Raw genomic sequence first — 72,089 nt, forward strand, 5'->3', positions numbered from 1 at the left:
TGATTTAAGTCTGGCTTCTTCTTCCTTTAAACTTTCCAAGTCCATTCCTGGATTTTATTGAAGAAATAACCGTCTTGACATTTCCTCATCAAGATCTAAAAGTTCATCAGAACTTAACTTTTTACCAGCAGCAGAACTTATTCTTTTCCCAGTATCAGAACTTATCCTGTGACTAGCTTGTCTTGATGTAAACCTTCTACCTTGACTATGACCGCTACCCATTCCATAGTATCCTTGGTCATCATTTCCATCATCCTTTCCTTGCAGTGTCTTGTTAGTTTTGCATTTGGACTTAATTACCTTCTCCCCCTTTTTGGCATCAGCAGGTAGTAAAAGAGAGATAAGTAATTCCACTGAGGATTGGATTTCAGTAAGTTGCGATTGCTGAGAAGCTTGATTTGTCAGAATTTCATCAATCTGAGCTTGTTGATGATCTTGAGTCTTCTCAATATAAGCAATCTTGTCAATGGTAGGTTGGAAGAACTTTTTCTTATCAATTTTCCAAACTTGTTCTTGTTTGATAAAGTTCTCCTGAATCTTGTGTAGCTCTGCATGAGTAGTTGAATGAAGACCTTGTAGATGTTTAGTACTCAATGCAGTGACCCTAAGCTGGGTTTTAAAATCATCAGAATTTAACATTGCATCAGCTTTAGTCAAGTGCTCAACAAGATGTTTTTCAGTTGGAACACATGAAACTGAGTTCCATTCCTTAGTCCACTCCTGACCTGCAGGAGTTTCACTCCAAGGTACTGGTGCTTCCCCGGTAATAAACTGCTTAACCAATTCAGACTTAGGAAGAGTCTGTTGAGGAGTATGTCCGGAAGGACCTGCTGCATCAGTATCTGCAACATGAGCAGTTGGAGCAGCATCACCAGTATCTCCAGCATGTGCAGCATCAGAACTTAAAGAATCAGTATCTTCTGATAAGACAACAGTGTGAGTAGCAATGGAGGCTTCAGCATCCTCTAATTGCTGATCTTGTTCTAAGTTCTGATCAACAGCCATATCCTGATGCTCACCTAAATTCTGATCATCAGCATCTTGATGCAGAGAATGTGTTGTTGATAACTCTGGAGTTTGAACAGCATCAGTAATAGGTGTTGTGGAAGGAATATTTGTTGTTGGAGCTTCTAAGAGAATTACTGCAGGCACAACCAAGTTTTGAACATCAATATCAGCACTTGTGCCTGGATCAACAGAAGGCACAGAGGGTGTGTTAGCCTTTTCAGAAACAGCTTCCTGAGATGGAGTTGATGGAGAAGAAGTGACTGGAGCAAATTCCTTGTCTTGTGAGATCAGAGATTCCTGATCCCCTTCCTTAGCCGCTTCCTCTTTATCATCTGAAACTGGCCTTTTTGCCCTCTGTTTCTTGTATCTGGTTGTTGATTTGGATTCCTTGGGAGTTTCAGGAACTGTCATTCTTCTAAGCTGTTTGAGAAGCCTAGATCCCCCAATTCCAGAATCCTTATGAGAAGTCACTTTCTCAGCTTCACCTACAACAGGTTCTGAAGAAGGAACCTGTTCCTCAGTATCAGATTCATCTCTCAGTACAGTCCTCCTCCTCTTTTGAGGTGTTTGAGGAATAATTTTTGTCCTCTTTGGCTTGGAGGATGAGGGATGAACAGTCTGTGAAGTAGAGAGATAGGATTTGAGATAAGTATTGAGGGTAGGTTGAGTAGTATGAGTGGTAGGTGCTGAGGATGATGGTTTTTGGGTGTTTGTGGTTGGTTGGACATCAGAGTAAACAGATCTATAAGTATCAGGATCAGCATTTACTAGGATCTGTTTTACAGACGGAGGAATCTGTAATGGTCTAACCACTGTTTTCTTTGTATCAGCATTTACCAGATCATTAAAGTATCGTTTTGCAACTCTAAAAGGTGGGGTTGAGGAACTGACTAATTGAGGTTCATCAGTACAAAAAGTATATATATGTTGACAGAATCTAGCAAAATAGATAATATTTCTATCCTCTGTCATCCTATCCCCAATAGAACCAATTATTCTAGTTGCAAAATCAAAATGAGTTTGATGGATAATAGCATACCCTATATGCTGACTCAGAATTGGGATAACATCAAAATTCGAACATTTGTTCCCAAAAGTTTTGGTGATGCAGTCAAAGAAGAAACTCCATTCTCTTCTGATATTAGCCCTTTTTAACTGCCCAAGCTTTGCCAAACTCTTTTCATATCCCAAATCAGCCATTAACTCCTGAAGTGCTGATTCCTCTGGAGTTGAAAAAGTATAATTGCCTGGGAGATGTAGAGCTTTGCGTATTGTACCAGGAGTGACTGCATAAGATGAATCACCCACTTCAAAAACAATACTGGGAGTGCCATGTTTACCACCATCATCAAAGTGCCCAGTCCGCCAAAACGTCAGAACTTGTTGACTTGAAAAGACTTCTGGCTGAGTTAATGCATACCCAATCTTACTGTGTGCAAGAAGATCTTGCACAAAATGCAATTCAGATGGAGCTTCGGCATGATCAAGAATTGCAGCGTAGTTGTTTGGAACAAACTTAGCTCCATCAATGATTAAATCCTTAGGTGCCATGTGAAAAATTGAGATTTAAAAGTGCCTGTTCGGTGTTTGATAAGATGGCTGTATGAAAAACCAACGTGAGAAGAAAGAGAGTAAAAGTAAGTAAAGAGAAAAAAAATACGAAGGAAATAAAAGATTAAAGAAATCCTCTCTCTGTTGTACTTATACTCTGAACAAAAATGTTACCGTTGGATACCTGTCAGACATGCAGTAATAACGGATAGTTACTGGGCTCGAGAAAACGAGAATCATTACTTACCCATTTGCCTAGTTTCAAGGAAAAACCGTTCCATTTATCAAGAGAAACAGTTTTAATTCAAAATTTAAACCGTTATCACTGATTGAATTATTTTTCACTGCATCATTAATATTCTGAAAATAAATTACATGAAAATGACCAAGATAAATTAGATAAGTGCTGAAAACGAATCAGAACTTAATATAAAACAAAATTTATAAGGTCGTCAGAATATCAATCAGGATTTATCAACACAAGATAAAATAACTCAGAGACAAAATCTTGAAGTAAAAACAACTTTCATTAATATATCAAGACAATACATTCATGAAATGGAAATTACATCAATACTTATACAAGATTTTCCCAAAGCTTCTAAACCTAACATCAACAGCCTTAGTCCTAGCTAAGAAGCCTGACAAAGCTGATGATGAAGAAAAACAGGAAGAAGATGAGATTAAGTCATCTTCTTCTTCCTACTCTCGACAAACAGAATGGCGAGTCGGATGATTCGCTCTTGTTGGCGGAGACGATGAAGATGAAGTTCTCTTCGAACGGCCACCAGATCACATTTGATAACCTCTGGAAATTGAATTCAAAGATTGTGAGGAATGTTGGTGATAGGGTATGGAGTTGGAATTCCATTCAAAAAGACATGCACAGTCTCATCACCATAATTGTAGAACCAGCCAAATGCAGCCATTTGTGATGATAAATAAAAAACGAGAGTGAGTTTGTGATAAAAGTGTGATGGGAAGGCTGATGTGAAGTGGTTGCTTATATAGGCAAGAGAATGCCAGGAGACGCAAAGAAATTGAATGCTGACAGGTAGAATTAATTCTACCTCGTCTCCCTAGACTTTGAAAAAGAATAACATTCATTGGAAAGAGGAATCATGGTTTAAAACGCACAAGAAACAAGAAACAGTGGACTGTTCAAGTACGAATACCATTAATCCTAATCATAGTGACTATTAATCTTCCACTTCAACATATTCTAGTTCGAACTGAGACTGTTATCAAATTTTATTCACAGATAAGCCAAGTAAAGGATTAGACTGAGAAATCAGAACTTAGACCTATACCAGAACTTAACAGTCATCAGAACATAATTTCTTAACTCAAAAAAGGAATGCCCATCTTAGTAAATCCTCATACAAGTTCTGAGTTATAGACTTCAGAACTTAATCATCAGAACATGTAACTAGAACTTGTCCTCAGAATTTGTGCAAAGTGACACAGTGACTGTTTATCTAAAATAACATAGACCACCACAGTAATTTTCATCATTCATATGGAGTGATTAGTGTGTGTATTAAGCTAAATAACAGACAAAGAGTAAAGTCTGATTCACTTCAGTACATCTTAGAAATAAGGCATAATTAAAATTTTGCTAAAGAGCTGTCATTATCCTGAAACCTACTGATGAATGAGGTCATGCATGAGTCCACCTCAACTGTTTTGTGCTAATTTTATGCATCTTTTCAAATGCTATGTTACATTGGCTTCTCAGTGTAAGTGAGTCACGACTGCGTATCAGAATTTATGCTTTTATCAGTGTATTTCTCCAGTAATCATAGAGTGTGAAAAGTCACCAAGAAAATAATTTGCTTTTCTAATGCATATTTACTTGATACCAGCAATGCACTTGGGTCGTCCCTTCCACATTTTTACTCTAGATCTCAAAGGAGTACCTGATGTTATTCTTTGATCTTTTTGCTTTTTCTTTTGATAAGTGAGGTCTATCAGCACTTAGTACATTCAGCAGTTTTACTAGTATCAGAACTTAACAGATGAGTAGCATTATTCTAATTTGTGACTTAGTAATAAGATATACAAAGTAAACTCAACTAAGCTCAATTATCAGAATTTGCTAGTGTCATAAGATTTCCACTGAAATAATTACTTCTTACATGGAATCATTTGTTTATTGAAGACTACTAGGTCAGTATCTAGCACAGTTATCCTCATAGGATTGAATAATTACTTAAACAGACATATCACTTATCAGAGTTGAGAAATATATATCAGACAACAGTCAGTACTTAAAAACATTTATCAATTAAGCACATAATACACAATGAGATTAATTCTGTAAATACTGAGCATAAAGTCTGATAACACAGAACAAGACTAAGTAGATTTAAAGAAAGAACCTGAAACCATTCCAAGTTCATTTACCAATCTTGTAAAAGTAGCTTCACACAGTGGTTTTGTGAAGATATCTGCTAGTTGTTGATCTGTGGAAACAAAATGCAATTCCACTGTACCTTTATCCACATGTTCCCTGATGAAGTGGTACCTGATGCTGATGTACTTTGTCATAGAGTGTTGAACTGGATTACCTGTCATAGCAATAGCACTTTGATTATCACAGTAAATAGGGATTTTGAAATATGTTAACCCATAATCCAGTAACTGATTCTTCATCCAAAGAATCTGTGCACAACAGCTTCCTGCAGCAATATACTCTGCTTCTGCAGTTGATGTGGAAATTGACTTTTGTTTCTTGCTGAACCAAGAAACCAATCTGCCTCCAAGAAATTGGCAGCTTCCACTTGTGCTTTTCCTGTCAATTTTGCAAGCCTGCAAAATCTGCATCTGAGTAACCTATTAGTTTAAAGTCTGATTCTCTAGGATACCACAATCCCAGATCAGCTGTTCCTTTAAGATACTTAAAGATTCTTTTCACAGCTGTTAAGTGAGGTTCTCTTGGATCTGCTTGAAATCTTGCACAAAGACAGGTAGCATACATGATATCAGGTCTACTAGCAGTTAGATAGAGTAGAGAGCCAATCATACCTCTGTAATCAGTAATATCTACTGATTTACCAGTATCCTTATCCAGTTTTGTTGCAGTGGCCATGGGAGTGGATGCACTTGAACAATCTTGCATTCCAAATTTCTTCAGCAAGTTTCTGGTGTACTTAGATTGACAAATGAAAGTGCCTTCTTCATTCTGCTTGACTTGAAGGCCCAGAAAGTAGCTAAGTTCCCCCATCATACTCATCTGATATCTTGACTGCATCAGTTTGGCAAACTTCTTGCAAAGTCTGTCATTTGTAGATCCAAAGATGATATCATCAACATAAATCTGGACAAGAAGTAAGTCCTTTCCATGGTTGAGGTAGAATAGTGTTTTGTCTATTGTTCCTCTGTTGAATCCACTTTCCAGAAGAAACTGAGCTAAAGTCTCATACCATGCTCTAGGAGCTTGCTTAAGTCCATAAAGTGCTTTATCAAGCCTGTAGACATAATCTGGATGTTTGGAATCTACAAAGCCTGGAGGTTGTTCAACATATACTTCCTCCTCCAATTCTCCATTGAGAAAAGCACTTTTCACATCCATTTGAAAGACAGTAAACTTTTTGTGAGCAGCATAAGCCAAAAATATCCTTATGGCTTCTAACCTAGCAACTGGTGCAAATGTTTCATCATAATCAATTCCTTCATGTTGAGAATATCCTTTTGCGACCAGTCTTGCCTTATTCCTTGTAATTATGCCATCACTGTCAGTTTTGTTTCTGAATACCCATTTTGTACCAACAACAGATCTATTCTTTGGTCTTGGCACTAGGGTCCAGACTTTGTTTCTTTCAAATTCATTTAACTCTTCCTGCATTGCTTGCACCCAATCAGCATCTTGAAGAGCTTCTTCAACTTTCTTTGGCTCAGTCTGAGAGAGAAAAGAATTGTAGAGACATTCATTTGAAGTACCTGTTCTAGTTCTGACACCTGCATCAGGATTTCCAATTATCAAATCAGGTGTATGTGATTTTGTCCACTTCCTTGCAGATGGAAGGTTGTCTCTAGAACTGGATGCTCCCCCATTATCCATGCTATCTTCATTTTCATTTTCTGATGCTCCCCCTGAAACTATGCTCTCTGAGTTGGAGTCTTCAGTATTTAGATTTTCAGCATTATCAGAACTTGGCTTATCAGAACTTGACGAATCAGAACTTGAAGAGCCAGATGTATGTTCTGATGTTTCTTGAGCTGTGGTAGGATCTTGAGTATGCTCCCCCTGCATAGGTGCATCTTCCTTTGACGTAGTTACCACAGTTTCAATAACATCAGAGTTTAATCCATCAGAGTTTACAGTATCAGGACTTAGACTGTCAGGAGTTTCAGTATCAGAATTTGAGTCTTCATTTTCAAATCTCAGCTGATCATGGTCAATGAAATCTTCAAGACCAGTAATCTTCTTGTCATCAAAAGAGACATTGATAGATTCCATGACCACTTTTGTTCTCAAATTATAGACTCTGAAGGCTTTTATGGAAAGTGGATATCCAACAAAGATTCCTTCATCAGCTTTTAGATCAAACTTTGATAGCTGTTCAGGATGAGTCTTGAGAACAGAACACTTGCATCCAAATACATGAAAGTATTTCAGATTTGGCTTCTTTTTCTTCACCATCTCATATGGTGTTTTTCCATGCTTGTTAATGAGTGTTGCATTTTGAGTAAAACAAGCAGTCTGCACAGCTTCAGCCCAGAAATAGGTTGGAAGCTTTGCTTCTTCAAGAATTGTACGTGCAACTTCAATGAGAGTCCTATTCTTTCTTTCAACAACTCCATTCTGCTGTGGAGTTCCAGGAGCAGAAAATTCCTGCTTTATTCCATGGTTTTTGCAGAACTCTTCCATTATCAAATTCTTGAACTCAGTGCCATTGTCACTCCTTAAAATTTTCACAGAATCTTTGACCATTTTATCCAGCTGTTTGACATGATCAATCAAGATAGATGCAGTTTCACTTTTTGTGTGCAAGAAATACACCCATGTGTATCTGGTGAACTCATCCACTATGACCAACGCATACTTCTTCTTTGCAATAGACATGACATTTACTGGACCAAATAGATCAACATGTAGTAGATGATAAGGCTCAAGAATTGATGATTCAGTCTTGCTCTTGAATGAAGATTTTCTTTGTTTGGCCTTCTGACAGGAATCACAAAGACCATCAGGAGCAAATACTGACTTTGGCAGTCCTCTCACAAGATTTTTCTTGACCAGTTCATTTATATTGTTGAAATTTAAATGAGAGAGTTTCTTATGCCAATTCCAGCTTTCTTCAATTGATGCTCTACTCATCAGACAGATTGCAGAACCATCAGTACTTGTTGAAAGCTTAGCTTCATAAATGTTACCACACCTATATCCTTTCAGAACAACTTTGCCTTTAGATTAACTCACAATTTCACAGTGTTCTTCAAAGAAATCAACATGATAACCTCTGTCACAGATTTGACTTATACTCAGTAGGTTGTGTTTAAGTCCTGAGACCAGAGCTACTTCTTTAATTATGACATTTGCAAGATTAATATTGCCATATCCCAATGTTTTTCCAATGTTGTCATCTCCATAAGAAACACTTGGGTCAGCTTTCTCCACAAAGTCTGATAGCAGGGCCTTATTTCCAGTCATATGTCCTGAACATCCACTGTCCAGAACTAGAATATTTTTCCTGTTGCCCTGCAATCACAAAGACCACTAATTATTAGTTTTAAGGACCCAGACTTGCTTGGATCCTTTGGCCTTATTAAGTTTGTTAACATTTACAGCGGATTTAGCATCAGAGTTTATGTTAACATTTTTCTTATCAGAACTTACACTATCAGACTTTGAATCAGAATTTACACTAGAAGGAACAATGGAAACTTTCTTCAAAGAAGGTTTTATTTGATAATAATCATAGTACAAGCTATGATATTCCTTACAAGTATAAATGGAATGCCATAAACTACCACAATGAAAACAAGGATTTTGTGGTTTGTATCTAACAGACTGACTCTTAACTCCTGATTTTGAAGGTAAGGAGTTAATATTCTTATTCTTCCTGCAAAAAGAAGCCAGATGGTTAGAACTTCCACAGTTATGACATGTTTTCCTAGAAGCATCAGGAACAGGTTTATAATTATTGCTTTTATTCACACCTTCCTTTCCATTCCTATTTTTTCTAGGTGATTTTACCTTGTTTGCATTCTTAACATCTTTCAGCTTATACTTAAGCTGCTTCTTTGTCATTAAGCCTATGTTCACTTCAGCTGTCTTTTCCTGTTTTAGTTTGTCAGAAGTTAATTCCTTTGTAACTTCTGATTTCTCATTTTCAGACTTTACAGTTACAAACTTAACAGGTTTTAACTTTGGCTTTTGCTTATCAATAGGCTTAATTTCTTCAGTTCCTTTATCATTCTTATCTTCTCCATAACCTAAGCCCTCTTTCCAGTTTCCACTACTTAGCAAATTTTGAGTTGTTTTGCCAGAGTTAGTCCAAGTCCTGATAATCTCTCTTTCCTTTTCTAACTCAGTTTTTAGAGATTCATTCATTTTTAGCACTTCATCCCTAACATAAAAAGCATCATCTCTATCCTTCTGAGTTTGATGGAACATGACTAACTCTTTTTCTAAGAAATCATTTCTTTTCTTAAATGCAAGATTTTCAGAAGTTAATCTTTCACATGTTAAAGTTTGATCTCTATAACTAACAAACATGGTTTTAAGATATCTTCTCAACTCATTAATATCATCAGTATGAAAAGCATAAGTAGTCTGAGGTACCTTTGTTTCAGCAGCTTCAGAACTGCTTTCAGCACTTTCTTTATCAGCATTTGCCATCAATGCATAGTTTTCCTCACTTTCAGAGTCTGAGGTGTCTGTCCATCTTTTCTGCTTTGTGACAAGAGCCTTGCCTTTGTCACCCTTTACCTTCTAGCAATCAAGAGATATGTGGCCTTTCTCACCACAGTTATAGCATTTAACATTTGTGTAATCTCCTCTATCAGACTTTCCTCCTCTGCTTTCAGATCTTCTGAAATTCTTCTTATCAGAACTTATGCCTTTCCTGGAAAACTTCTTTCCCTTCCTAAACTTCCTGTATGCAATCTTTGTGATTCCTTTCACCATAAGAGCACACAGCTTCATCATCTCCTCATCAGCATCAGTCTCAGGCAAGCTTTCAGAATCTGAGTCATCATCACTCTCAGAACTTGATGACTCAGTATCAGACTTTATGAAAAGAGCTTTACCCTTGTCTTTCTTTGAGGAAGCTGCTTTGGGGGATTCTTCTTCAGCCTTAAGAGCAACTGTCCTTGACTTTCCTCCTTTTCTCTTGCTTCTTTGTTCCATCTCAAGCTCATGAGTCTTGAGCATTCCATAGATTTCGTGAAGAGTTGTTTCATCAAGATTGTAGTTGTCTCTTATTGTCGTTGCCTTCAAATCCCAGCATTCAGGAAGAGCTAACAGGAACTTAAAGTTTGAATCTTCAAGATCATACTCTTTATCAACCAATGACAAATCATTCAAAAGTTTGACAAATCTATCATATAAATCATTCAATGACTCATTAATCTTTGAGTCAAAGTGTTCATACTCTTGAGTGAGTATTGTCTTCCTGTTCTTCTTAATTATCTCCGTTCCCTGACACCTTGTTTCCAGAGCATCCCATATCTCCTTAGCAGTCTTGCAGTTGATTACCCTGTTTGACATTACATTATCAATGACACTATGCAGTAAGTGTCGTACCTTGGCATCCTTAGCAATTGATGCTATATCTTCAGCAGTATAATCACTCTTCTCCTTTGGTACGGTCTTTGCTGCTTCACCTGCAACTGCAACAGCGAGCTTGGTTGGTTTGTGAGGGCCTTCCTTGATTCTATCAAGGTATTCTGGATCTGTTGCTTCCAGGAACATGGTCATCCTTACCTTCCATATGGGATATTCAGATGGTCTCATACTGACTCTGAATTTGTGTCTTTGGTGGTTCCTCAGTTTTGGTAGGCTTAGTTGGAGTTTCTGTGTCCGACATGATTGTGTTTGGATCTTTAACTGTATGTGTGTTAACAGATAGGCTCTGATACCACTTGTTAGGTCACACACACACTGTAGAGGGGGTGAATACAGTGTATAGTACACTCAAATCGAACTTTAAGAACTTAAGTAACAGAAAACAAACTTTATTGAAACAATAAACTCTGTTACAGTATGGAACTGTTACCTCTCAGTGATGAACAATATCACGAGAGCTGCTAGGGTTACAATGAATAATCTTCTCGAATTATGATAACACTTATAGTGTAAACCCTATGTCTGTGTTTATATACTACACAGTTACAAGATAATCGCTAATTGATATGGAATATAATTTTGCTTCATAAAATATATCAATCAGATATCTTTTCTTCCAAGTATTCCATTCTTCACGGAATTTCTTCTTCATGCATATCTCTTCTCATGTTTATCTTGATCTTCTTTCCTTTAATCAGCTACTGTCCTTATCTGATCGTCCTTCAACACTTAAGTTCTGATATCTATCTTCTGATGATTATCTCCTGATAACATAAGTACCGATATCCTTAAGTCCTGACTTTCAGTATAAGTACTGATCAACAGTTAAGTACTGATTTATCCTGTTCAATTAAGATCTGAAAGCTAAACATAAAACATATTAGCCATGACATTATCAAATATATCTAACAAGATCAACCACAGGAGAGTCACCTTTTTTGCTAACTTACGGGTATGAGGCTATGGTTCCTGTAGAAGTAAGAGTTGGATCTCTGCGAAGTGATTTATTCATTGAAGAAGATGCAGAAGTTAATCAAAGGCTCCACCTGGATTTGCTGGATGAAGTTAGGATAAATTCTCAGTTGAAGCTTGATGCGTATCAGCAAAGAATTACAAGGTATTTCAATAAGAAAGTGAAGTCTGTGCCCTATAAGGTGGGAGATCTTGTGTCACGAAATGTTATGCCGAATACTAAAATAGCTCTGTATGGGGTGCTTTGAGCTAATTGGGAAGGACCATACAAGGTCAAGGCTATACTTTGGAAGGGGACCAATCGCTTGGAAGATTTGGTGGCCAGCTTATTCTCCGGGCTTGAAATGCAGAGCACTTGCGGAAGTATTATCAGTATTATCAGAAAAAAGGGTTACTTCAAATTGCTTTGTTTACTTGGCATACATACTGTAAGAGAAAGTTAGGGCGCGCCCTCATAGAAAAGTTCTTTAATGATGAAAGGATAAGTTATTTGTGATACACAAACCAAAGATATCCATGATATAATATGACAACAGAATTTCATATATATACAAAGGAATGTGTCCCCTAAATCAGAAATTGTAAAATCTCCTATCTAAAAATATCTGCTAAAGACCAGAGGTGCGCCCTACGAGAAAACGCGCCATGATCAATTTGAATTTGGAGAAATATTACGTTCTAAGTTAACCTGTAATCAAGATAGTAAGGCGCACATTTATAATAGGAAGCGCCACAAACTTTTATATACTTATAAAATCTCGTCATAGCAAAAATAAAAGTGTACGATTGTCTAGAAAAAGCTAAGATAAGAATCTATACTAAACAAGGCGTGCCCTAAAGGTAGAGGCACCTTGACAAATTTTATCCTTGAAAGATTATTGTGCAATAATGATTACTTTTTGGTCATATAACATTTATAGTACACATCTTATGAAAAGGGGGGGTCTAAAGTTCGTAAGGCGTGTCTTACACATTAGGGCGCGCCGTCCATTTGGTACTTGGAAACTTTTTGCAGAAAATTTACTCTTAAATGCTTATTGAAAGAAATGAGATTGGATGAAACCTTACGATAGTCACAATGCAAAGTAAAAAGTAGCAAAAAATATAGTCATACAACTTTGCACAACATCAAAAGAGGGTTGACACCTCAACGTATTTAGAAAGTCAGGATTAAAAGGACAAGATTAAGCAAGAAGCTTAGGGCGCGTCCTCGGTGTTCTCAGTTGGAGGAATGGACTGAAGAGAAATTATGGGGTCAACCTCAGGCGTGTCCTTAGAGGCCTCATCAGTGGGCGCACCTTCAGCTTCCTCCTCCTCCAACCCAAGCTCTACCCTTCTTGCTTTGATTTCTGCAGCATGTTCCTTCTTGAACTCCACCATCTCAGCAACTGTCTCTTCCCCAAATATCTCAAAGGTATAATCAGGATCGTTGGCCACAAACCCAACCCTGTAGAAGTGAAAGCCATTGGCAAAGGCTTCATCTGTAATCTCCCTCTTCTCATCAGGCTACCCATCCTTCTACTGCTCTTCGAGGTATTCAATCCTCAGATTTGCTCCTCCTAGCTCAGTATGAAGAGAGGTAGCTTTCTTATTAGCAATCTCAAGTTGGGAAGTCAGGTTAGCCACCTCATCCTTAAAAAATGAGATTTCAGAATCCTTGGCTTTGATGTCCTTAGCATGAAGAAAGTCTTTGTCCTTCAAAGTATTCTGCAAAATGTTGTTGTCACCCTGCAACCTTTCATGGCGTGCCCTCTCTTCCAAAAGCTTATCCACCACTTGATTGGAATGGATGAATAACTGGCAAGATGCTTTAATAGAAGCCCGAGTGGCATCCTCCAAACTCATGGCTTGCCATTGCTCCACTTCCTCATCTGTGACATAGAGGGAGCCCAATGGGCCAAGACAGTTCAAAGCGGCGGAAGATACAGAAGACGCGCCATCAGTCCTTGGCCTCTTGGACGCGCCTTGTTTTTCAGTTAGGTCAATGATTGGCCTTTTTGGGACAGGAGCAGATTGAGGAACATGGGCTAGAGTAGGTGTGGATGTTTGGGCCTTGGAAGCATCTTTCTTTGATTTGTGCTTGGGATTGTCGCTAGGACGCGCCCCAAACGACTTCGGAATCCTGGGAGGAGCCATTTATGCATAAGACATATGATAAATATTAGTGAACATAGCAACAAGGTGCGCCAAAACGGTATCAAATCTGCTATTGAAGGCTCAAAATATATAATATATAGAGAAATAACAAGTAAAGATAAAGGCAGATACGAAATATATAGTACAAATGTGCAATCTATGATTAAAGAAAACAAGGTAACAACAAAAAGAAAAAGGCGCCATGATAAAGGGTGCGCCCTCATCAAGAAATATTAAAGCAATATCGATGAAATATGATGTGCAATGTTGAAACTAGCAAGGGGTTTTACAAACAACAGAATTTTCTTAAGAAGACACGCCCATAATGGAAGGCGCGCCATTAAGACCTAAAATTATTAAACATGTAGGAATCTCGCCTTGGAGGGAGTTATCTTCTAATTTCTCCTCTTCTTCTTCAATTTTGTTCATCACTATCTACGTCAATGACGCAAGAGACAGGGTTACCTTTTTTAAATTTTATAAATTTACGCTTTGTTCCCACTTGGTCAGAAAGGATTCCGACTCGCATCAAATTGGTTTTGGTAATCAATGTTTTTAAATTCCATCTCTCAGCAGCCACTCTGAGAAGAGATTTTGCCCGCCTTTTAGGAGCGCCCTCAAGCTCTTTCACCACTGGGTTGTCTAAGTAAAAAAGCAAAGTTATAAGAGACAAAGAATAAGTACATGTAAGCTGGGAAAGGAAAATGAAAATGGTGCGCCCTTACTTGGAGATGTGTTGAAGCAAATCCTTATCCTCGAAACATCATATAGGTAGAAAAAGTTTTCTTTCCATCTCTTCTCATGGTTTGGTTTTCCAGAAGAGAAGCCTTTTTTATTATGTTGTTTATCCACGACCAAATAGTAATATCCATGGTCAGACTTTCTTAGGCTGAAGAAATGACTTACTTCGGCCATTGTGGGTTGGGGAAAACCTAAGTCTGTATAAAGGATGAATAAAGCGAAGATAAATTTATAGCTGTTGGGGGAGAGCTGGAGTGGAGCTACATCATAAAGTTCAATCACCTCTCTAAGGAAAGGGTGCAAAGGCGCGCCCACACCCAATGAAACCATCTTAAGGCTGGTTACCATTCTAGGGATCCTGAAATTCCTCACATGGTTAAAAATATGGGGCTGCATCATGCTAAGAGAGCGTGCCCAGATACCTTCCATATCGCAGTACTCCATAAGCCACCCTAGTTGCTCATCAGAACAGGCTGGGGGAAGTCCAACACAGAATAGTTTTCCATGGTCTTTCCTGAAACGTTTCTTCACAGCTTCATTGCACGGCTCGAAGTCATTCCAATCGAAGTCCAGCCCACTATCAGAAACTTCCCAATATTGGAAATTGATGGGAGAAGGTTCGGGAGAAGTAGAAAACTGAAGGGTGTCTTCATCGAAAAAATTCATCTCATCACGAAGAGGCGATGAGTTCTCTTCAGACGCGCCCTCAGGGTTAGGGGAAGTGGGTGCACCTTGTGATTTTTGTGGAAAAAGGCTTGGAGAAATAGATCTATAAGAGATCGTGGATGGTCCTGCCCCAACATTGACTCCAATTTCAACGCCCCTGTACCTATCTGCGTTTAAACTTTCCAACCAATCGTCATCATCCAATTCCGTGCTAATAGGAACTAGAGATATTTTCTTCTGAACTAGTCTTTGTTTACCTTTCCTTTGAGCTAAAGAGAGGTGATCTAGGGAATCTTTTGAAGAATCTGCCATAATCTCGCCTTTTTTAAATTCTTGAATAAGACGCGCCTCATGTTCTAGGAAGTGAGGAGTTCTATGAGCGTCTGGAAAGTCTGGTTCGAAAGAAATATGTGGAGGAGAAAAGATTCCTAGTCTTGTGCAGAAATCTTTAAAGGGATGAAAAGGAAAAGGCGCACACTTGTCTTCTAGCTGTCAAAAAAAAATTGAGGGCACATCCAGTTCGAAAACAAGAGGAAGAGAATAGGAATAGTAAATAGCAAAAGGCATATGTTGGGAGGGTAGCATGCCTCATTCAGAAGTTATATATGTTGATTTGGGCTAAAAATCATCTATCGTAATAATCCTTAAAGGCGCACCCTGAGCTAAGATGGCGCGCCCAATGAAATTTTTGTCTATGATAACACAGTAAGAAAGTTATTTTTTAAAAAAAAGATAAGAAAGTTATTTTTAAAAAACAAGAGGGAAAGGCGCGTCATAACAAGGGTAGGACCCATGTATTCCGTTACAAAGATTAAATGATGAAGTAAAGTGAGATTAAGGGATAAGGCGCGCCTTGACATGGGAAGGTGTGTCTAAACTTAAAATCTAAGTACACTATTGATAGATAAAAGGGATGGTGCGCCCTAATATGTTTGTAATGACTGAGAATGTTGCGACATAATTAAGTGAATAAAGTATGATTTTTGTGGTGTAATTATAAATTATGTGATTAAATGATTTTGTGGGTTAATTGTCCTTGTTGTATATTAGTAACTGGGAGCGTAGAAATATGCGTTCCAATTTGATGCGCCAGCTTAGGGGTTGAGCTGTGTTGTCGGGCCGTCAGATAGAACGTAACCCGTCTTAAAAAGGGATTAAAGTGTTTAAATGTAAACTATGTACTGATATGTGAAATGGAATATTTAAGTGAGAATTATGTTTTAGTGTCGTGTCGATTGGTAAAGATAATTGTGAAGCGTAATTGAAACGCTTAGCGTCGGGTCGTCAAGCAGAACGCAACCCGTACGCAAAATAAGAGGAATAATAATAAAAAGGGAAATTTCATTATCAGACATGAGTTGTGATGTGTAAATATATGTGCTTGCTTGTGTGTATGCATGATTACATGATTTGTTGATTTTTAAAAAGGATTTAAGGGATTTATTTGAATTTAAATAAAGTTTATTGAACCTTTATACATTTTTATAAAATTATTCGAGTAAGGTCAATGCATGAAATTTATTTTGTTATCGGCAAAATAGTCCTAGAGACTTTCCAAAAAATGATAGACGTATGTATTTCATGATTGTTGCATTTTAAAATGATTTTATGGAGTTAAAATGCTATTTTCAGCATAATCTTGTAAAATCCGTATTAAATCAATCGTTCGCTCAAAAAATATTTTTAAAATATGGCTGAAAAGCTAATTTCAAGATCTATGCTCTAAAATTATTATTCGTTCCATTTTCATATTTCCTGAGAGAGTTATTTCTTGATTAAATTCATTTTTAGATTGAAAAATAAGAGAAAAGAAAAATTTAAAAGTATGGTATAATGACCATACTACCCTTGCCAAGCTAATATAAATATCCCTCCCCTTCCTCTTTATTTTCCTTCACCCGGTCTCACTCTCTCTCATCTCTCACTTTCTCTCATCTCTCTCTTTTCTCTCTCAAACTCCCGAAGCTCCCTCTCTCTTCTTTTCTCTCGATTTGGAGCATGAAGGCATTCGGGCTAGGAAAGGGAAATGTATACTAGGTGGCAATAGTTCAACTTCTATGAAACAGGAAAGTGAATTCAGGCAAGTAACTCTACTTACTTGTGTAAATTGTTATAGAGAGGATATTGTTCATGCCATGTAGAGTATTGAACTTTTATAGCGATGTATCCCTGTTATTGATTCTTGAGATACCTTATCATTGACCTTGTGAACTTGTTATTGATAAGATTATTATTCAAACCCTTTGGTAACCTTTTCTTATCCTAATCACCTGTTAATACCTTGAATTCTTCTAAACCCTATAAGAACCATTGCGAACCCCTTGTGTAATAATCCTTCATTCCTTTATAATCTTATTCATGATGATCCTTAAAACTGCTATGATTCCCTAACTTGTGTACCTTGTGATCATTTGATCAAGATCCCTAGAATTGAACTTTGCTTATCCTTGATTCAATTCTCTATCTTTGAATTCTTGAAATTGAATTTAAAAATGAGTTTTGACTTGAAAGAGTCTGAATGGTTTCATATTCTCGGTAATGATAAATTGAATTTAGTAAAACCTTTATTTTCCAACACAAGGTTTTCCAAACAAATTCCTGATGGATTGGATTTGAGACGTAAGAGGCTAATGGGACTAGTCCAGTCATATAAGAGGCTAGTCCGATTTAAGGCTGAAATTATGTCACATGTACCTTAAAGACCAGATGGAGGTCGGTACGGGCTGATCGCCCATATTATTATGAATTGAAAGTTAAAGTAGTTCAATCAAGGGTTCCATAACTATTTAAAGAGGAATTAAATTTTATTCAGTATTTGATTCTTTGAAAATGAAATAGCTTATACTATTTTGAAAATAGTTGATTGTGATATTGATTAGCTTACAGCTTGTGAACCTTGATTTTTATTCTGATAATATTATCAATTGTATAATTAATTTCCAATGATAAAAAGATTCTCGCTTTCCATTTGAAAGATCACTTGAGATCTTGTTATTGATTTGTGATGAATGTCAACTTCCACCCTATCTTGAGCCTTGTTTCCTAAAATCTCAAAGCTTTTCTTCATAACCCTTTCATAGCCCAAAAGACAGACATAAATCTGCCACCTAGAGAAGTTAAAGTAGAATGCCCTGAAAAACAATAATGGTATATTGTGGATTTTGTATCGTAGAACTGTTTATAGTTACTTGATGAGTTTTATACTCGTATGTTTTGCTTTGATCTAACCATGGCAGTTAAGGAAGAGGATGGTCAGGCTTAGGCGCACTGCTCGTAAGAGCGTACCTGGTGGTCCCTACCGTGTTGAGGGCTTCCAGATGTCAGAGCAGGTAGTACAGGTTATGAGTGAGCAAGAGCTTAGCCAGAAAGTTGTAAAGATACAATGGGTTATCTGTCGGTTCCAAGTCGGAATCGATTATGTAAACTTGGTTTTATTTTGGGGTTGTAAATTATATTTTATGGTTGGTAGTTATAATCTTGTTTCAAACTTTATCCTGTTTGATCTTGTTAGTAGTTAATCGGGGTTTATGCTTATTTAATTAATAGATTAAAGGTGCGTGGGTCCTCATTTCCTAACCCCGAGATTGAAGGCGTCACAATGTTGGCGCGCCTTAAGGGAAATTGTGCAATATACGCGCTCTAAACCCAAATTGGGCATAAAAGAATAACGGTTGGAATTCTCAAAAACATAAGATTGAAATTCAAAATCCCAAAATTATGGGTTTATTCATATATATATATATGTATATACATATACACACATAGATACATACATATTAAGGATGTTTATAATCAAAAATATGAACATATTCAATGGCATGCACTGTAATCTACTCAATAAAACTCAAAAAGAAAGGGAGTTTTGTGTACCTTTTTAGTTGATGGAGAGATTGACCGGAAAGGGTTTAAGAAATGGTAACGGAGAAGGATGATTCTGAGCAAAAACAGTCCCGCCGGCGTTGATGCTTTCAGAGAAAATGGGAAAGTGAAAAGAAAGAGAGATTAAAAGTAAGAAAGTAAAATACTAAGAGGTTGTTTGTATTTATAGATGAAATAGAGTGGGAAAATTGTCAATCATGTCAAAAATCAAATCAATCACGTCAGACACGATCCCCGAGAAAAAAGGAAAATCGTTTAAAAGGATAAAACCGTTTCGAATTCCAAAAATGCACCTGTTAAAGGCGCACCCTTTTAAATTTTCAGGATTTATATTTGAAAGAGATACGTAAAAAAATAATGGATTTTTAGAGGATGCACCCTGAAGAAGGCGCGCCTTATAAGGTAATATTGGTAAAGTATCAATTTATACAAATTTTAAAAAAATGAAGGAAAGAAATTCCAATCTCATTTTCAAAAGCATATGGAATTTGGGGGTAGTTGTTATGCCTGAAATTTGGTATAAACCCTATTTGGGTCAAAATCAGATAAAGTGGTTTAAATTGAGATAAGAATGCCTGGAATTAAGGAAGAGATAAGGTGAGTTTCCTTCTTGAATAAGGAACTGGCGTGCCCTCCTGATGAGAAAAGGCGCGCCCTATGTTTGTAAAAGAATGATTGGATGTATGCATGTATTGGATGAAGGCGCGCCCTCATTATCTGAGGAAGGCGCACCCTGTTATTAAGAAATGCTGACTAATTCTCTAAGTTAGCTCCTTACCTGTGGCAGATCTTAGTGTGCTCCCAAAATAATAAAAATGACTTGGATGGTACTTTAGCATGAACACTTGGATGAGTTCTCGGGAGGATTCAAGGAAGATGAAGATTATTATTATTAACCTATTTGCTGCAGGTACCCTATTGAAGAACTCCTTCCTGTAATGCAACCACAGGAAGGCGATGTGCTTGGTCAGAGACCTCCAGGGGTATGCCTGGATGAAAGGCCTCCTTCTGTAGTTAATGAGTGTCCTCATTGGGGATGTGAGATAAATTTTGGTGTGTGCTTTGGGAGCTCTATCTCTGTAATCAACGGGTGTCCTCATTGGGAGACTTCGGAGTATCCTGCACTTTGCACCCAAAAGCTTGGGATCACTTGTCCTGCAATCTGGTAGGGGCACCTTATCCGGGGGACAAGGATGCGTCCAATATTTGGGGTGAACCACGACTATATCTGCGTCCACGGACTAAAGAAATAGTTGGTAGCGGAGGGTTATCCTTGTCCAGGGAGATGTCTTATTTGTGAAGTCTCGAAGCCGTGAACGAGCCTTGGGCCTTTGTGGTTGGGCCTCATCGGCGGACATTCCTAAAGCTAGTAGAAGACGGTTTCCGGTAGGTTTCCTACTGGGCCTCGGGACAAGAGATCTAAGTCCATTATGTTTCTTGTTCCCCAAGAACTACGTTGGCTTGATTCCCTGTACATAGGGATACGTAGGCAAATTGTAAGGGGGAGAAACGAGAGCGCAAAAGAGCCACCACTAACGCTAAGCAATCTCAGCCACCAATAATCACCACCACCAAATACTGTTCATACTTCCCGACGAACACTGTTCAAAAAATCCGACGATTACTGTTCATGTTTTCTGACGAAGAACCACCGTCACAGATCTTGTTTCCGGCTACGAACCTCAAACTTTATTACTCCCAAATTCCTCCGTCAACACATGTTTGATTATGTTTACGCAGTTTTATCTCATCTATCTTTGTAAGCGCCTGACCAACTACAAACACCATATTTTCAAATTGACCCAAAGGAGAAACTTCTATAAATCTGACACAAGTATTTTTTTCCTCCGAACTTTCGAATATAATAAATTAAAAAAAGGATACTCTCCATGGCACCACTATAGAAATGACTTTCCAGTTGTTACCATCAATTATTTGACTTCTACCAGTGTCTGTATATTTGGTTTTTCATTTCGGATATCCGCGTGTTAAGTAAAATGTAATAGAATTGATTTCGGGTTTGAAAACAAATTATATATTTGAAATCTTTACAAATAAAATACATGAAATGAATTTTCAATTCATGTAAAACGAAGTTAAAATGAATGACATATATTTGAACTTCATAACTAAACTTGACCATTAATATTTCACTCATATTAAATCCATTTTACATGATTTAAGAATCTATTTTTTGTATTATTTCACAAAAAAAATCAAATATACCATTTATTTTCAAACCGAAATCAATTTTATTATATTTTACTTAACACAGGAATATCGGAATTGAATAATCAAATGTACAAATTTATCACGAGTAAAAACCAATAAATTGATGATATCAGCGGGAAAAACCAATTATACGGTGAGAATATCTGCAAGTGTATCACAAGAGAGAGCTTGTTTCTTGCAAACGACGCACAAATAGAATCCAAAAAATAAAGTTTTAGCCCAGCCCAGATTTATATTGGGCCCAAAGACCCCGACTTCCGATATTCCTCACAAAAAAGCATCCCCCACACACATAAATCCCCCTTTTCATTACCTCTCATCACTATCCACCCCCACCCTATCGGATAATTAGGGTTCATACCTCTACAATCCCCATCTATACACACAATCCTTGTATCTATTCTAGGGTTTCAATTCCCTCAATTCAGATCAACCCTAGCTTTTAATTTCAACCAATCATGATGCAACAAAGTGGAGTGGTCCCACAACAGATGGCTCCGATGTCGATCGATCCACAACAGCAACAACAATACCAACACGCGCCGCCGCCGCCGATGAATCAACAGCAGTGGATGATGTTGCAAGCTCAACAACAGCAATCACAGGCGGCGATGCCACCTCAGCTTTGGCCGCAACAGGTTCCCCAGGCCGCCGTGGCGCCGCAGTACTCGGCGTCGCCGGCGTCCGGGTCCGACGAGATTCGGTCGCTTTGGATTGGTGATTTGCAGCCGTGGATGGATGAGGCGTATATTAATACATGTTTTTATACCACCGGAGAGGTATCAAATTGGTTCTCTCTTTCGATTATGTGTTCGTGCTTTTTATTCGGTTTTGTTGTGTATGCTTTGAGTTTTTCGATTGGATGATATATTAAAGATTTGATTTTTTCTTATTCGGTATACTAAGCTGTCTAGGGAGATGCAAATATGTATGTAGTTTCGTTTAATTGTGCATATTTTCTGGTCTTTCTTGAAGATACTATCAGATTTTGTGTTTGGTATATAAAGGTTTTTGATGAATGCAGTTGTGGTGTTATAGTTGCAAGTGAAGTAGATTCTATAGGATACTTATTTAAATATGTTGTTTGTTGTGCTTGTTTGTGGTATGTGATGTGTGGCGAGCTGTATTCCGTCTCTGTGTAAAATTTGAACAGATGTGTGATCATTCTTGGTTCCTTGCTTGTTAGGCTGTTTGTAACGTAGTTTGCCTTCCTGTCTATATAGATTAGGCTGATTGTAACATAGTTTTATTATGCCTTTTCAGCTTGTGTCAGTGAAGGTGATTCGTAACAAGCAGACTGGACAACCTGAGGGATATGGTTTCCTTGAGTTTAGGAGCCGTGCAGCAGCTGAACAGATTTTGCAGACTTACAATGGAACACCAATGCCTAATGGTGAACAGAACTTTCGACTAAACTGGGCTACCCTTGGTGCTGGGGAAAGGCGCATGGATGATTCACCTGACTACACAATTTTTGTTGGAGATTTGGCTGCTGATGTGACGGATTATCTGCTTCAGGAGACATTCAAGCCTCATTACTTGTCAGTTAAGGGAGCAAAAGTTGTAACTGACAGGACCACTGGTCGGTCTAAGGGTTATGGGTTTGTTAGGTTCGGTGATGAGACTGAGCAGATGAGGGCCATGAGTGAGATGAATGGTGCTCTTTGTTCCACAAGGCCTATGCGTATTGGCCCAGCTGCTACAAAGAAACCTATCGGAGGTGGTCAGCAATATGAAAAGGGTATGTATAGAAGTAGCTCTTTTATGTTGTGTGATATTCTTAATTTTGGATGAAGTTTCATAATCTCTGAGTGTTTTATATCTATAATTGTTCTAGATGCTGTTGCTGTTATTATTTCGCTTTAGTTCCAAGTTTCTTGTTGATTTCATTTAATTTCTTATTGTGTACAGAGTAATAAGATTAGAATGCTCTTCATTATGACTTGAAGATTCGTGGAATTATAGTCATTTCCTTCCAGTACTCTTTCCTTTCTAAACTTGGGCACATTTAATATTGATAAAACATGCAAAAACTTATAAAACTCATGTTGTCTCAAAGCAGGACACAGAGAGGCTCTCATTTCGGGGGCCTGCAACTGATTTCATCAGCTGAATTGATTTCACTGTAGTGGGGTGGTCTCCTTTAGGTCAGTTTTTTGTTTTTTGCCATGAGTTTCAGTCTTCATTTTTCTCGTGGCAGTTATTATGCTACTTCACTTAGTTTCGGTTCTTTGCACTTGAATTTTTACCAGTCAAAGTAAATTATTTCATTATCATGGCTGTTCCTTCCTTTCCGTACAGTTTTCAATTCATGTATCCTTATTTATTTCATGGAGCAGCCGTTGGGGTGCATTCCTTTAGCTTTTACTTTCTTTTTCTCCCTTCCAAGTGTTTTTATTTCAAAATTTTCAGTTGCCTTTTTTTTTCCAGTCTTAAACTCTTATTCCTCTGCAATGGTTTATCAAGTTAGAATGTAAGGCATATTAACCCCTAACAGAGGCCAAGCCAGGATATTTGTAGTTGTATGCAGGGACGGACATATGTATGGGTAATGGGGTGCATTTCCCTACAGTGATCATTAGGTTATATATTTTACTGCTCTACCTACTACCTCATGGTTAAGGCATTGCACATATAATCAATATGGTTCTGGGTTCAAATCCCACTTGCAATTCTTTTCTGCATTCTTGATATATGTATATGTATATTCAATTTTCATGAAATATGTGAAAACACTTTGGCTTTGTAAAATGTAAAAATTTGCTTTGGTTTTTAAATTCTATTCCTTTCAAGTGTTTATTTCTAGTTCTATTCCTTTCAAGTGTTCTTTTTTACCCTGTTTTCTATATTTTCGACTCCACTAAGTTAATTTGTTTTTTCTCGTGGTCGAGATTGGACCTGATATTGTTTACTTAGTCATCCGAAAATGGTTTTTTTAGGATTCTTTATTTGTAATCAAATTAACAGTGGGAGCTTGTTTTTTAATATGGCTTGTTGGTCGAGACAGCTGACAGTTGGCAACTTCTAGGGATTGAACAATCCGAATTAGACAGGACATATGATGGGGTATAGGAAGTTGTAAATGAGAACTTGAGCTGTGCTAACTTAGTTTGTGTATTTGCATTGAGTTATTGTTTGCTCTTTTTAATTAGTGCCTTAGTGTATCAAAGATTTCCAGGTAAATAGGTAATTTGAATTGATGCTTATTGTCTTATATTTTGCAAGTTGTCATTCTATCGTAGTTAGATTTAAAATGTGAATTGGAGATAAATGGAGGGGTGCTGGGATGATCATATTAGAAGACGTAAATCAAGCAAAATGAAAGCTCCAATGCTGCAGGAACATTGTTATCTTGTGCAACAATGTGTTTTGTTTTTCTGGAAGGTTTATAAAAATTTGTAGCTGGTTTGTGATTCTTGCATTGTTAGTGTAGTAGTTTTATTTGTGTTAAGGGATTTTTGATATCTTAAACTGTCTGATAACTTCTGTTGCAATTTTGGTTGCATTATGGGATTTTGATATCTTATACTGTCACCCCTCTTCTTTAAAATTGTCCTCTCACCATCAACACATGATGACCATTACATGAATTCAACAAGTGCTGTTGTGGAGATCAAATATTTAAGGTTTTTTGTGTATTTTATTTTCTGCTTCACATCTATCTTGTCATATGCAGCTTCTTACCAGAGTTCTCAAGGAAATCAAGGCGAGAGTGACCCTAATAATACGACAGTACGTAGTTCTTCTTGGTATGTGTATATGTGTGTAATTTACTTATTGCTGACTTCACAGTTTGAGTGCAGATATTTGTTGGTGGTTTGGACCCGAATGTCTCTGACAATGAACTAAGATCAGTGTTCGGCCGGTTTGGTGAGCTTACCCATGTCAAAATACCAGTTGGTAAACGTTGTGGTTTTGTGCAGTTCTCTAACAGGTGAACAAAGATAATTTTTCCTGATCGGTAGATACCGATTGTTGAATGAGTTGTATTGCCTTCTTTTCCTTTTCTGCACTATGTAACACTTCTTTTAAAATGTCAATGCTTGGTTTTGTCCAGGGCTAATGCTGAACAAGCTTTATCATTGTTAAATAATACTCTGTTAGGTGGACAAAATATTAGACTGTCATGGGGCCGTAGTCCTTCAAGCAAACAGGTTTTAATTTATGACTGTATATTCTAGCACATATATTGCTTTGCTGCAGCATCCTTTAATTCACGTGATGATTTCTAATTATAGGCTCAGCCAGAGCAATCCCAGTACGGAGCATATTATGGATATGGGCAAGGGTATGATGCATATGGGTATGCTCAACCTCCTCAAGACCCTAATATGTACTATGGAGGGTATCCTGCATATGGAAATTATCCGCAGCCACAGCAACAGGTGATATATGTATTTGCTATCTGTGCATATTAAAATTGATGTCATTGCTCCTCCCATTGAGACCTTTTAAACGATTGAACGACTGGTGCTGGATCCTGTTCCTGTTCGTCTTCTGCTATGCTCCATTCATTTGTACACATCTTGTAGCGAGTGATATTTTAGTGAACTGTCGAATATCAGTTATAAATGAGTTAAACCTAGCATATTATAGTAACTAGTAGTTCCTCCTGTGTACATGTTATGTGCACATCCGAGCCAACTCATTTGTAGGAACTTGTTTGTAGGGATAGTGACATGTTTATCTACTATTGAATGTTTGTTTCAGGGAGGTTGCTATTTTAGATTGTGGCTTTAAATTGTTCTTTCATGTTTCCCATTGCAGTAATATCTCTGTTGGCTTTGCTTGGAGCTGGAGGGAGAGTGTTATTTCGTTTTTCTGTGTTCTTGTTAACTTGACAGCTTTTCTGGCCTTTAGAATTGGCTGTGGATAATGGATTTAATGGCAGTGTTTTAGTGTTTGGACAAGGAATGTTTTGAAGTTTGTCACTATTTATGTTTTGAGTTGTGTAAACTTGGATACATAATTACTAGGTCTGCTTGTTTGTTTTTAACTTTTATTGGCTTGTTTTCTTTTGACTTGATTGTTTCTGTTCTTCCCTTGGTATGAAACTCTGTATCGTTCTTTAAAAAATAATCTCTCATCAAACAATGTTCCACTGAGTGGTTTGTTTTTTTAGAACCATGGATTTATTGGGATTTTTTTCCCAAAGGAGTATTAGAGAAGTTGGTTTTGTTGCCTGGATTGAGTATTAAGCAAGCTGCTTGAGAGAAATCAGAGGAAAGCTTTAAAGATATCAGAGGAATGGCGCCTGTTTTTCTCTTACATGCCAGTGGGAGGTTTTTTCACCGAAGTTCGAGTGTATTAGATCTATGAACTTATTTTCTTATTTTGAGTATGACTTTTTTAGTGGTAGAAAAATGATTTTACTCTTTGTAGAACCTGGTAACTGGGTGGAAGTTGTCATTGCATCGGAAGGTGCAGGGAAGGATGGGGGACATTGAATTTGTAATGTTTTAGTAACGGCTCGCTGAGATCCCCTCAGTCAATGGGCAGCTTGTTCAACATCAACATCTATCTACTATAAAAGTGACCAACCTCTCTTCATAAGCCATCTTATGAGCAGGGTCTGGTGTGCTTGCTGCTCATGAGAACGGGTAGATAGGGTTATTTTCTTCCTTGGAGTTGGAAGTATGTGATCAAACCCTTAAGCAGTCCAACATTTGCACCAGTGTATATTTGTGTTTTACATAATATAAATTTGAAGGCTAATATCATCATGTTCAGAGTTTTTGTTTCCCTATGAACTTTAAGATTAGGTTTACGCGGCTGTCGAAGTTTGTGCTCTTTGTTGATGAGTTTAAGGATGTATTATTTGTTATACCTTCGATCTAGGTTCCAAGGGAAGAGGCTCAGTGCCCGTCTTTGGTCCCCAATCCATTTAATCAGATAATGTTTTTCTGTCAAACTGCCTGATTCACTTCAAGTGGAACGTGGACCTCGTGCCCTTTATCAGCTCATGATTCTTCCAGCCTTCCGAACCACTTCTGAGTTCTGAGTACATCTTGAAAACTGAGGTGAATAATCTGTAGCTGAGGTCTAGTGTAGTCACAAGGCAAGGCTATTTGTTGAAAATAGTTAACATCCTTTTTAAGGACCCCTATCATTGTAAGAGTGCTTTCTTTCTACTTCAGCGGCAACTCTAGGTCCAGGGTGAATGGTGTTGTAGATTATCTCAATGATTCTTTCGACCTTCCTCTTCAACTCTCTTTGCAGTTACAGCAGCTCAGAGGGTGCGTGGTCCTCTAGGTTCGAGGAACTTTCCTTGTCATTTTGCCTTCTTATTCGATCTTTTACCTAAATTCTCTGAGTTATTTTTTCCTCCAACCACAACTTTTGACTTGTCACTTCTCAGCAACTCCTCCTTTTCCTAAAGCATTCGTACCAGAATTCTTTGGTGTAACAGAGTCCTCCGTATTGATCGTATAGGGTATCTCAGATCACCCGATCAGGAACAACACCTTCTTATGAGTCGAATTATGTTATATTCCGAATAAGGAAAATAGATTTTTGATTGTGAGGACTGGATGCAAATTTATATTCGATTGGGGACGATATTAAATTTCATTCGAATCATTATTATCAGTCTTTGCCTCTTTTCTATCTTTTTGCTAATAAAAATTCCTATTACAAATTACAATATTTAAACCCAAAGCAAAAATCCTTTGAAAAACATTTTGGGTTTTGGAAAATGTTTTCTATTTGAAATAAAGGGACAAGATTTTAAGAAAATGTCATTTACAGATTACATAATTTTACTGACTTTGATATTTATCCTTTTCACTAATAAAAAACTTTCATTGAGAAAAAAACATTTATGATATAAATCGGAGCTAAAATTTTCCCAACAGCATATTATAAAAATATGATCTTTTAGGGTACATAAAGAAACTTGAAGACGTCAATTCAAGTTTATGCTTCCTAAAATTTAGGCATCACTGATTTTTCTATGGGGCTAACCACTCTTGGGCTTGTAAAACAGAAGTTTATAATGTATGCACTAATATGTACAATCAGGGAATTGGAACTAAACGGTTGAATTATCAATTTAGGATTAATCATAAGGATTAACTGGAGTAAAAATTGGATGTATTTTAATATTAAAATATTATTAATTATATTATATTGATTATATTAGTTATTTATTAACAAATATATATATATATATTATATCATGAATTCTATATTTATATTTCAGTAAATATAGTATTTTAAATTTATTAAATTATTATATATATTCTGATAAAGAGAAGACTGCGAGGATTAATTGGATTTAAACAATCCAATCGGCCAGGAGGATTAATCGGGGATTAATCAGTTAAATCAGTATTATTTGAATACTGACTAATATGCGTAATAATGCCGCGTTATTAGTTTTTAACTTTTAATTTTTATTTTGAGAAGCTTAAATTGAATCTGCATTTTTAGAAAAAAGTTTATGTTTATAAGTTATATAAAAACTGATAAAAGAAGTTATATAAAGAATCATTTTTCTACCGGACAAAAAAAACCATTTTTCTAAAGTATGTCAATTGGGGTATACTTAAATTGTGTCAAAAAGGAACAATATCTTTATCTAATTTCTAAAGAAAAAAGGATTATATTTTGGAAAATGTTAAATCCAAAGCCGTTTTTTAATTTTGAGAGCAAATTTAGTGGGAAAAGACTATATTACCTTCAAATTAATTTTTTCTAAGTTTGTTGATATGCATTCAAGGAGGGCAGTTCAATTTTTATACATACAGCTTATTTGCTCCGAACTTAAAAATCAGCTTGAATTTAACATTTTTCTTATATTTTTAGAATTTAATAATTTACCGTTCCAATAACAAGGTATGACTATGAGTTAAAGTTCCAATATCCCGATTTATTACCAAGGATTATTGATTTTTTTTCCCATTTTTGGTAATAAAGTTTATAAATAATATTTCTTAGTAGGAGATGGGAGCCAGAGAGCAAGTAATATCTTCTTCTTTTCTTTCTTTTTTTCGTCAGAAGTAATACCTATTCTTATATTTTCTTGTTTATGTTTGAACAATGATTTCATCCTAGTATTTGTAGTTATTGAAGTTATTACAGGTTCTAAAAACCCTTAGCTAAAAAACTTTTGCCTAGAAATCCAAGCTAAAATCAAAGCAGTATACTCTTCTTTATCCAAGCAATACTCTTACAAAAATATCTTCTTCAGATATAGAGATACGAAAATATTAAAATAAATGCAGCAATACTCTATCATTACAATGTACACTGGCACATATGTTTTGGACAGTAAACAGAGCACTTACAGCAGAGATCAATTTGCCTGGGCTCTATTGTATTTTGCCATTTGGTCAAAATTTTTGGACAAGAAACGGAAAAAAAAGGACAAACTCAATGTTGCCTTGTCCGAGGGGGCTGTGCTAACCGTTCATGGAACTCAACAACTTAAGAGCGAGTTCTTCCTGCTGTGCTAGAGAGATGGAATCAGCAGGGAAACCAATATTGTCCTTTCCTCCTTTGCTCTCACTATCTTCATTGTCGCTATCAAAATATATCTTCGACCTTTTGCCGGCTTTCTGTCCACCAGTTGCTCTATCCGACTCCGAAAGATCATCACCTTCTACATCGTCCTCGTCTTCTTCTGCTCCCCTCTTTAACTTATTTTTCGCCTTTATTCTCTTCTCTTTGCGACGTTGGCGGTCCAGAAACTTGTCTTCTTTGTCTTGCACCTTCATCGCTTCTCTCAGCTCTGCGTATCTTTTATTTACTGCAAAAATCACCCGTAAGCCCATATAGTAAGGAAGCCAACCATGTTATTTAAACATTTGATGCAACTGTTAACTGGCAATTTTAAGCCATGGAGATATGTTGTCACACAGAGGAAAGACAGAGATATAAATTAGATTTATGTAAATTCTATATTTTTATCAGTTTTCATTTTAAAATAATTAGTGCAAAAAGTATCAACCAAAAACTTTGAAAATAGAAATGTAAAATATGTTTTTATATTAATGAATTGTAAGTTTATACTAGTATATTATATAAATATTGAATCTTGATTAAGTATATTTGTAATGCAAACACAATATCATTTACCTATTTTATTTTCCAAAATTTTGGTAATCGTACAACTATTTTTAACACATTTCGTGTCCAATACTGATGAATTCCGACAAGTGTAACTTTGTAGGCTAAAATGGTTTTCAGTGAAACGTCCCCCAATATATATATATATATATAATGTATTTTTATCCTTCAAAAAGGATTCTCCCACAATCCTCAGTGACACAAATTCTTCTACTATCAACTTAAGGTATCTTAATTTTCTAACCAATTAATATTTCTAAGTTCACATCTATATTTGTCCACCCAGCCCTCCATTTTTTGCTGCTAGGTATTTGCTAATTTGTTTCCACTTCTCAAACTTCATAACTTGTGTAAAATACAGAACAGAAAAAGTGCTGACCTTTCTCTCTGTCCATTACAGGAGATCCACTACCACTCATGTCAGCTATTTTAGCAAGGGGGGGCAACGTGCTGCCTTCCTCATCAAAGACCACTCTAGTTCCAGCTGGTCGGTGGATATTAATTTTTAGCTTCTTTTTCTTCCCAATCCTAGTAACTGGCCTGTAATAAAACAAGATAGCCAACTTACATTTTGGAGTATAACAGATATACAGTGACAAGATGCATAGAGATTGAAATATCTAGGTAGAAAGGGACATACAGAATATTTGCAGAGGAAGTTTCTTTTCCATATTCTATATCTGGGTTTTGTTTTTTCACAATAAAACCATCTTCTTCTTCATCATCATCAACAGATTTATCTACACTTTTGATTGAAAGCTCTGACAAGTTTTCTCCAGTAGGCACTTCTAATGGAAGACTAGCTTCTTTTTGCTCCTGGCCCTTTGTTTTCTGGTTTAAAAAACGGATTTTAGGCGTCATCGGCAGACCCATTGATGCTGAAAATTCGTCAATAGGCAGTTTCGTCACATCAAAAACTTCCTTGTCCCGCTGTTTATAAATAGATCTAAGATATGTAATAAATGCCCTTTGAGCAAGGGATTGTAGATCTTTGTATTTGACCAGTAAAGCTGCCAATAACCCCGAAACTGGTTGCAGCCTTTTAGTGTTTGCCTGCAATTAAATAGTTAGATTGGTTAATGTGTATGCAAGAATCTTACTTCAAACAACTGGAAAACTGGTTCTCCTCAAGAATTACATACTGTTAATATATAAACCAGCGCAGGAAAATACATAATGAATATTGAGATCAATCTACACAAACAGACACACACACGCGAGAGAGAGAGAGAGAGAGAGAGGGGGGGGGGGACTCATTTCTGGACACAAGCATACCTTGATAAACTGTACAGGAATTTTCTTCTCTTGCAACTTTTCCAGCATTTTCATTTCTGTTGGCATCAGGAATAAGACAGACTTTCCAGCAGAAAGATAGCGGGCTGTGCGGCCCACTCTATGAATGTAGGATGCAACATCATCTGGACAATCCACCTAATAATATAAGGGATTAATATAGTCCCCATGTAGTAATCATCCTTCTGTAAACAAAGTTAAAAGTGATAGTAATTTACCTGGACAACCCAATCAACGGCCTTGTTGAAATCAAGGCCTCTAGAAGCTACATCAGTTGAGAAGAGAATTGAACGTTTCTCACAGAACTGAGAATAAATACCCATTCGTCTCTCTTGCTTCATCCTTCCATGCAAGCACTTTAAGGGAATTCCTGGTCGAAGTTTCTTAAATGCTTCAAATACAAATTTCACCTATCACATAGAATGTCCAAGATAAGATTGAAGTATGATATACAAACATCAGGCAAACAGGGTTGCAAACAAGAACATCCAATTAAGCTTTAGAACCTTAAACTGTGTCCATATGGATGTCAGATGACTGTATGGTAATATGTTTGTTGATGTGAAGGAGCATTTGGTATAAACTAGAGGTGATTATAAAGATTTATGCTAAACAGGAACTTCGTAGAGCAATGTTAAAGATGATTGAAAGCATATTACAGGCTGAGGGGTAATTGTCTTTGAACCTAAGTAATTATTGCCATACCGGCACTACAGATCTGCAGACAGTCTTTCAGAACTGCTACACTCCTTCGTCCAGTTCATCTTAACACAGTCCTTAGATAAGTGAGGCTGAATATAGACTGCAGTTTTGCCATGTAACTAATATTAACAGTATCTTGTTATGTAATTTGCATCATAAAAGATTTAGCGACAGCATTATAAATCGAGTTTACTTAGAATTCAATTTCTATAAAGAGGCAGTAATACTTATAGACGAACAAAAGCATGCGAAAAAGGGGGTTAAAAGGGCAAGCGGTAAGATTATGAGATAGATGTACAAAAAAAACCTAGCCAAACCATGCTCTTAAATAGGTATACTACTGAAAAACATAATGCATGTCAGATGGAGTACCTCAAAGAACAAGAACAAAAGTAGCAAAATATACTTTAACATGATAGATATGATAATAGCTCCAGTAAACCATGACTGCCATCATTTAGGAAAAAAAAACGGTAACATTACCTGCTTGCAGCTTGACAGAAACACAAGTATTCTTGAGTTAAGGTGCGCTTTCACAAAGCTCCACAACATGTCTAACTTTTGGTCAAGTGGAACAATCATTGCTGTTTGATGCAAGCGACTAGGAGTTGCAGTTACAGATTCTTCATGAACACTAATGTATTCAGGATCCTTCAAACTAAGTCTTGCAAGATCCTGAACTGACTTTGTTTGGGTTGCAGAGAAAAGAAATGTTTGTCTACGTTTTGGTAGCTGAGAAACTATTGCATTTATTACTTTTTTAAATCCCACATCAAGTATACGATCTGCCTCATCTAGGACTAGAACCTGTTTCCTAGCCAGAAGAATACACCCAAATCAGCAATCACATAAACATCACATGCAAAAAGACTTTTTATCCAATAATTAGGTTGTCTACAAATAGTTTTTTCTCAGATTGCTAAAGGAAACAAAACTTTGCATTTGTTTTCAAGTATCATTTAATTTTATAGTTGAGGAAATCACTCACACACTTTCTAATATTAACAGATTATAAAACCTAGAAATGCTAACAATACCTATTAGAACAAAGTAGTATAAAGGACTACATAAGCCCACATAGAGTTAGCAAACTATAAAATAATTATTATTTTGACCTGCAACTGGGAACACTCAAAATTTGGAGTCTCATCCATGTGCTGAAGAAGCCGCCCTGGAGTACAAACTAATATGTTCAGATCATTAACATGCTCCTTTTCCATGTCAACATCTTTACGCCCACCAATAAGGAGACCAGCACTAAAACCATGGTGTTTTCCAACAGATTTTAGAACTTCAAAAAGCTGACTTGCTAATTCCCTTGTTGGAGATATTATTATGCTGCCAACCCCATCCTGTGGACCCCATCTCTGTTTATACAACTTTTCAAGAACCTGAAACAGGTTAAATTCAAGACGTTCTTACTTTCATGTTACCCAGAGATAAAAGAGCTCTGAGAGCTGTGCATATGTACAAATCATGCTAAAATACAAAAAACTAATAAGTTGTTAGATTTTTTTTTTTGCAATGAAAAAGGATAGATGAGGGGCTTTATTCATGTTGTTAAGTAGCATGATTGTTTTCTAAATATTTTTGCAATGAAAAATATTTATCAAATCGCAAGAAGTTATGAAATTAAGTCCTAGTCCTACACCTTTTCTAGTGCTGCAAAATGGTTATATACTATCTATAGCTAATTGCACATACCATTACACTATTTTTTAGAGCTTTAGTCATACTTGTACTTTTACTGTTCATAAATCTTATAGATCTAGCAAAATTCATAAGCTTTGCGCACACTACCCCCCACCCACTACTTTATGCTGTAAAAACATATATTCACAACTTCCATTTTTCCCTCCGTTTAATTCATACAAAAATAAACCCAAGCACAATCCCGCCAACTTCCTAAAATGTTCCATTCGTAGTAATTCTGCGCTTCTACTAATTTTCCCACAGACCTAATCATAAAAAATAGACTCTCCTTCGCTCATCCCTACTACATAATTCCGTTCCCCTTAGGTAATATTCACATTTCTTCATCCCAATCTCTCCTACCAAACCGAGAATTAAAGTCTAATATAAAAAAAATCCAGGAAATACAATAACCCCATTCAACACAAACCATTTACCATTTCCCACATAATTTCAACTAATTTCAAATACACCAACGCTTAAGCAAAAACACCACAAAACACCACAAAAACACAAAAATCACAATCGAAACAAAAACCCGAAACTCGAAAGATAAACTCACAGGCACAATAAAGGCAAGAGTCTTCCCAGACCCAGTCTTAGCAGCACCAAGAATATCCCGACCCGCAAGCGAATGAGGCAAAGAAGCCCTTTGGATATCCGTCATTTTCGAAAACTTCGAATCTTTCAACCCATCTTTCGTCTTCTGTGACAAAGGCAATTGATTGAATTTCTTGCAACCTGCGTATTGTGAAAACGTATTTTCCCCAATTCTCCCAATTGGGGCATTTGTGGGTAGTGATGGAAAAGATAACGGGTTCGAACCCGAGTCGGGTTTGCCGAATTCGATCCATGAGTCCAGCAATTTGATCTCGTCTACCTCTGAAAGTCTCTTTTGTAATCTTAATTTTTTCGATTTGGGGGCTTTCATTTTCTAGGATTTCGAATTGGTGAGTTTAATTGATGTGTGTTTGTGTGTGTAAGAGCTGTGGGATTTTTGTGTGTGTGTGTGTATCTCTATATCTGAGGCTGTGCTGGACGGCAAAGGTAATGTATACTGGTCGAGGTTTTAGCCGTTATTTAGGGTTTTAGGATGATTTGGGGCACCAATTATTTTTCCAATTTTTTTTTGTGAAAATTTGATTTTCTACTTGTATAAATAATTAATTTTTACTTTGGATAAAAATTTATTTTTTGTCCTCTAAAATTTGAAATTACTTCCGGGCAGGGGTGTTTTAAATCCAGATTTTAATGGATTTTTTTGAATCTTTAAAATCCTTGTATTTTTGAATTTTATAAAATCGTTTGAAATATGGTTATATTTAACTAAAATTAAAAAAAGTTTTTTAAAATCTAGGTTATTCTATTTAATAAGTCAATTAAAATATTTTTAAAATTTGGTGATATTTAATTTGAATTTTAAAAACCATTCCGGGGATCAATGAACGAGAAGAACACCCAGCCGCTTATTTGTTCGTTTATCGGGTACGACACGAAATCGTTACAATCAAATAACTAGCTTTATAGCCCGTGCGAGGCACGAGCATTTTCTAAACTCACATGTTAATTAACAATGTACATATTATATAAATGAAATATAAATTATGTTGTAAAATATATTTTTTTCTATTTTATATCGGATAATTAATATATAATATTCGTAAAAACTGTACTTGTTTTATATTTTGAACACTAATTCTGAATTGTTATTGAGCACTTGAAAAGATGAAGTTGACCGATTGCTTTATAACTCGTGCAATGCACGGACATATTCTATATTGCGCATTTTTAATTACAATTGCTGGCAGTGTATTCGTGTTGTTTCTAAGTGAATTGATAAAATTAACCTATTTATATTACTAGTTTTTGACTTTCTGTGGTGTGGTTATATCGATGCAAAACAAGTTTTTCAACATTTAATATTTAGGTGAAGCAATAGAGAAATGTAGTGGTGTTCTATGCCCGAAATATGAATAAATAATTTTTTAAATACCTAATGTATTTTCATGCTAAAAATGCGATAAATGAGGTTCGTGATTATGGATCTTGACCGGAAGTATGCGTTGTTAGACTAATGATCCCATCAACTCGAAGTATTTGTAATATTAATGATCTTCGAGTTTTTTCAACCATCTTTCTTATATGCCTGAAAGTTCAATATTTGTTATATATTAATACGGTTAAAAAAATTATGCATTATATCGTCTATACCTTTAAAATTTCAATATAATCATTTTTTATGTATAGTTTTAACCATTTTATGAAAATTATGTTTTTTTATAATAGTTCCCACATTGTTAGAATAAAAAATAATTTCTACTGTTTGTGCTTCGATCTTCGTACACTAATAATGTGTCCGTTTGGGAAATTTTAAAATAAGTAACTTATGACTTAAAATAAATAAGTAATTTATAAGTGATAAGTAGATGAATGCTTATAAGTTATCTGAGTTATCTAAGGGTTTGGTTAATTTTACTTATAAGTCAGAATTTTTTTTCACTTAATGAACTAAAATAAATGACTTTTACATATAATTATCTTAATTCGAAAATTTTAAGTTAGATTGACAATAAAAAATAGTTATTTTAAAATCAAAGTTAAAAAAATTAAAATAAGTTGAGAAAAAATACGTCGTTGCTGACATTAAGCTTATCGGCTTATAAGTTGTAAATTCGACTTATAAGTTAGGCCCAAACACTTGTCAATAAATTATAACGGACTTATAAGTAAATAAGCCCACTTAATTAGAGAGTCAAACATGCCCATTATTTTTCTCCTTAAAAATGTATTTAATTTATTAATATGGTTATAAATTGTTATTATTAAATAATCAAGTAGTAATAAATATAAGTAATAATGAGACATAATACTTAAAACATACATATTAAGTTAGAGGTAATTAATGCATGCATATTAAATTAAAATAATTATTAACATACAATTATGAGGGGCAATTCAGTAATTTTAATATGATTAAATTGTCTCATCCAACCCCCTATTTGCTCTATTATATATATAATAGATAAGAATGGATATACCCCTCCGAACAAGTAGGATCAATAGTTCAACATTTAGGTCGTAACATTTAGCAACAAAAAAATCAAACGGAGAGGAATACTAATCGATGAAAGAACATGAAATCATTTTGTTTCACTAGAAGTAGGCGGGATGTAAAATAGAATCTAATGTCTTGTTAAACCTTCAGGAGATTATAGTGTACTTCCACTATTTCTCAAGACTATGACTAGAGTATTGCTAAATGACTAGTTAGAAATTTGACGAGAAAGAAATGAGTGTGTCACACTAATTCGGTTCGGTATAACGAGAATGGGTTTGCTAAGGTCCGCTCAAGAAGGAGCTACTTTTGTCGGTGCACATGTGAATTTTTCATGAAATTGAGCCTAAAAAAATGTGTATTTTTTAAATTATATTGAATTATTAATATTTGATGATATTTAAAAGTATATGGATTTTTTTATATTTGATAAACTGGTAAATTTTGCTAAATTTGCTATGTATTTTATGTCTTCTGAAATATTAGCAAAATTAGTGAGATTTTGAAATATTTGTCATGTTAAATCAGTAAGACTCTACGAGTTTCTCAAACCACTCCACTAAAATTCGCTTAGAACTAAAATCATTTTTTCATTTAAAATTCACGAATTCTATAAAATTTAAATTAAATACACTTCATAAATTGTTTTCGAACATTTTTTTAAGAAAAAATTATTTAAATCAGGGAACTAGCCCATACCATACACCACAATGTATAAATTTTGACTAATGTTGTATAAAAGTTTGGGAGGGTGTTAGTTGTGGAGATTGGCTTACCTCATTAATTAAAGATTTTTTGTGGGATTTTAGCAGAAACAACATTTCAATTCATAATAGATTAAAGTTTAAAAGTGTATCTCTGGCGTTGGGGTATACATGTAGTATATATGAAATGAGTATGTAAAGAACGTTTCGGACGGTACTAGAAATAGTATATACAAAATTGGTGTTTAGACATCGGCATGTAATGCACCTGATATTAAAAGCCTATTTAACATCGGTTTAAAAATAAGCGATGTTGAATATAAACATTGAAATCGGCTTCACATAGTAGCAGTTATCTATGTTCAGAAATTAAAAAGGCCAAATATATGCTTTTAACTTTGACATCGGCTTATTTTGATTACCGTTGTCCGTGGCCATTTTAAAATAAATAAAAATTCACTTGTCTTTTCCCCCCTCGGTTTCAGTAAACTTTCCCCCCTTTAATTTTAACAACATTTCACATTGGGCATTTAATTTTAACTGATGTCTGATTCTCCATTTTGACATCGGTTTGTTCGGAAGAATTTTAATAAATGGCTTCTAAAGCTTGTAAGTTTCATATTTTAATGGATAAATACCTCATAATATAATCATATTCACCTAGAGATACTGTAATTTAAGCTGAAATTTGTTGCAAAGACATCACATTTAATCTTAAAATCGTTGTATAGCAGTTTAATAGATATCGGCTGTTAACCGATGTCAAAGGCTAATGACATTTAACATCACACACGAAGACATCGATTCAATTTTTTTTAACATCGGTTTTGAACCGATGTCTGATGCCATATTTCTAGTAGTGAGAGTGACTTATTTATATGAACAACACAGGTACCGCTGATGAGATTACCATAATTGCCAGTTTATGGGATATTTGTTTTTCCGTAACGACAAAGTATGGGAAAACATGTCAGTCAAGCACATTGGCGCTATGGATTGGAGCACAAAATCTCTCTCTGGCTGCCGGGAATTACTGAACGAGAGGAACACCCGACCGCTTATTTGTTCGTTTATCGGGTACGACACGAAATCGTTACAATCAAATAATAAGAATGGATACACCCCTCCGAACAAGTAGGGTCAATAGTTCAGCATTTAGGCCGTAACATTTAGCAACAAAAAAAATCAAACGGAGAGGAATACTAATCGATGAAAGAACATGAAATCATTTTGTTTCACTAGAAGTAGGCGGGATGTAAAATAAGAGAATCTAATGTCTTATTAAACCTACATGAGCACGTTTCTCTGGATCATTACAACGTACTTCCACTATTTCTCAAGACTCGAAATTTGTCATATGTTTGATAATTGTAAAAGGATTCTCCAATCTAGATTAAACTTTTTCATTTCGTTTGTTAAAAGGCAGGCAAACAAAGTAGCCCGTTAAATGGTTAGGATATCTTATTTGCCGAATTGCCAAAATATTTTCACGTCTCCTCCAGTGTTATTGTTGTAGACTCTTATGTCTGATTCAAGTAATTAATGGAATTCATTTTGTTTCAGAAAAAAACTAATGTTGTATAGACATTCGAAAATGATACGCTCTGCGTCCTACTCATTTTGTCACCGGTCTGATTTTTACCTTTTATTCAATCATATTAAAAAACTAATATCTACCTAAAAATATCACTCTTTAAATAAATAAACATTATTAACACTTAAATTATCATAATATCAACCGAATGTGTACAAGAATTTTGGGACAAATATAATAAAAAATGTACTAAAAATAAATTGGACAGAAAGAGTATTAAAAATTATATAATGATATAAATTAATGTAATAAAGAATAACTTGAAAGTGTTCAAGTCATAAAATTTATATTTAGAATACTACATATTATAAATATTATTGATGTTCAGTTTGGTTTTTATTCGGTACGGAATTTGTTATAAATCAAACCGTAACCACATCGTTAGTGCGGTTTTCATTTGGTTCAGTTTATATTTGGTGCGATTTCAATGGTTCAACTTTGTGCTATTTTTTGCGATTTCAGTTTTTAGTTCGTTTTTGCGCGTCCCTATATCCCGCCTATTGCTTGCACTATCATAACCCTGTCATTTAATTCTTTGCAAACTTGAATCAAATTCAGTAAGTAATCAATACCAGATTCCGTAGTCAAAGTAAATATTTTACTCACATGAACACGACCAACAAATCTCTCATTAACCAACAAATCTCAAATAAAAACTTTTTATTTTTTTAGAAACATCATAAGACTCATCAGCTAACAAGTATCTTGAAACATCAGTTGGAGTATTTAATCGAATTTGATACCAATTCTTTCTGATATCGCTTTATTTATGTGAAACAACTGCAATAGTGATCTTGTCTAATTAGAGCATCATAATTTAATTAGCCTTATTATGAATACAAGCAGCTTCCCTAAATATGAGATTTAAGCATTTCATGTAATTTGTTACAACTACAAAAACCTTTTAATATAAAAGGTATCACCCCCACATTGCCTTCCGAAATTATCATCGAATAAGTAACATACTTCATCTGTCTCAACTATTTCTGTACACTTTTATTTTTGGACATCTCTCTAAATTATTTACATTATATTCAAAACTTTCCAAAAATAGTAAAATTTATAATATAAAATTAACTACATCCACTACTTTACTCCAAAATACTCACTTTGGAGTTTATGCATTAAATATTGACCGAAATCATCACGTTTCTTACTTTTTTCCATTAATTTACATTTTTTTAATATTCATACCCAATCCAAATATGAAGTATTGAGTGTGATAGAGTGAGTAGCAAACATTAAAAACTCTAACAACTTTAACAATATACTTCCACCAATCAGCATTAGAGTCTCAACTTATTTTTTGTTATGAGGATTCAATGAAAGCTCTTTCAAAACAATTAAATTAGGCATTGAGGGAGTTGAACTTGATTAAGACATATTGACATTTTCTCTAAAAATATTATTGGTCACGAGTTGAGATGTCTCCGATGATTTCTTTTAAAAAAACTTTCTATTTAAAATCTGCAAATCATTAATATAATATTATTAATCTAAATATTAAATTATGATTATCATTTAATAATTATTTTTTAGTATTTATCTATAATATATATAATAATTAGAGATTTAACTAAATAAAACACATTAGTTTAAATTTAAATATAAAATTAAATTACATACACACTTACAATTTACTTACAATTTTCGAAGATGAATATCTGAGAGATGAAGATGTGGTTTATACCGGTCATTTAAGCAAGCTAGCAGTAACATGAAACCTGAAATAAAGCAATTTGATCAACTAATAGGAGCTGATTTGTTTATCAAAGCAAAAGCGAGAGTCAAATTAACTAATGACCCGCGTTTTTTTAAATTTGTGTTGAAAATTATTATTTTCTTATGTATGTTTTGGGCTTTTCTTTCATTGATCTTTTTTATTTTATATTTAGCATGGACATGTTAATAATACGAGTTAAATGCACAATATGTGCCTCGAATTTTCACTTCGTGCACTTTGAATAACTATGTTTTAGTATCTAGCATTTGGTGTACCTTAACTTACAAGATTCAAACAAGTTGTATACTTCTGTTATATTTTGTTTGACACCATCGTTGGACAGCTAGAAGGAAGGGTAAAGTAAGGGATATGCTGTCTTTTCCACATCTAACGCCTATGTGTGTATTATTGTGCTTTGTAGTGTATATAACAACATAAAGTGGGGGGTTATTGTTCTTGACAAAGTAAGCTCAATTATATACCGTTAACGGTTGAATATTGTAATTGTCATGTGTTTGTGGTTGAAAGGACACCTTGGACGAAAAAGAATGTTGGGAGGAGTTTTGTGAGTTGCGTTTGTAGTAGAAGGGGTTGCAAATATTTATGATAAGTTGATGGTCCAATTTACAATTGTAGGCATGAAGTGATCTGAGGGTTATTAAGACGGATCAAGAACGAAGAAGAAGAGAAAGAGAAGGGGAAGATAATCTATCAGGAATGATGCCCCCAATTAAAGCAAATGTGCCCATAAGAACTAGTGTGTATATGAAATTTGTGTTCATTGTTGTTTTGTTAATTATGTATAGTTTATTCAGAAAGTATTGTGTTTGTAGTATTTAATTCACAATATTAATCTTATAAGAATTGTTATGTTGAATGTATGAGTAGTTTTTAAATTGCAATATGTGCATTTTTGGTATTTAACAAGAAAAATGAGAAGAGATAAATGTAACCAACAAAATTGTGCATGAAAGTACCATTAATAGAGACATCGAAATCAAATATAAAAATGAAAAAATAAGAAATGATGATTAACGGGACAGAACATAAATAAATTATTTAAGATCGATCAAGTTGAGAGTTAGCAACATGTCCAACTTTGGAGACATGCTCAATATGACATATGTACCATGCCTCATTCTCCTGATTTTAGATCAACACAACCAAATCCGCAAGCCAAAATTCCGGATCGGGATTAGTATTCATTTTCTGCCTTCTGAGAATCACATTCAACAATAACATATATGGTATTACCCTTTTCCCAAGCCAACTTTAGCCCATAGAATATGGATCAAACTCCACGAGAACAAATATTGTATGTATTTAAGAGGCTAACATAAAAGATGAACAATTATTAGGGTTATTAATGATCCCGTGCGTGTCTTTTATTTTTCCGCCTATGTAGATGTATAATCTGAGACACTAGTGGTGAAACTACAATACTATCCCTATGTTTTGACGGTGTTAAACACTATGTAAAGGAAATACTAGAGCTGGCAATTCGTTCGTTTGGTGTACTTTCGTGTCGTATACTTTTGTGTTTCGTGTCATGAATGTTTAACCCAAACCCGAACCGTTAAGGATTCGTTTCGTGTTCGTGTTTGTGTACCTTCATTTCGTGTATATTCGTGTCGTGTTTCGTGTAATTTAAAATTAATAATAAAAATAAAGATAAATAAAATATATATTTAAATATTAAATTTTTACTAGTCGAGTCTTAAGTCAATAAGTCATAAAGACTCAAGTGCAGTCAAGTCTTATGAAATTTAAATTTGAATCTATTTTGTATCTATATTCTGTAAATATTATATGTAAAATATTATAGTAAGATATATGTATTCATATAATTTTGATAAATTTATTTAAATATTTATTTATTTCGTGTACTTTCGTTTCGTGTCGTGTACCCAAGTGTAAACCCAAAACCGACACTAAATTCATCCGTGTACTTTCATGTTCGTGTACTTTCGTGTTCGTGTACCAAAAATGTCAAAGCAAACCCGTTATTTTCGTGTCATTTTCGTGTCGTGTATGAAATTGCCGGCTCTAAAATACACGACTTGCGAGTATCTTGTAAATCAAGTACAACAACTGCTAGATATTAAAATAGGGGTGCACAAAATGTGTACGAAGTGAAAATTTGAGGCACACAATGTATATTTAACTCTTAAACTGTTGATACATGTGGGTTCCTAACTAAATAATACTCCTTATTAAAAAAACTAGATAATACTCCACTGGGTAATAAATGTAATATATATAATATATATAGAAAATATTAATCCTACATTTGAGTGAGTTCCTAGGCACCCATTCTAAGGTCGCCGTTTCTTTTAAGTAAATCTAGTGACAACCTTTAGTAAATCATGATTCCAGTAAACTTACTACCGATATTTATTTACCTTACAAAGTAAAATTACAAATTAATCCAACATAATGACCATTCCAGTACATAAGTTACTATTTTAATTATCTACCAAAAATAGAAGTTCAGCTAGAAGTGTGGAGATGCCTATGTTGAATTGTTCTATTCATCACTGACTTGCAGTTATACCATGTAGTAGATACTGAGTAGCAAAAACAGCAGCACATATATTAAAGGTGAAGTTTCTGAATTAATGAAACTGACCTTAAAGTAAGTGAATTAAAATGCAGATGATACTTTTGTTCGTTCATATTTAGCCTTCTTCTTTTCTTGGTGATTACCCGATTTTTTTTGTATATTATTAATGTAATATTTTAACTAGTTAGTACATTATTTTCCCTTCTTATGCTTGGTTTTGCGGTGTTTCTGATTGTGTAGGTTATTAAGAAGATTTTTCGGGATTTGCTGTTAAATGGAATGAATTAGGTCACAAGTCAGAATATTGCGATATGTCATCACGAGTCAGCAACATCGTGGTAAATTAAGCGAGAAATCTTTTAAAGAAGGAAATCTGAGCAAACACGTGCTCACGAAGATCGCTGTAAATCAATTGGGAGATCTATATAATTAATGTTAATGTGCAGGTTTTTAGTATAAATAGACCCCCTAGCCTCAATGTAAAAACACATCTTACATCTCATCTCTTATATTTCTCTCTCCCTTGTAAATATTAGTTTATTATATTCAATAAAAGCTTAAAGTTCGTCTCGATTCTTGATATGAGTTCTTTTTCTTATACCATGATGGTCTTGATGATGTTCAACTAACCCCTTTCCAAGAGGCATATGTAGTAGGCTAAAGAGGTCCGATATCATGGTATATGCGCTTAAATTGTTACATGTTTATTTATTGATTATCTCCGATATCATGCTTATGTGAGTATTTTCATACGTTCCACACAAGTAAAGTTGGGAGCTCGTATAGTTAGGATCTATATAATTTTGAGAATTGATTTAATTGATAAAATGAGTGAAATATTTTTATGGTTTTGAATGAAACTTGATTTGGAGTCATTGGATGTCTTTACTCTAAATACTTGTGAGTTTATTTGCTATTAAAAATACATGTTTATGCCATGATATTCGTGTTTAGCCGATGAAATCCGTTCCTTAGATCTATTAAAAGTGATATCTTTCAGTGTTAGTTAATTGTTCTTCTTAGTTTTATAAATTAAAAGCTTGATTCACGTTCTCTATGGTTCGACCTGTACTTGCCCCGTACTCGCGAACGCCCGTGCACTTGCGATTTTTATTAGTTTCAGATTTTTTCCCAACAAGTTTTTGGCGCCGCTGCTGGGGAGCGCATCATTGAGTTTTTGGCGCCGCTGCTGGGAGCGCTTGTTTTATTAAAACAGACTCAAAATTTTTCAAAAGAAAAAATAAACTGGTTCTTTGTTGATGTGATACTTGACTGTGTGTCCACTGTCTAGTTCGTTTGATATCACAATTGCTCTGTGTGTATTGTCCCGTCGCCAAGTTTTATTAGTATTAAGAAAAAACATAAATTGTGGATGTAATTAACTAAATCAACAATCTTACCTTGTTAATGTTCACGTGATGTGTAGTAATATTATGGCTTCTGTCATTAATTTTGATTTACTGTGTTTACTTATTTTTTTATCCTCTCTTCTTTTATTATTTTTATTTTATTTTTAATTCTTTTACGTGCAAATGTAATTTGAAGAGAAAATCGATTTTTTTTTATTATTTAACTCGGTTTTTGTAGAATTTTCAAGTAATTAATTACGACTTGAGTTAATTCTTCGCGGAGTTAATTGCTAGCAGGTACACTTTTTATTTCCCTAGTTTTTAACGTAAATAAAAATCCAAAAATATTAGTTTAGATTATTTTTAGATAAATACAATTTGCCGCATCATGCATTTTATGTACACTTAGAACATAAAGAATGCCCAAAATACACCACTTTTAGTCTTCAACCTCCCAAAATACCCAGATGTGCAAGGACGCCCAAAGTACCCATGAAATACGCATTTAAGGAATGCGTATCCAAGCTTTTAAAATTTAATAAAGAATACACATGTTGAACATGCATATTCACTTTTTTTAAGGAGATTGCGCATGTTCAACATGCGTATTCATAAAAAAAGATGTGAATACGCATGTTCAACATGCGCATTCTTTGTTAATTTTTGAAAATTTGAATATGCATCCTTCACATGCGTGTTCAGTCGGTAATTTGGGCGGAACATCTCGCCAAATGATATTTTGGGCATTTCTCCCTAAATGGTGGATATTTTGGTCTGTATTTTATTTAATAAATCATGGGTGTTGCATTTACATCTAATTATTTTTTTAAGGGCTAAACCACCATATCACGATAAGGTGAGGAATTTCATCACCTTTTCCTTTGCTCACAAACCATTAATTCTCGTCTTGCATTCCATTCCACTCCCTTAAAATTTAATTAGACATTGGCCCCTAGAAATTTCGAGCTCAATTAGGAAGGTACCTAAAAGAGAAAATAAATTTAGAATTTTTCGAACTTTTGGTGACAAGGCAAGTGTATCACTTACCTGACCAATTTGGATTGGTGATTAGGCTAACAGTTCTCTAATTCAGCGCCTTGTTTACAAGGAAGTGCCTCCGCTTACCTGGCCAATGGGTTTGAATAAATCTAGATTTATCGACTTGTTGGTGGTCCAAAAGTTAGGAGTTGTCTAAATTTTTTTAATCTAATCTAGAATTAGATTTTTTGGTATATATTTTTTATGTGCTAATTTCTAGTTAATTTAGGAATCTTCCAAGTGTACACTTCGGGATGAAAGTACTATCGGTCATTTTACTTTTTCACCCGCTATACTTTAACACACATTTTCATACACTATCATGGAAGAGGCTTCACCTCCTCCTTCTACCACTCTCCACCAAATCTTATATCCCCAACAACCCCAAATTGATGTAGTAGCAAATATTGACTCTATTCACGAAGATGAGTTAATTAATGAACAAGATACTAATGAAGAATTTAGGGAGTTGTTTAGGGTTATGTCATCAATACAAATATTTGAGGAACTAAACGCCATTACTGCAAAGTGGGAGGCCCGCTGCGAGGAGAGTTATCATGAGCCTAAGATCATTGAAAAGGCTTTCAATGTAAAGTCTCGTGGAATTTCACTTTTTTATCCCACTTATCAAATTAGTTTCCTAATGGCCAATGACACTGACTCACCCTTTATTGTTCGGAACCAAGAAACACACTATAGTTATCAGTTTCAACAACACAAGGAAACACCTACTTGGTTTAGAATATCTAATAAGGGAGAATGTCTATTTGAGGTTTACAACCTTGAATTTGACAATCAAGGTCAAGTTTTTGACGACTACTTACCTAATCTATAACACTTTTTGTTAAGGTGTAAGCATAAATTTTGGAAGAGACATCATGGCCTAGTTAGACAAGGTGTTGGATAGTAGTCAAAACTTGATATGGAGGAGACATGTATATTTTGTATGATTTATTTTGTACAGTTTTTTCCCTTATTTTTAAACAGGATTGATAGTGAAATCCAAGTTTTCTCCTCCTTCACAATGGTGAAAGAATGGTAGACATCTATCTCTAGCGTGTATCTTTTTTTTTTACATTGAGGACAATGTATATTTTTGATATGGGGGAGTTAGTTATGATTAGTTTTAATCCTGTTATTTTGTTCATTTAAAAAAACACACAAAAAAATGAAAATGAAAAAAACTGATAAAAAGCAAAAATATGAAAAAATTTAGGAAGTTAGCTAGGTTGTCTTCTCTTGACTTAAGTTACTAGTTGGTGTTGATTTTTTTTTTCAAAAATCTTATATGTATAGTGCCTATAGACGATTTAAATTTTTATTAAGCATAGTGATCTTCACAAACTTGCGTCACACTTAGATTTTGTCCTGAATTCCGAGACGCCACACACTATTCACAAGGTCTTTGTTGGAAAGATGAGTGAGATAGTTTTCGATACCTGAAATAGAACTCACATGATAGAACAATGTCGAATCATGTCTTTGCGGAAAAAAGAAAAAAAATGGTTGTAAGTAGTAAATTGACTAGTCTTATTTTTTGGCCTTTGTTACTCGAGTAATTAAGTCCTTAGGGGTGTTTCAACACTTAATGCCCTATGACCATCTGGTTTGAGAGTCATTGACTCAAAACTCGTTACATGGGTAACGTAGAAAGCCTAAGAAAACGGACATTGCACGGTCAATTAAAAAAAAGAGGAAAAAATAGCACAAGGCAAATTTGGATGACACTTCTTTTGATAGATATTGGGTCAGTTCAATATTGGTTGAAAAAGATAAAATGATTCATCCACTTTTAAACGGTATGGATCGATTTCACAACACACCTTGAAAGTCTTGGCAACGTTTAAGTGGGGCAAGTGAACTTTTAGTAAAGATATAGTAAAGATTTTATGGGTATATTTTCTGTAAACCCTTAGGAGACAACACTCCTCTTGTGGAGATCGTCTACGAGTTTAACGGGTTGGTACACCTAAAAGTACCTGTGATTCCTACGAAAGTGAGTTAGGTTTTTCTTTAATGTCGAGGACGAGCTTGGTTTTGATATGGGGAATTTGATTACACAATTTTATTGTATATTATTAATGTAATATTTTAATTAATTAGTACATTATTTTCCCTTTTTACGCTTGTTTTTGTTGTGTTTCTGATTGTGCAGGTTACTAAGAAATTTTTTCGAGATTTGCCGTTAAATGGAATGAATTAGGCCACAAGTCAGAATATTGCGATATATCATCACGAGTCAGCAGGATCATGGTAAATTAAGCGAGAAATCTTTTAAAGAAGGAAATCTGAGCAAGCACATGCTCACGAACATCGTTGTAAATCAATTAAGAGATCTTTGTAATTAATGCTAATGTGTAGGTTTTTAGTATAAATAAACCCCTAACCTGATTGTAAAAACAGATATTACATTGAAATGTATTTCTTTCTCCCTTGTAAATATTAGTTTATTATATTCAATAAAAGCTTAAAGTTCGTCTCGATTTTTGGTATGAGTTCTTTTTCTTATACCATGATGGTCTCGATGATGTTCAACTAACCCCTTTCTAAGGGGCGGATGTAGTTGGCTAAAGTGGCTCGATATCATGGTATATGCGCTTAAATTGTTACATATTTATTTATTGATTATCTCTGATATCATGCCTATGTGAGTATTTTCATACGTTCCACACAAGTAAAATTGGGAGTTCGTATAGTTAGGGTCCATATTATTTTGAGAGTTGATTTAATTGATAAATGAGTATAAAATATTTTATAGTTTTGAATGAAACTTGGAGTCACTGGACGTGTGCTCTAAATACTTGTAAATTCATTTGCTATTAAAAATATATGTTTATGCCATGATATTCATGTTTAGCCTATGAAATCCATTGCTTATATCTATTAAAAGTGATATTTTAAGTGTTAGTTAATTGTTCTTCTTAGTTTTATAAATTAAAAGCTTGATTCACGTTCTCCGTACTTGCCCCGTACTCGCACGCCCGTGCATTTTCGATTTTTATTAGTTTCGGATTTTTCCCCAACACTTTGAGTTTCTTCCTAGTTCTGAGACCAAGTCATCCAGTGTTTCTGCTGCCATTTCGGAAACAACAAAACCTACCACGGAATTGCTCCAGTCATCTTTAACACCCTCAAAAATGGTCCCTAAGTCTTGATGAAAATGCTCAAGTTGAGAAAATATTCAATACTACCTTCTTGAAGCTCCAAGTTCTTGCTCTAAATAAGCATATATCTGTTTTGCTTTGATAAATTTCCATATGAGAGAATATGCCATCTACATGTTAAAAAACACTATGACGCTGGCTGCTGCTTTTTCATTCAAGTTTTGTTCTTACAAATTGACTTGTACTTCATCCAAGAATTCTGGCTTTAAACGTTGTTTGGCGGCCTCCTCCTTAGAGTTGCAACATTAGATTGTGGACGTATGTGCTTTATAAGTTTGATCATCTGTTCCGACTTCTGCTACTAACATATTTCCCCTCAACCACGGAGTAAATATATATTCTCCAACATCTGCACATCAGAGACTCGTAATTTTTACTGCACCGCTCGCACCTACAAGCGTGGCTTACATACCAGAAAATCACTGACCAATTTTTCAAGCACAGCCAGAAGCTGAAAACAAACCTGTTGTCCCTCGGTTATCAGTAAAATATGTTCCATTATGGTAGCTGGCATCCAGTAATGGCGGCAGTGAGTCGTAATACCCTCAATCTGTTAGCCTCACCAGCTAAAAGCTTACCACGATGTTCTACTCTTCCGTACATAGCTATGGCCGGCCCTTGGGTAAGATCACCAAGGCGAACGTCTAGGGCACCATTTCAAAGATTCATCTAGGGCACCCAAATCTCTAAGATCGGCCCCTGTACATAGCTGCTGCACATCAACCTTTTGCAATACCAAGCCATGACCTCATCTTACAACCTCACTTCCATATTCAGACAGCCCCATACATGTTCCAGATACATTGGCTTTTTAGGCTCCAAGGTTTCATAGATACGTACCTCTTCTCTGCTATCGACTTCATCAATCATTTTTGCTTGCTTCGCATTCTTGTGTTCTTGGAATTTTCACTAGGTCTTTCTCCATCCCCATAGGTTTAAATTTGGATGTCAATATTTTCGAACTGTCAAGTTTGAAAAATATAAAATTGTTAAGAAAAAATATATTCTACCCAGTGTTGTATAGATGTCCCTCTTCAATATATGGAACTGAACAGATATCATGCAATAGAACTGGGGACTCTTGGCTGTAACTTGTAACAATTCATTGAAGCTCTCCATATTGTTATACCATCGGTCAATTCATGGTTGGTACATGAGCAGAAAAAATATTTTAACTTGGTCTGCCAAACATGCTGAAGTTAGTGAAATCAAACTAAACCAAGTAAAAAGTAATAACGATAAATTTTTTAACCTACCTAAAATTTTATATAAAACTAAGAGAAAAAAGTAACTGATACAGGTTTAAACATCATCGACATGTTGCGAGATGTACTGCAACATAACTGAAATGCTTGACAAGATTGCCAGAGCACAAAACCAAGTATCTAACAAGTTAACAGGTTTCTAAACTATCTAACACAGCCACAGGCACAAAGTATTTGTTCGACAAGACAAAACTATGTAAACAGGACACAAGGTATTAGTTCGACAAGATAAAAACTGAAATCTATGCTGCTGCTGCTGCTTCATTAAAGATATCCCTCTTCATAACATGTACCCCCCCTGGCCCTCTTCTCGGGTTTCTCATCAGGCAAAGGAAAAAACACAACAATGGGACATACAAACAGCAGTCATGAACTTAAATTAGACACCTGGGGATTGAAAATATTTATGAGAGCGAAAAGCTTCTTCGCCACCTCGACCATTCCCTGGGACATCCTGCTCAACGAATTCAGCTTTAGGAAATGCTGGCAGGTGTTCAGTACGAAGCTGATTCTCCTTCATGTTATCCTGGACAGCCTGGAGAGAAGGAACAGTTTAACATTACCATCAGAAAGGTAAGCAAATAGCACTATTTAAAATGTTGAGATTTATTAAACCTGCAAGAGTTCAGTCATTCTGCCGACGCCATTCTGTCCCGCACAATCAGGAGCGAATGGGGACTGGTTATGATGATTGTTATGAACAGTACGCAGGGGCTCAACATAAAGAGTCTCATTCATGTCACTAGTTTTTTGTTCTGGGACACTGCTGTAGCCTTGAGCTTTTAATGGTTGTGAACCGCCTTGAAACCCTTCAGCTGGTAAACGAATGTTCATCGAGTTCATTGTTTTGTCTGCAGTACACTTATGGAGCTCAAGTGAGCCATGGTTAATGGGACCATCTTTTCTGTTCACATCATTTGGTTTTAAAAAGGAAATTGTTTGGGACTGTGAGAGATGTGGTGCTGGTTCCTTCGGAACATATGTAGACAGCGGCGTATCTGTTTGCACCTGCTTGCCTTTTAATGTTGCCATATGCGCAACTTGCGCTGCAACTGCATTACTTGGTTCAAGAACAACAGGAACCACAGTGCCTCTTGCTCCCACCGGAGGGACTAAAGGAGAAGCCACAATTGCCGTGCTTTTATCTTTTGCGGTCAACAAATTAGCTGCCAGAGTATGTGTGGATAAACCATTTCCTAAATAAGCAGCATTCCGCTGATGCCTTTCTTTAGGTCTCCGCTGACGACGCTGAGCCACATCATTCCCTCTGATCATCTGAAGATGCGGAGCCACATCATTTTGTGCCGTAACAGGAGCATAATGTCCAGGCTTAAAAACAACACCCCTCAGAGTGATATTTGAATTGCCAATTTTAACTGCAATCAGATAACCAGCATCGAATACCGACTCTACAACACCTGTAACTGCCTGGCCTACCTTAATACTTCCATCCTCAACTGAATTGACTTGCACTCCGTTGAGCAATGGAAATCCAGGTGGCACGCTAGCATTTTCGATGCGAAGTAGGTTCTCAGGCTCCCTTGGGCGAACACTTAATGCATGATATAAGCTTTTATCTTTTCGGGGGCGACCTCGTTTTCGCTTCAAAGAGATACCTGCTGAGTCATAAGAGCTGTTCCCATGCATAGCTTCACTCATTGTAACTCAGAAATTCCCTGGTCTCTTTCCTCTGCAGAAAGAGAAGCATTCATCACTATGCAGATAATTAAAAATGAACAGATGTAACACAATGGATGACATGATATGTTATTCTTCAGCTAATCCAAGAGAAAATAAAAAACAACTATTCAGCTAAAAGTAGACGGCAGGATAGCAATTCTCTTAACAAGCTTCTTTTTAGAAAGTTATTTAAAACTGAGATATAAACTTAAGTTCCACAAAAGAATAGCAAACCGATACATTCATGACCTAAGAAACCAATAGCAGCAATTTCCTCCCACTTATTTCTGATATGGCACTAAATATTGTTTCCATTCCTGTGATTATTTTAACAATTAACATGTTGGGTTTAACTAAATAGATTCTACAGAGTTTGCCTAATCTCAAATTTGATTCCTATGCCATATCAGAAAAGGTACCAGGTACTCATGAAATACCACATCATCTGGTAACAGTTCGCAGATTAGGCCACCTCTTTCTTGTTCCTAGTAACAATGTGCAAATTTTTGTGTCAGTAGGTTGCATTATTCTTCACTGCAATATCTTCTATGTGGTGAAGACCTCCGTGACAGTAGGTTTTCTGAACTAATATATACATCTATTCACTCAGGCTGCCAAGGCAACACCTTAAATGCCCTAAAAAATCTTACTCAAATTATGATGAACAACAAAAACTCAAAACGAATAATATTCACAGCAAAGTAAAAAATATTCTATTAACAACACAGAATCCACTTTTCCAAATATCACTATTGGCATTAGACAAATACTCAACTATATATTCCTTAAATCCATTCCTAACTATATATTCCTTAAATCCATTCCTAACTATATATTCCTTAAATCCCTTCCTTTATTTGGACAGTATAGCCTGAACTGGATTCATTACATATAATCAACTGACTTGTTTCAGATATTACTGCAAGGACAGAACTCTTCTATGTGCAAATTAAAAAAAAATAACTAGCTCATAATGATGTATCTATCCACTAATTTCCGGTCTGCCTTTAATAGATAAGAGAGACATGCTTTGCCCACTCCCTTCGGTGTCTACATGGGATAATAATGCAATCGAAGCAAAAAAAGAAGGCAAAATTCCAAGAATTGCCTACTAAAAAATCTGTTGTTGTCATTCTGAAAAAAGAATAAGAATTCCTTCAATGTATTAAGTTTGTTGATAATTTTAATATTCTTGTCTAAAAAATCATACACGGAAACTTCTTAACAATTAGTTTTACCAGAATTTCGCTACACTACAGCTTACGGGAGCAGTGAAGTGAAGTATAACCTAAATTATAAAAATCTAAGTTAAAAAAGAAAGTACACTCTAGTACAAAAATACTAATATATTCATGAAACATTCAATAGAAGCTAACGAAACAAAATCTAGGGTTTCAAATTAAGCCACTTTACTTAAAAACTCCTGTGATATATTTCCATAGATATAATTGACATATATACACACAAATCATGTACAACTTACCAAAACTATTTAAATTCAGCTTAAATTACACACATCTTATGATCTACAACATCCAATTATAATCTAATTATATATCTATAACAATTATTCTAAAAATCTATCAAAGTACACAAACAAGACAATAACACATATGAATTACATGATAAATAAATAAATTGTACAATAAAAATGAAAAAAGAGCAAGCACATAAATTGCGGTGAATTAAATAAATAAATAATTAAAAGATTGAATGGGAGAGAAATGAACCTTTAGAAGTAGAGAGACCACAAGCTGGAACCTAGATTTTTGCTCAGAGAAAATCAAGGGGGGGTTTTAATTGAAAAAAAGTGAGAGTGTAGATATGTATGTATTGGAGTCATAAAAACTGTGGGTGTTGGGGGTTAAAGTTGAGAAACGTAAATGACGTTAAAGGCCACGTTGGTGAAATGGGACATGCCACGTTACTTGTGAGCGTGGGGCGTGGCACCCGAATTTGTACTTGTATAAAACAGAATTTGTACTCATTTAAACGGGTCGATGACTTTTTTACACATAAGGGGGAGTTGGGTCTGTCATAGTTAGACGATGTGATAATAGTATTTTTTGTTGAAAGACATTAAAATTTATTAGATAAAATTTTAATTTTTTTTTTGAAAAGTGATTTTCGTATGTTGTTAGAGAAAGTAAGGTTTCGTGTGCTGATAAACGGGTCGATGACTTTTTAACACAAGGGGAAGTTTAGTCTATCATAGACAGTGATAATAGTTTTTTTTGTTGAAAAATAGTTAAAAATTTATTAGATAAAATTTAATTTTTTTTTGAAAAGTGATTTTAATGTGTTGTTAGAAAAAGTAAGGTTTCCCATGCTTTTTTAGAAAGTTGCTTTTCACCTTCCATCAAACCTCATCAAAATATTATATTTTATAATTTTACACCAATATATATATATATATATATATTAAAATATTATCCTCTGATTTTTTCAATCGTACTTTTTTAACCAGCATTTTTTCTAACAACATTACAATTTTTAACAGAAATCTTAAAAGGAGCCTAAGTGTGTTAATGAAAATTAAAATAAGTGTAATTTAATGATAAAAATAAAGAAAATGAGTGGAATGCTAGAATCAATTAATATTTAATATATAAAGTGAGTATAATAGATGTAAGTGCAGTTGTATTCATATTATAAAATTTTCTATTTTTTGAAATGTCTAAAATTTTAGAGTTCTTGATTTCTAATTCTATATCACTCTCCGTCCCACTGGTTTTTAATATTTGAAATAGAAAATTCGGCACACATTTTAAGACTCTTATTTAGTATAGTTTCATAATTTATTTTTAAAATTTTCTTTTTTCTAAACAAAAGTTCAAACATTAAACTTTTATTCACAAAAAATTAATTTAAAAAAGAGTTATGGAACTATACTATATAAGAGTAAAATACGTGTCGATCACTCCATTTCAAATGTTAATAATCTAGTGGGATGGGGGAAGTATAAAATTTGAAAAAATTATTTAACAAATTGAATGGAATAAATATGATTTATAAAATAAATAGTACATATATAAATAGAAAATTAACAAAAAACACTACGTTCTAAATAAATAATTATTTTTTTTATAAAAATATTTGTAAAAATATAATTTGCAAAGTAATGTAACTTTTCTTTTTCATTTTTCTAAAAATAATTGGAAATAGTATTTATTCGGGCAAGGTTTCATTTGGTTTATAGTGTGCAACTTGTTAAGAACATATAATTAATTACTAGATTTTAAAGCATTTTTTTGGTTGAATACAGTAGCAAATATAGTTATAAAGTTGTAAATTGTATTAAAATTGGCATTTTATAAATGTTTTTTTTATATATTATTTTTGAAAAACATTTTAAAAAAATATAATTTTTTCAAAAGGTTTATTCCCATAGATATTTTACAAGACCCCTTTATTAATTCAAATATACCACTTTGTTGAAGGATAATATATAATAATTAAAAATGATAACATGATATAATTATTTTTTGTTAGTCATAAAAAGTCTAAGGGATCGGTTAAAGAAAAATCACAAGTCCTGGAATTTCTAAACAAAAAGAATTTTTTTAGGATTGATTTCATAATTAAAAATTATTAACAAATTGGATGGAATAAATATGATTTATAAAATAAATAGTACATATATAAATAGAAAATTAACAAAAAAAGTACATTCTAAACAAATTATTATTTCCTTTTTATAAAAATATTTGTAAAAATATAATTTGCAAAGTAATATAACTTTTCTATTTTATTTTTCTAAAATAATTGAAAAAAGTTTTTATTGCGGCAAGGCTGCATTTGGTCTAGAGTGTGCAACTTGTTAAGAAAATATAATTACTAGATTTTAAAGCATTTTTTTTGGTTGAATGCACTAGCAAATATAGTTATAAAGTTGTAAATCGTATTAAAATTGGCATTTTATAAATGTTTTTTTTTCTATATATTATTTTTGAAAAACACTTAAAAAAATGTAATTTTTTCAAAAGGTTTATACCCATAGATAGTTTACAAGACCCCTTTATTAATTCAGATATACTACTTTGTTGGGTAATGAATACAACACATGGGTGAATGTGTTTTCAACAAATTTAATGTCCTTTTGCACCTTTAATAATGGTGTACAAAGTAATCTATATTGTAGAGATATTATGTTTCAACAGAATAATTAAAGCATGCATATGAACACAATTATCTTTCAAAACTCACTTAATTTTATATTAAAATTAAGCTAGTGTTTGCTACAAATTCCTGGGTTCTTAGTATGTTAAGAACTCAGCTTCTCTCTTGAGAGTTAAAAGAAATTTCAGATCTATTTGTTACAACTCAAACAAAGCATCCAGTGTTTACTTTATAAAATACTAAACGATGGTTTTTACACAGCATGCAGCATCATGTACTAACTTCTACTTTTGGATAACCAAATCTTTCTATTTCTGGCTTAGTGTATCTTTGCTAATCTAGCATGCCCGTGACTTCACTTTGCCAGTTAATCTAGGCCTTTGATCTTGTACTCTTCAAGATACTTTTGTAGACTTTTCAAATCAGTGATTGATTTGTTTGTTGATTGATAATCTTGGATATTAAACTGGTCCGCATTCTGTACTTGAACTTTTACATCGAGATCTCTAGTTAGTCATATAGAGAACTCGACATCTCGATAAGTATATTAACGTATCGAGATCTCTAATAACTTTATAGTTGTTTGACTTATCGAAGTCTCTGAGTTCTCTATAAGAGAATTTGGCTTGTCGAGATCTTTCATCTTAATGTCTTCACTTTGACTTATCGATGTCTATGAGTTCTCTAGTGACAAATAGACTTATCGATATCTAAGAGATCTCTAGTGATATTTTGACTTATCGATATCTCAGAGATCTCTAATGATATTTTGACTTGTCGATATCTCAGAGTTCTCTAGTGAACAAATGACTTGTCGATATCTCCAATCTTCATGTCTTCAATTTGGCTTATCGATATTTCTGAGTTCTCTAGTAGCTTTTCTTGACTTCTCGATAAGTCATTCTGGAGTTCTCGAATGACTTCTCTATAACACATAATCTGTGACTTGTAGACTTCTTGACTTAGAATATTTTTCACATAACAGATATATTCAACTCCAAACTTCTTCACACTTTCTCTGAGACATGATCTTCATGATCTTCTTCTAGAGTTTATTCTTAGGCTTAGAACTATTTATAAAAAAATACTCCAGTCTAATCTATTTACATTTTTACAGACTTAAGTGTTACAATATAAAATGCAAACTTAAATTACAATACAACTTACTTGTGGTTGTCAATTTGACTTAGTCTTGTTATAGTACAGGCGTGTCTTGCACAACAATCTCCCCCAATTTATGAGAAGATTACTTATCACAAATTCATGCCTGTTAACAAGACTAACCCCAAGTTATAATGGAGAGATAGATTTTTCCATAAATGAATTGACACAAATATTACATTCATACATTAGATGATTTTTTGAGTTTAACAGATACACACATCAGACAAATATTTTATCTCCTATTTCTTCTCTAATGAGGTCCATTAAGTATACAAGAATTTCTAGTTCCTCTATGATTGGTGTCCCTCTTAGAGCTTCCACAAGTTTAAGTCTGTCCGGTTTTGGATAGCCACTCAACAAATCAATCCTAAATTTTGAGAATGTGCCAGTTTTGGCATTTAGAAATCTTCCATCCTTGGAAATTATGCTCATCCCTTTTGCCTTGAGATCTTCAGATCTTTGAATGTACATTTCTATTTCCCCATCATACTTCTTCTTCCTCTCCTCATATTCAGCCTTGTTTCTTGCTCTTCTTTCCTCCCTTACTATCAACCATTCAGCTAAAACAGATATCTATGCCCTGGTTGCAATATCCTTATCCTTCAGTAAACTTATCACTCTCTTGATTTCTGTGGGTGAAAGGGTGTCCATTAAGTTGCTACCAAGAAATGTGAAGGACCCATCTTCATAGTAGATTCTTACTTCCCTTAGTGTTACAACCCAAACTCTGACTATTTCTTCAGCTAGTTGTTGAAAGTAGTCTTCATCTGAGATGCACTAGTTTAGAGGTAGAAAATCAATTTGCTTGTAACAATTCCAGATGGCCCTCTCAGTAACTTGCTCTTTCTTAGGTTTACTCCCAACAGACTTGTAGTGAACTTTAAGTGATGGCTTGACAGATGGTAGGTTTGTGATTTTCTTGAGAAATATTTGGCTTGAGGTGATTGGTATTTTCAGAAAGGTGTTAGCAGTCTGTTTGTACAAGTATTTAGGCTTTGAGGTTTGAGGTGGTTTGATATTTGAGTTTGTTTGCATACATGGTTGAGCTTGGTCAATTTGGATTTTTAGGGTTAGGGTTTGTTGCTGTTGTGGTTGTGATCCATCCTCCTTTTTCTTCCTTCTCCTCTCTTTCTGTCATCTCCCTTCTTCTCATCTTGCTTTTTGCCCTTATTACCAGTTGCTTTTAAGGATTGACCTGGATTTGATCCAGAAGGAGGTTGATCACTTGGCTTCTTGTAACGACCGAGGAATTACGCTTGTATTATATTATAATAATAATAATTATATGTATTATTATGTGATTAAATGTGTTAAGTCGTTGAACCCTAACTGCTATGTGTTATGTGTTGGTTGTCTTGATCCAAACGTGTTTTGGATATTTATTGAGCGTTCTATCGTCAGTTATATATATTATATCAAAACCTGTACAGCTCAAAACTATGTTTTAAAAGCCCGTATTTCAAACAAAATCATTGGCCCTATTTTGCCAAAAATACCTTATACCGTATCGCTATTCTGAACCCCTAGACGTTTTACAAATTGACCTTTTTCGCGAAAAACGACTTTTCCGGACCCCTTCGGGTATCAAAAACCCCACAAAAATCACATTTTTGTTTTTATATGATCATGAAATTATCATATATCATTTTTCTTTGTATTTTTCACAATTTTTGGGAATTTTTAGTATTTATTTTGTATTTATTGGATATTTAAAAATTCGTTATTAATACCCAAAAATTATAAAAATTGGGTCCAAATATTTTTATTAGGAGTGTAATTAGACCCTTAATTTTACTTAGGGGTATTATTTTCATAAATATAAATACCTGAATTACTATTAATTAAATCAGTTAATTATAATTAAAAATCAGAAAATAAAAAGAAAAAGAAAAAGGGAATTAGGGTTAGGGTTTTTGTGAAGAACAGCAGCAGAATCAAAGGCGATTTTGATCGTGATTCCGGAGTCCAAATCGAGCGTGTGAGTATTCGTTTTGAAGCTTATGATCTGTAGTTTTCAATTATGTGATTCTTTTTAACGTTTGATTGATCTAATTGAAAGTTGTTATTTTCGGGTTTTAATCGCGAATTCGGGTTTGATTTTCTGTGTGTTGTTTGATGTTTTGGTTGTTAGAGTCGTTTAGATCGTTGATTTTGGAATCGATTGACACCAGTTTCGTCAAATTTGGTTAACGTTTGGAGGAACTCGGTTTTCCGATGAAGTTCATCGGAGAACTTCGACTTGTGGTCGGAGATGGCGGAGGGGGGATTCTCTGATGGTGGTGACGCTGTGGGGCGACGGCTGAAGTTCTAGGGAATCGAACGGAGTCAAAAAGAAGGAGAAACGATGATCAGGAGGCTCGTTTTTCGCCTCGTCGGAACCCGTCGCCGTCGCCGGATTCTGGGACGGTGACGGCTGTTCTTCGTGACCCGATAACCCGAGGTCGACCCGGTTTGCAACCCGGAAACGACCCGGGTTTGATCCCCTCAACCCTGAAACCATTTCCAGATTTTTGTTTCTGGATTTTCTATTATTTAATTTATATTTTATAAATCAGAAAATCATTTTATTAATTCTAATAATTAATTAAAAATTAGTTTTATATTCTGAAAAATAGTATTATTAATTTCTAAATTATTTTATTGATTTATAAATTCGAATTTAATTATTTAATTAATTATTTAATTATTTATCTAATTATTTATTAGTTATCTAATTAATTAATAATTAGGTAATTAATTAATAATTAGGTAATTAATTAATAAATAAGGATTAAAAATAATTAAATAATATGATTAATAATTCGATAATTATTTATTATTACGAGTAATGATTCGATAATGAAAATTATTATTCGAGCGATAGTTATTCGAATAATATTGTAGTGATTATTTGTATCGTATAATTAAATACCAATAATTAATTGATTAATGAATCGTATAAGTTTCAGTAATAATGTAATAGTTCGATAATTATGTGAGGATTGCGAGTAGCTCGTATTTATACGAGTAATTAATCGTTGAGTTAGACTATAATTCGAGCACATAGTAGATACTCGATAAATAGCATATCTGTTAATAGAATCGATTGATTATTTGTAAATAATCGATCTAATCGAATAAATATCGATAAGTTATAAATATTATAATAAATTGTGATTAATCCTGATAATTAGAGATTTATTATTTTAGATTATTAAATAAGCAATTATTAATTATTTATTAGTTATTTATTTATTCAATATTTAAAAAGTGATTAATTATTTCGATAATTAATCACATAATTTTCAATAAATCATAACTTCTTCATTTTAACTCCAAAAATTATAAAAAAATTATTTTTGAATTTGATTTTTCTTAAATAATTATTTAAAAATTATTTTAGGATTTAAAAGGTTGTAATAATTATCTATATTAAATAATAAATTGAATTATCAGTGTTTAATTCATAACAATTCAACCGTTAGTCCGATTTAAGTGAAACGAAGACCTCTAGACTCAGAAAAATGAGACGAATCCAATAAAAATAGTTGTAAGTTATAATTTCTTCTGAAAAAGAGTGGTTTGGTGATAATTGATAGTTCGTAGGTCCTAGTAGGGATATAATTGAGCCGAATAAATCCCGAAAAATTATAATAAAATCAGATACGACTAGTAATGCAGGTATAAGCCCAGAATTGATTCTAAAAATAATTATAAATCTAGAAATTAATTGTGTGCTTTACGTGTTACGTGTTATATGTGATTATGTGCATAAATGTGTTGTGTAAATATATGTATATATATGCGAGTCAGATAGAAACGCATGGGTAGACTGATAAGGTTGCGTGATATCAATTAAAGATACACGTATGTAGTAAATTATCTAAACACCTATCTTTTCATGATTTGTTCAGTGTTAGCAAGGCAGAGCAAGCTAGGGTCAGAAGGCAGTAAGTTAAACCAGGTTAAGTACGCGCAAGGCAAGTTTTTCCCCTATTCTAAATTCAGAATAGTGATTTATATTTCCTTTCTATCGTATCAATTCTCTTTGATAATCATTGTTCATATACACTGTTACCCATTTATTATCACTTGTTCCATTTCATTTCAATTCTTGATTTACCCAATTTATTGAATTCCCTGTTCATATTTCAATTCCTTTACCCTACATATATTCTGGTATATCCTGGTGTTGGGATATATCAATAGCATACCGATTGTTCCGGATGCTCAGCCTTGGACTGGATGGTTACTATAAAGGCTGGGTTTTTCCCAGACCATTAATTAATAGGCCATAGTTGCCTGAGTACTCCTTATGTTGGTTGGGTCTATACAGTTGGGTATAGATCCGCACTATATTCTGACTGATCAGCAGATTATAGTGCATATGTTGGTTCTTGTTTCCAGTCTTGTTCATTTGGCACTCGCCATCATTGGCAAATTATTATCATATACAGATACAGATGGTTGTTCAAACCAGCATCTTATTGGTTCATTTATTTCTCTCTCTTTATAATATATATATATATATTGTTGCAGGCTTGTTGAGCAATTTTGGCTCATTTCTTTTATTGTCACTCCTATTGTTTTACAGTTAAGGTAGAGAATGAAACCCATCAGGACCCGCATAGTCAAGAAGCGAGTCAAGCAGCGGGACCCTCTTATACCAAGAGTGTTCCTTCCTATTCCCGAAGAGAGCTTTGAATTGCCAGATCAGGTGTAGCAGGATAAGTAGAAATGTTGGGTTGAATAAGAGTTTTGTGTAGTTTGAATAAAAGATTGCGTAGTGAAACTGTAGATAGAATAAAGTTTTGTAATAAAGAGAGTTCTTGAGACAGGTTTTATTTAGTTGGGTATGTAATAAAGTGTAGTGCATGATTCTTGTTTCCAAACTCAACCCTTAAAAGATCCTGAGTAGTGATAGTTTGGGGTAATTATTATATTAATATTCCGCTTGTGCAGGTATAGTTGGTAATTGTTGTTAATAATGCCCCAAATCTATACCCCGGATTTGGAGGGTGTTATAGTTGGCATCAGAGCTTAGGATTGACCTTGGAAAACAAGAATGTTAGGGTTAAGATAAGATAGGAAAATAAGATAGGATGAGAGTAAGAGTGTTAGGATTGTTTGTCTATGTGATTAGAAGTTATGAGTTATAGGATTGTGATTTGATTGTTTTGTGTTATTATTTTTATGTATATTAGATGGCTTCTTTATCATCATCTACGGAGAGGACCGAGACAGATCCAGTGGATGCACAGGTAGTAGCCCCAGTGTCAGAGCAGGTCTTACCTCCATTGCCACCTGAGCCAGCACCAGAGATACCACTTCCCCCGGAGGTACCAGGTTTTGCAGATTATTTTCCATACGTTGAGCCAGAGATACCAGATATTCCACCATTAGAGTTTCCGATGTTTGATATTCCTGATATGGTTGATCTTCCGCAGTGGGAGGATTTAGAGCCTCAGATTCCTATGCCACCAGTCGAGATTCCAGAGATGCCACCGATGGAGCCAGAGGCAGAGCCGCCTGTGTATGCGCCTATGGAGCAGCCTGTCTTATTTCCTGCCCCATTAGCCATTTATGCACCTGTTCCAGGAGTTTATCAGTTTCCTCAGCCAGAGTTTATGGATGAGATCGTGGTAGATGGACCATTACCTTCTCGAGGTTCCAGCACTGATCTTCATGAGCATCATACCGTGACTTACCAGCGCTTTCAGGCAGAGAGGGAGGAGAGGATCAGATGGCAGAACCAGTGTAGAGAGATCCTTGGATTGTATGAGACACAGACGGATGGTCCTGTCAGAGCATTACGACCGGATTATATACTGAGAGAGAGACTACATCATATTCACCGGGTTAGTTCGCAGCAGCTTACTGATTTGAGACAGCAGGATCTTAGTGCGGAGACAGCATATCGCAGAGCATTGGGACTTACCGAGGCAGTGCTAGAGGCAGTGCAGGAGGAGTTGAGCCACGTACCACCAGGATTTTGAGACCAGCAGATCGATGAGTGTTGTATTATGTATATTTTGTAGATAGAGGCAACATAGTATTGTATGACTAGTTTGTATGAGTGTAGCTACTGACTCTGACTGATAGTAGTAGCAGTACGACTGTTATATCATAGGGTTTTGTATCAAGCACTGACACCTGTAGCTGGTGTTCTACCTATATATATATGAGATAATCTTTTGCACGTTTTCTTTATTTTATTTCCAGTCATTTAAGCATTTACATTTATTTCAGTACCATTGCATATTTACAAATGTAGTTTTATTCACGATCATGTTGTAAAAAAAAAAAAAAAAATTTTTTTAAAACATATCATACTGTTTTATCTATTCAGTTATTTAATAAGTTATTTTATTTTCTCGAATCGACTGTTTTAATATATGTTTAATATACTGTTATTAAATAAGATCCATTATTTATTTACCAGAAAAATGGCACCTAAGAGAAAAGCGCAGCCCGACTCATCGAATGGAAACACCGAGGGCCAAAACAATAATAAATAGATCGATCAGATGTTTAATCTCATGCAACAGCAGATGTTGATGATGCAACAACAAATGCAGCAGCAGCAACAGCAGTTCCAGCAACAGATGTTACAGCAAGCCGCTCATCCAGGACATCAAATACCACCAGCAGCACCTACGACTACTTTCAAGCAATTTCAGTTGGTGAAGCCACCGGAATTTATGGGTTCCACAGATCCTACAAAAGCGAGAGCTTGGCTGAAAGAGATGGAAAAGGCTTTTTCGTTGGTAAAGGTTGAGGAAGAGCAGAAGACAGATTTCGCTAGCTATTTTCTAAAAGGCGAAGCTAATTACTGGTGGGAATCGAAGAAAGCTTTGGAAGAAGGTGTGGTGACCTGGAACAGATTCACTGATCTTTTCTTGGAGAAATATTTTCCTCGTTTTATGAAGAACCAGATGGAGATCAAGTTCCTGGAGCTGAAACAAGACAACTTATCGGTTGCGGATTATGAAACCAAGTTTACTGAATTGGCAAGGTTTGTTCCAGAGCAGGTGGATATGGACGAGAAGCGGGCCAAGAGATTTCAGCAAGGACTGAAACCATGGATTTGTAGCAGGGTAGATGTGTTTGAATTGACAACTTATACGGCTGTTGTTCAGAAGGCTATGATTATTGAAGGAGAAAGCGAAGCAGCTCAGAAAGAGAAAGGACCAGGGAATTTTCAGAATTGTTTCAACAAAAGGCCGGGATTTCAAGCTCGAGGAAAAGTAAACTTTAGGAGACCAGAACAAAACAACCAGAGGATGGGTAATCGACTACCTGCCCCAACTCAGCAAAGGCTTATTCGACCGCCTATACCTGATTGCAGAACGTGTGGTAGAAAGCATACAGGAGTTTGCAACAAGCTAAATGTTACGTGTTTCAAGTGCAAGCAAAGGGGACACTATTCTAGAGAATGTCCAATGGGAAAGGCAGAAGTTACTTATTTCCAATGTGGGAGAAAAGGACATATCGCCAAAGACTGCAGAGGAATTGCAATGGCTGCCAGTATTCCAAGAATTTTAGCATTACCTCCACCTCCACTACCACAGCAAAATCAGCCCAGAGCAAGGACTTTCAACATGTCAATGAAGGAAGCGGTACAGAGTCCGAATGTGATTGCAGGTACACTTCCTGTAAATTCCGTAAATGCTTTAGTATTGATTGATTCAGGAGCTACTAGATCTTTTATTTCTGAAGCCTTTATCTCTAAGATAGATTGTGAGATTCAGTGGTTGGATGAAGTGTTAGTCATAAAATTAGCGAATAATGATCAGGTTGCAGTAGATCGAGTATGTCCGAGCTGTGATATTGAGATAGGGAGATGTCATTTTTCAGTTGATTTGATACCTTTTAGGTTAGAGGAGTTTGATATTATTTTAGGAATGGATTGGCTGTCTAGTAATAATGCTCAAATTGACTGTGCGAATAAGAGAGTGAAATTACAAACTGAAGAAAATAAAACGGTAATATTTAAAGGTGAGAAGCAAAAGCAGAAATTCCTATCAATAATGCAGACGAGAAGATTGCTACGTCAAGGATGTCAAGCTTATTTAGCCTATGTACGGGATGTTGATAAGGGAAATTTGAAGATTGAAGATATTCCTGTAGTTTGTGAATTTCTTGATGTTTTTCCGGACGAATTACCAGGACTTCCACCAGATCGAGAAATCGAATTCACTATTGACTTGACGCCAGGGACTGAACCAATTTCGAAAGCTCCATATCGAATGGCACCTGTTGAAATGAGGGAATTAGCAAAGCAGTTGCAAGAACTTCTTGACAAAGGAATTATAAGGCCAAGTGTATCCCCATGGGGTGCGCCAGTATTGTTCGTGAAAAAGAAGGATGGTAGTATGCGACTGTGTATTGATTATCGTGAGCTGAACAAGTTAACTATCAAGAATAAATATCCTTTACCTCGCATTGATGATTTATTTGATCAACTAAAAGGAGCAGCATGGTTTTCGAAAATCGACCTACGATCAGGATATCATCAGTTAAAGATCAAGGCCGAAGATATTCCAAAGACAGCGTTTAGAACAAGGTACGGACACTATGAATTTCTTGTAATGGCTTTTGGATTGACGAATGCACCTGCAGCGTTTATGGATTTGATGAATCGAATATTCAAGAAGTATTTGGATAAGTTTATCATTATATTTATTGATGACATTTTGATCTATTCAAAGACGGAAGAAGAGCATGCAGCGCAATTAAGAACGATATTGGAAATATTACGGAAGGAGCAGCTTTATGCAAAATTTTCCAAATGCGAATTTTGGTTGAAAGAAGTGCAGTTTTTAGGGCACATCATCAGCAGAGAAGGCATTCAAGTTGATATAGCAAAGATTGAAGCTGTGTTGAATTGGGAAAGACCAAAGACGCCGACAGAGGTTCGAAGTTTCTTAGGTTTGGCAGGATATTATCGAAGATTTGTCAAAGATTTTGCAAAGATAGCTACACCGCTGACCAAGTTAACTCGACAAAGTGAAAAGTTCGAATGGAATAGTAAGTGTGAAGAAAGTTTTCAAGAGTTGAAGAATCGGTTGGTGACGGCACCAGTATTAGTACTGCCAGACGAGCAAGGAAATTTTGTTATCTACAGTGACGCTTCATATCGTGGTTTAGGATGTGTGTTGATGCAACATGGTAACGTCATTGCATATGCGTCGAGACAACTTAAACCTCATGAACAGAAATATCCTACGCATGATCTGGAATTAGCAGCAATTGTATTTGCATTGAAGCTGTGGAGACATTATCTGTACGGTGAAAAATGTGAAATCTACACAGATCATAAAAGTCTGAAGTATATCTTCACGCAAAAGGAACTAAACATGCGACAACGTCGATGGCTGGAATTGATTAAAGATTACGATGTTACAATCAGTTATCATCCAGGAAAAGCAAATGTTGTAGCAGATGCGCTAAGTAGAAAAGAAAGATTGAATCGGTTGACTTCATGCGAAGAATTGACCAGGGAATTCGACAAATTGGAAATCGAAATTCGTACTCCTAATGAATCTGCAGAAACTATCTACGCTATGACTTTCCAACCAGAATTGCTGGAAAAGATTCGTCGTTGTCAAGAAGAAGTGATGAGTCAAGACAACAACTTAACAGGAGAAGAGATTACAACTCAGAAAGATAATGAAGGAATTTTACGTTTTGCGTCAAGAATCTGGATCCCTAACGTGGCAGAATTAAAAGAAGAAGTTATGCGAGATGCGCACAATTCGAAGTATTCCATTCATCCAGGAAGCACGAAAATGTATCGCGATTTGAAGGAAAACTTTTGGTGGCCGAATATGAAGAAGGAGATAGCAGAATGGGTGAGTAAATGCTACACATGCCGGCGAGTTAAAGCAGAACACCAACGTCCGAGTGGGTTATTGCAACCATTAGACATTCCAGAATGGAAATGGGAACATCTAGCGATGGATTTTGTGGTAGGACTACCGAGGACTAGGGCAAATCATGATGCGATATGGGTAATCATTGACAGACTTACGAAGTCGGCATATTTTCTACCAATTAATGAAAGATTTTCGCTCGACAAATTAGTGCACATGTATCTCAAAGAAATTGTGATGCGTCATGGAGTACCAGTATCAATTGTATCGGATCGAGATCCTCGTTTCAATTCAAGATTTTGGAGACAATTCCAAGAATGTCTAGGAACGAAGTTGAATATGAGTACAGCTTATCATCCGCAAACTGACGGCCAAAGTGAAAGAACAATTCAAACGATTGAAGACATGCTACGAGTTTGTGCGATCGATTTTGAAGGCAGTTGGGATGAACATTTACCCCTAGTGGAATTTTCTTATAATAATAGCTATCACGCCAGTATTGGAATGCCACCGTATGAAGCATTATATGGGAGGAAATGCAGATCACCCGTGCATTGGGATGAAGTCGGAGAACGCAAGATTTTGGGTCCAGAATTAATTCAGCAGACAAAAGAAAAGATTAATCTTATTCGAAAACGAATCGAGGCAGCACAAAACAGACAAAGCAGATATGCAAACCAAGCCAGGAGGGATATGGACTATCAGGAAGGAGAACACGTATTGCTCAAAATATCGCCATGGAAAGGATTGACCAGATTTGGCAATAAAGGGAAATTGAAGCCACGATACGTTGGACCATTTGAGATTTTGAAGAAAATTGGGAAGGTTGTGTACGAATTAGCTCTACCACCCCATATGCAGCACATTCACAACGTATTTCATGTATCTATGCTTAAGAGGTATAATCCTGATACAAGGCATGTAATAGAGTATGAACCAGTAGAACTTCAGGCAGATTTGTCATATGTAGAACAGCCAATAAGAATTCTAGATAGGCAAGAGAGGGTATTAAGAAATAAGTCTGTGTCATTAGTGAGAGTTTTATGGAGAAACCCAGTGGTTGAAGAATCAACCTGGGAGCTTGAAAGTGAAATGCTAGAAAAGTATCCTCAGTTATTTGCATAATTAGATTCTGAGGACAGAATCTTGTTAAGGGGGGGAGAATGTAACGACCGAGGAATTACGCTTGTATTATATTATAATAATAATAATTATGTGTATTATTATGTGATTAAATGTGTTAAGTCGTTGAACCCTAACTGCTATGTGTTATGTGTTGGTTGTCTTGATCCAAACGTGTTTTGGATATTTATTGAGCGTTCTATCGTCAGTTATATATATTATATCAAAACCTGTACAGCTCAAAACTATGTTTTAAAAGCCCGTATTTCAAACAAAATCATTGGCCCTATTTTGCCAAAAATGCCTTATACCGTATCGCTATTCTGAACCCCTAGACGTTTTACAAATTGACCTTTTTCGCGAAAAACGACTTTTCCGGACCTCTTCGGGTATCAAAAACCCCACAAAAATCACATTTTTGTTTTTATATGATCATGAAATTATCATATATCATTTTTCTTTGTATTTTTGTATTTTTCACAATTTTTGGGAATTTTTAGTATTTATTTTGTATTTATTGGATATTTAAAAATTCATTATTAATACCCAAAAATTATAAAAATTGGGTCCAAATATTTTTATTAGGAGTGTAATTAGACCCTTAATTTTACTTAGGGGTATTATTTTCATAAATATAAATACCTGAATTACTATTAATTAAATCAGTTAATTATAATTAAAAATCAGAAAATAAAAAGAAAAAGAAAAAGGGAATTAGGGTTAGGGTTTTTGTGAAGAACAGCAGCAGAATCAAAGGCGATTTTGATCGTGATTCCGGAGTCCAAATCGAGCGTGTGAGTATTCGTTTTGAAGCTTATGATCTGTAGTTTTCAATTATGTGATTCTTTTTAACGTTTGATTGATCTAATTGAAAGTTGTTATTTTCGGGTTTTAATCGCGAATTCGGGTTTGATTTTCTGTGTGTTGTTTGATGTTTTGGTTGTTAGAGTCGTTTAGATCGTTGATTTTGGAATCGATTGACACCAGTTTCGTCAAATTTGGTTAACGTTTGGAGGAACTCGGTTTTCCGATGAAGTTCATCGGAGAACTTCGACTTGTGGTCGGAGATGGCGGAGGGGGGATTCTCTGATGGTGGTGACGCTGTGGGGCGACGGCTGAAACTCTAGGGAATCGAACGGAGTCAAAAAGAAGGAGAAACGATGATCAGGAGGCTCGTTTTTCGCCTCGTCGGAACCCGTCGCCGTCGCCGGATTCTGGGACGGTGACGGCTGTTCTTCGTGACCCGATAACCCGAGGTCGACCCGGTTTGCAACCCGGAAACGACCCGGGTTTGATCCCCTCAACCCTGAAACCATTTCCAGATTTTTGTTTCTGGATTTTCTATTATTTAATTTATATTTTATAAATCAGAAAATCATTTTATTAATTCTAATAATTAATTAAAAATTAGTTTTATATTCTGAAAAATAGTATTATTAATTTCTAAATTATTTTATTGATTTATAAATTCGAATTTAATTATTTAATTAATTATTTAATTATTTATCTAATTATTTATTAGTTATCTAATTAATTAATAATTAGGTAATTAATTAATAATTAGGTAATTAATTAATAAATAAGGATTAAAAATAATTAAATAATATGATTAATAATTCAATAATTAGTTATTATTACGAGTAATGATTCGATAATGAAAATTATTATTCGAGCGATAGTTATTCGAATAATATTGTAGTGATTATTTGTATCGTATAATTAAATACCGATAATTAATTGATTAATGAATCGTATAAGTTTCAGTAATAATGTAATAGTTCGATAATTATGTGAGGATTGCGAGTAGCTCGTATTTATATGAGTAATTAATCGTTGAGTTAGACTATAATTCGAGCACATAGTAGATACTCGATAAATAGCATATCTGTTAATAGAATCGATTGATTATTTGTAAATAATCGATCTAATCGAATAAATATCGATAAGTTATAAATATTATAATAAATTGTGATTAATCCTGATAATTAGAGATTTATTATTTTAGATTATTAAATAAGCAATTATTAATTATTTATTAGTTATTTATTTATTCAATATTTAAAAAGTGATTAATTATTTCGATAATTAATCACATAATTTTCAATAAATCGTAACTTCTTCATTTTAACTCCAAAAATTATAAAAAAATTATTTTTGAATTTGATTTTTCTTAAATAATTATTTAAAAATTATTTTAGGATTTAAAAGGTTGTAATAATTATCTATATTGAATAATAAATTGAATTATCAGTGTTTAATTCATAACAATTCAACCGTTAGTCCGATTTAAGTGAAACGAAGACCTCTAGACTCAGAAAAATGAGACGAATCCAATAAAAATAGTTGTAAGTTATAATTTCTTCTGAAAAAGAGTGGTTTGGTGATAATTGATAGTTCGTAGGTCCTAGTAGGGATATAATTGAGCCGAATAAATCCCGAAAAATTATAATAAAATCAGATACGACTAGTAATGCAGGTATAAGCCCAGAATTGATTCTAAAAATAATTATAAATCTAGAAATTAATTGTGTGCTTTACGTGTTACGTGTTATATGTGATTATGTGCATAAATGTGTTGTGTAAATATATGTATATATATGCGAGTCAGATAGAAACGCATGGGTAGACTGATAAGGTTGCGTGATATCAATTAAAGATACACGTATGTAGTAAATTATCTAAACACCTATCTTTTCATGATTTGTTCAGTGTTAGCAAGGCAGAGCAAGCTAGGGTCAGAAGGCAGTAAGTTAAACCAGGTTAAGTACGCGCAAGGCAAGTTTTTCCCCTATTCTAAATTCAGAATAGTGATTTATATTTCCTTTCTATCGTATCAATTCTCTTTGATAATCATTGTTCATATACACTGTTACCCATTTATTATCACTTGTTCCATTTCATTTCAATTCTTGATTTACCCAATTTATTGAATTCCCTGTTCATATTTCAATTCCTTTACCCTACATATATTCTGGTATATCCTGGTGTTGGGATATATCAATAGCATACCGATTGTTCCGGATGCTCAGCCTTGGACTGGATGGTTACTATAAAGGCTGGGTTTTTCCCAGACCATTAATTAATAGGCCATAGTTGCCTGAGTACTCCTTATGTTGGTTGGGTCTATGCAGTTGGGTATAGATCCGCACTATATTCTGACTGATCAGCAGATTATAGTGCATATGTTGGTTCTTGTTTCCAGTCTTGTTCATTTGGCACTCGCCATCATTGGCAAATTATTATCATATACAGATACAGATGGTTGTTCAAACCAGCAGCTTATTGGTTCATTTATTTCTCTCTCTTTATAATATATATATATATTGTTGCAGGCTTGTTGAGCAATTTTGGCTCATTTCTTTTATTGTCACTCCTATTGTTTTACAGTTAAGGTAGAGAATGAAACCCATCAGGACCCGCATAGTCAAGAAGCGAGTCAAGCAGCGGGACCCTCTTATACCAAGAGTGTTCCTTCCTATTCCCGAAGAGAGCTTTGAATTGCCAGATCAGGTGTAGCAGGATAAGTAGAAATGTTGGGTTGAATAAGAGTTTTGTGTAGTTTGAATAAAAGATTGCGTAGTGAAACTGTAGATAGAATAAAGTTTTGTAATAAAGAGAGTTCTTGAGACAGGTTTTATTTAGTTGGGTATGTAATAAAGTGTAGTGCATGATTCTTGTTTCCAAACTCAACCCTTAAAAGATCCTGAGTAGTGATAGTTCGGGGTAATTATTATATTAATATTCCGCTTGTGCAGGTATAGTTGGTAATTGTTGTTAATAATGCCCCAAATCTATACCCCGGATTTGGAGGGTGTTATACTTCTGCTCATCATCATCCTTGTCATCCTTTAAATTATACTCTGTGGTAGGCAACATGGTGTCTACATTTTGAAGGCATCTCCCCAAGATTCTGATCATTTCCTCATCTTCAGGCTTTTTGTGAATTTTGGTCTTTAGAT

The 72,089-nt window shown here is 34.9% G+C and overlaps 3 protein-coding genes across 6 annotated transcripts; 1 reads left to right on the forward strand and 2 right to left on the reverse strand.

The window, feature by feature from the left end:
- Window positions 1-21,273: 21,273 nt before the first annotated feature.
- Window positions 21,274-26,001, forward strand: LOC141721298 (polyadenylate-binding protein RBP45-like). 4 transcript variants are annotated; one of them, XM_074524143.1, is made up of 7 exons: window positions 21,278-21,759; window positions 22,244-22,721; window positions 24,657-24,712; window positions 24,784-24,914; window positions 25,038-25,134; window positions 25,219-25,365; window positions 25,748-26,001. In XM_074524143.1, the coding sequence occupies exons 1-7, from the start codon at window positions 21,439-21,441 to the stop codon at window positions 25,748-25,750; spliced, it is 1,233 nt and encodes a 410-aa protein (XP_074380244.1). In that variant the 5' UTR covers window positions 21,278-21,438; the 3' UTR covers window positions 25,751-26,001. The 4 variants fall into 4 exon arrangements, 3 of the variants coding, with proteins under 3 accessions (XP_074380246.1, XP_074380245.1, XP_074380244.1); XR_012574684.1 differs by lacking the exons at window positions 25,038-25,134; window positions 25,219-25,365; window positions 25,748-26,001 and adding an exon at window positions 23,043-23,127 and having other exon boundaries at window positions 21,274-21,759; window positions 24,784-24,864; XM_074524144.1 differs by lacking the exons at window positions 25,038-25,134; window positions 25,219-25,365; window positions 25,748-26,001 and having other exon boundaries at window positions 21,275-21,759; window positions 24,784-24,918.
- Window positions 26,002-29,178: 3,177 nt separating this feature from the next.
- On the reverse strand, window positions 29,179-34,817 carry LOC141721299 (DEAD-box ATP-dependent RNA helicase 32). Its single transcript, XM_074524146.1, has 8 exons — window positions 34,299-34,817; window positions 33,160-33,435; window positions 32,528-32,851; window positions 31,561-31,752; window positions 31,325-31,480; window positions 30,690-31,102; window positions 30,429-30,589; window positions 29,179-29,729 (listed from the first exon to the last, which is right to left on the reverse strand). The coding sequence occupies exons 1-8, from the start codon at window positions 34,665-34,667 to the stop codon at window positions 29,383-29,385; spliced, it is 2,238 nt and encodes a 745-aa protein (XP_074380247.1). The 5' UTR covers window positions 34,668-34,817; the 3' UTR covers window positions 29,179-29,382.
- Window positions 34,818-50,167: 15,350 nt separating this feature from the next.
- LOC141721300 (uncharacterized) lies at window positions 50,168-53,759 on the reverse strand. The gene is made up of 3 exons (XM_074524147.1): window positions 53,602-53,759; window positions 50,807-51,881; window positions 50,168-50,726 (listed from the first exon to the last, which is right to left on the reverse strand). Exons 2-3 carry the CDS (start codon window positions 51,848-51,850, stop codon window positions 50,571-50,573), a joined length of 1,200 nt encoding a protein of 399 aa, XP_074380248.1. The 5' UTR covers window positions 51,851-51,881; window positions 53,602-53,759; the 3' UTR covers window positions 50,168-50,570.
- Window positions 53,760-72,089: the final 18,330 nt, after the last annotated feature.

The sequence above is a fragment of the Apium graveolens genome, chromosome 4 (assembly GCF_009905375.1).
Source record: "Apium graveolens cultivar Ventura chromosome 4, ASM990537v1, whole genome shotgun sequence".
In the NCBI taxonomy this organism is placed as follows: domain Eukaryota; kingdom Viridiplantae; phylum Streptophyta; class Magnoliopsida; order Apiales; family Apiaceae; genus Apium; species Apium graveolens.

Coding starts and splice junctions, on each gene's coding strand:
- LOC141721299 (XM_074524146.1), bottom strand. CDS start 34,667: ATGAAAGCCCCCAAATCGAAAAAATTAAGATTACAAAAGAGACTTTCA. Junction 31,753..32,527: donor TTCTGTCAAGCTGCAAGCAG/GTAATGTTACCG, acceptor TCTATGTGATAG/GTGAAATTTGTATTTGAAGC. Junction 30,590..30,689: donor ACTTCCTCTGCAAATATTCT/GTATGTCCCTTT, acceptor GTTTTATTACAG/GCCAGTTACTAGGATTGGGA.
- LOC141721300 (XM_074524147.1), bottom strand. CDS start 51,850: ATGAGTGAAGCTATGCATGGGAACAGCTCTTATGACTCAGCAGGTATC. Junction 50,727..50,806: donor GAATGACTGAACTCTTGCAG/GTTTAATAAATC, acceptor CCTTCTCTCCAG/GCTGTCCAGGATAACATGAA.
- LOC141721298 (XM_074524143.1), top strand. CDS start 21,439: ATGATGCAACAAAGTGGAGTGGTCCCACAACAGATGGCTCCGATGTCG. Junction 22,722..24,656: donor TGGTCAGCAATATGAAAAGG/GTATGTATAGAA, acceptor TGTCATATGCAG/CTTCTTACCAGAGTTCTCAA. Junction 24,915..25,037: donor TTTGTGCAGTTCTCTAACAG/GTGAACAAAGAT, acceptor GGTTTTGTCCAG/GGCTAATGCTGAACAAGCTT.